This window comes from Malaya genurostris, chromosome 3 (assembly GCF_030247185.1).
Source record: "Malaya genurostris strain Urasoe2022 chromosome 3, Malgen_1.1, whole genome shotgun sequence".
Lineage (NCBI taxonomy): Eukaryota > Metazoa > Arthropoda > Insecta > Diptera > Culicidae > Malaya > Malaya genurostris.
Genome location: NC_080572.1, coordinates 192,090,523 through 192,162,611, shown reverse-complemented (window position 1 = coordinate 192,162,611; position 72,089 = coordinate 192,090,523). Strand labels below are relative to the sequence as shown.

General features: G+C 36.3%; 3 protein-coding genes across 8 annotated transcripts; 1 reads left to right on the top strand and 2 right to left on the bottom strand.

Moving 5' to 3' along the window:
- Positions 1-36,323: 36,323 nt before the first annotated feature.
- Positions 36,324-47,118, bottom strand: LOC131435094 (N-alpha-acetyltransferase 35, NatC auxiliary subunit). 3 transcript variants are annotated; one of them, XM_058602606.1, is made up of 9 exons: positions 47,009-47,118; positions 46,644-46,950; positions 46,131-46,589; positions 46,027-46,074; positions 45,847-45,964; positions 45,607-45,788; positions 37,467-37,661; positions 36,620-37,402; positions 36,324-36,565 (listed from the first exon to the last, which is right to left on the bottom strand). In XM_058602606.1, the coding sequence occupies exons 1-9, from the start codon at positions 47,041-47,043 to the stop codon at positions 36,422-36,424; spliced, it is 2,271 nt and encodes a 756-aa protein (XP_058458589.1). In that variant the 5' UTR covers positions 47,044-47,118; the 3' UTR covers positions 36,324-36,421. The 3 variants fall into 3 exon arrangements, with proteins under 3 accessions (XP_058458589.1, XP_058458590.1, XP_058458591.1); XM_058602607.1 differs by having other exon boundaries at positions 46,033-46,074; XM_058602608.1 differs by lacking the exon at positions 46,027-46,074.
- A 4,474-nt stretch (positions 47,119-51,592) lies between these two features.
- Positions 51,593-53,129, top strand: LOC131435097 (tRNA N(3)-methylcytidine methyltransferase Mettl2). 2 transcript variants are annotated; one of them, XM_058602614.1, is made up of 3 exons: positions 51,593-51,850; positions 52,071-52,634; positions 52,699-53,129. In XM_058602614.1, exons 1-3 carry the CDS (start codon positions 51,729-51,731, stop codon positions 53,009-53,011), a joined length of 999 nt encoding a protein of 332 aa, XP_058458597.1. In that variant the 5' UTR covers positions 51,593-51,728; the 3' UTR covers positions 53,012-53,129. The 2 variants fall into 2 exon arrangements, with proteins under 2 accessions (XP_058458597.1, XP_058458595.1); XM_058602612.1 differs by having other exon boundaries at positions 51,606-52,004.
- LOC131435096 (uncharacterized) lies at positions 53,049-70,529 on the bottom strand. 3 transcript variants are annotated; one of them, XM_058602610.1, is made up of 6 exons: positions 70,474-70,508; positions 62,220-62,309; positions 62,025-62,130; positions 61,670-61,965; positions 61,145-61,524; positions 53,053-53,439 (listed from the first exon to the last, which is right to left on the bottom strand). In XM_058602610.1, the coding sequence occupies exons 3-6, from the start codon at positions 62,119-62,121 to the stop codon at positions 53,265-53,267; spliced, it is 948 nt and encodes a 315-aa protein (XP_058458593.1). In that variant the 5' UTR covers positions 62,122-62,130; positions 62,220-62,309; positions 70,474-70,508; the 3' UTR covers positions 53,053-53,264. The 3 variants fall into 3 exon arrangements, with proteins under 3 accessions (XP_058458592.1, XP_058458593.1, XP_058458594.1); XM_058602609.1 differs by lacking the exon at positions 70,474-70,508 and having other exon boundaries at positions 53,049-53,439; positions 62,220-67,470; XM_058602611.1 differs by lacking the exon at positions 62,220-62,309 and having other exon boundaries at positions 70,474-70,529.
- Between the last annotated feature and the right edge of the window lie 1,560 nt (positions 70,530-72,089).

The following is a 72,089-nucleotide window of genomic DNA, read 5'->3' as shown; positions in this document are numbered from 1 at the left end:
AAAAACAGTTATGATATTACTCGTTTTCCGTACTAATGGCGTGGAAGGAGGAACAATAATAATTTCTCAATTACTCATATCATAATTCACAGCGGAACTCTCCATTTCAAAACCACCCAACCCGGCGTGTTGGAAGAGCATTCTCACCTGTCCGGTAGACAGTTCACTCCATGTAGTGGCCACCAATTACAGTAAATTGATGCTAATAGCGAACTAAATCGAAATCCAATATAGTTTTATTGGCAATTACAGGCTTGATTTAATAATGCCCCCGCCCAAAACGTTCGTTTGCTAAATTAGTATCGATTATCCGAAATCGTAGAATAGTTTTCAACCATAACCGAAGGACCGTACGCACCGCCTTATCTCTCACCATAGCCATGTCCATGTAACAAACCTAATTGCCAGCGATATCTATGGATCTGGTCCTAATAGCTTTTAATGACAGACCGAAATGCATTCGCAGAGGTAAATACGAATTAAATTGAAACAGTGCGGAACACCCACAGCGGAGACGTTGGCTCGGTGCACTCTCGAAATCAAGTCCATTCGGCAGTGTGAGTTCACAAGGATAGCGGAGGACATGCGGTTCTGACGTGTTCTGGTTGTGTGCCTATGCGTGTGCATTAATTGCAATTTCTCGCACGGTCATATCCAAAGTGTCGATGCTAGTTTACGTTCTTTTATCGAAGGAATGAAAAGCTGGCAGGTGACCATCGATACTTTCGGACGACGATGGGCCAATACTGGGTCCTTTATTTAGCAATCAACATCCGAAAGCAAGCACAAGCCGTGCAATTCAGCACTCTGTGCAGTGGGAGTAATATCATCTGTCGGTGGAAGTGCATTGGGCGGTTAGACATGCCCAAAACTCGGCGTGATCCATATCGCAGCGCGAGGTTCCCGAGCGTATCACGGACATCAACAAATGCAAATCCAGACGCCAGCATCGTTTGCAGTCGATTGTGATTTAATACCGCTAATTAATCTATCATCATGTATCCGCTGCAAGCGATGGATTCGTTGCATTCATTTCCGAATCCCGTGGTGGTGTAGCCGAAACCTGTCGGCTTTATCCCCATGGACCCCTCCAACACCCTCACCACCATCACCATCACCAATTATGCACTTTTGTTCGGACAACCCGACCAGGAAATCAGTCGACTGTCGGTGTGACACAACAGCCGCTGGCGCTTTGCTATAATTAAAGGAGTTGCGTTTGGAAATTAAAAGTTGGTTGATTGAGTTTGGTCGATAATTTAGATTTGCGCAATGCATACGATAAATCAAAGATTGTATTGAAATCATCGAATGCTTGAATTGCTGACTGCAATTGATGCTGTGCCAGGACGCAATAACAATTCCGGTTTCTACTAACAATGAAATAATTTCAACTATGCTTAGTTGATGTGAATTTTACACGTTTTAATCATGTGTGTGGTAATTCGACACTTGGACCCCAAAAACATATTAATAGGAATAAAATCAATTGAATCCATTTCAACTAGGTCTGCTTCACTATATTCTCAAAGGAAAGACTTCTCGATACTAAAGTAGTAAAAGCCCATAAGCTATTATTCAAAACAGATGACAATCATGTAGAAATGATGTTTATTTTGTTTTGTTTATTTTGGGGTTACATTTAACTTAGCTTGCATATTGCAAAAATGAATTTCATATTCGGGAAACTATGCAGCGGCACAGTAACACGTTAGTCAATAGGTCTGTCAGGACCTCCATATGTCATCTGTTAAAAATTCATGACATTGTGATGTGACGGAAGTGACAACCGTTTAATCTTCGTAATTGATCCACAATTCAATAGTAGCTTTCAAACGAGCCGATAAAATCGGCTAAGCCATCTCTGACAAAATTAGGCGATTAAAAAAACAACGGCTTTTGCCCCTTACGTCACTTCGTATCTCCGAAACCTGCAACGCCAACCCTTTCATCTTCGAGATTCATCCACAATTCATTAGTGACTTTCAAACGAGCCTGACCTTGTTAAAATCGACTAAGCCGTCTCTGAGAAATGTCACCGATGTGTTACTGTGAAAACCGATTTCGGAACGGAGTCCCAGCAAGCCAAATTTCATATACCATTCAAATCAGTTCAATGAAACCGCGAAATGTCGGTAGGTATGTGTGGATGTGTCCCAATTGACAATTTTTGTTACACTAGCTTATTTGTGACTAGTTTGCAACCAGAAAGTTGAGTGATTGTTACTAACATTTACCCACTTTCGTGCAGAGCCGCTAAACTAGCAACTTTGCACGACGAAGATAGGAAAGTTTATGTCACTGGACTGCTACCAACCAAGCTCTACACGGAACCGCAAAACAACCTAATTTTAAGTACATTCCACCCAATTTGGGGGTTCCGTTCAATAGCCAATTTTTTGGTAAAGTGGCTCTAGGTAGTTTCCGTAAGGTACGTGGAGAAAAATACTTATAGATTAGTTATATCTACTCAATGGTAAGTTATATTTACTCTACAGTTGAGTCGTATTGACTCAATTTCAAGTTGATACGGTTAACTTAATTTTGGCTTATTGAACGAAACTCTCATTGTTGGGTGGTTTTGCTCTTTGTATTTTGACAACAATGGAAGGAGCGAATGGAAGAAAAGATTCAAAAGAACTCAAAATTAAGTAAAAAGAAGTCAAATAATAGGTAGTCTTTATTTTCCGTGTACCAATCATCATATATTGAGTGTCTGAGAGCCGATCTGTCAGAACTTAAGTTCTTTTGATATTACACTCACCAGAACGCTCATTGATTCCCGATGCGATTGATATTATCTTCATTTCTCCTGTCACTGCTTGATTACGACGTGACTAAATATTGATCAAGCAGCATAAACAAATTCATTTACACCAATAAACTCCGAAGTCCGATGATTTTTTGCAAAGAACAATGAACTTTATCAATTCATGTTTATGTTAGTACTCTCATGGATTTTTTTTACTTCAACAGGGAATAGGAGAATGAGAGAGAAAACAAAAAAGTCGTCTGTCTTTGACTTAGTATACTTCTACTTGGTCATAGAACTATCGAGCACGCTTGAAAATAGTTACTCAAAAATGAGTAAGATCCCACTCATCTATAGAAAAAGTGGAACAACTGTAATTTAGAGTAACTCCTTAGTTACTCAAATTTGAGTTCTTCCACTGGAAACGATTTTTGGTAAAATCTACTCATTTACTGAGTACTGCTTTAGTGACGAGTCACAGAGGTGCCATCGCATACGCTGCGTAGGATCGAAAGAGACGACATATATCGTGAGGTGCTACACTGCAAGGATCACATTTGATCACCACCAAGAGCAACAGCACCTGGGGTCAGGTACAGGCAGCATACCAAGTTCAGTGATGACCACAACGACGGCAGAGCAACTGAGATAGCAGAAATCGATACCAAAAAACTGCCAATTGGAAATCGTTGGATGAGCTTCACGTCGTTCTTTACTATAGAGGAACAGAGACAACAGCAACAAGGTAGATTTAATTAAATTTAATTTGATTTCTCTTATAACTGAAATTTTACTATACATAAGTTTTCATTTTGATATTATGACTTCACAAAAAAAAAAGGTAATGTAATGGATGTTCTCATGGAAGATCATCCGAATCCGATTCCAGATACTAGTAGAATCTTAAATTCTCCAGGGGCTAAACATTATCCAGAGGGTACCACTGGGCCATGGATAGTCTATTTTCGAAAAAAAAAGAAAAGGAATTAAATTTGATGCGAATTACAAAGGAATTGACATCACATTTTTCAAAAGTTGTAAAAATCTCTAAAGTTAATAGAGATAAAATTCGTGTTGTTGTTGACGATTTGAAACAGGCAAACAATATTGTAACCTGTAAATTATTTGCTGTTGAATATAGAGTTTACATTCCATCGAAGGAGGTGGAAATTGACGGTGTTGTGACTGAAGGAAGTCTGACAGCCGATGATTTACTTCAAAATGGAGTTGGTCGTTTTAAAAACTCCATGCTTGAGGGAGTTAAGATACTCGAGAGCAAGCAATTGTACTCAGCATCTATTGTCGATGGAATTAAGTCTTATCGTCCCTCAGATGCGTTTCGAATAACATTTGCCGGATCTGCGTTGCCTAGCCATGTCTATATCGATAAAATTCGTCTTCTTGTTCGGCTTTTCGTACCGCATGTTATGAATTGCACGAACCGTAAAAGATTCGGACATACAGCTACTTATTGTAGTAATAATTCTAAATGTATAAAATCTCAACGGTCTCATAAGATCCCCGTGCTAAATCTAAAAAGTCAAATTTTAAACCAAAACTGTGCCTCCGGGTTTGTCAAATTTACAAACCAATCCAGGAACTAGCACAAGAAAAGACAATAATCCAGTGGGCTCCGTTTCACAGCCACCATCAGGATTACTGAAGTTTTCGGAAATTGTAGAATGGATTTTCGCAGCTTTCAATATTTCTGAACCTCTAAAGACCATCATAATGGCATTCCTTCCAATAGATAGAACTTTTTTGAAACAGTTATCAGCTTAATGGTCAGTTCTCTCAGGTTTTGTATCATTTGATGGATAATTTACAATTGCAGTGGAATTGTCGAAGCACCATGCCAAAACTTGAATCATTGAAAGTTTCATTGCATAGTAAAAAATGTGATGTATTTGCTTTGTCCGAAACATAGTTCACATCAAACATAGCCTTAAATTTTAATGACTTTAACATTTTACGTCTCGATAGAGACTCTCCGTATGATGGAGTGCTTTTAGGAATTAAGCAAAGCTATTCGTTTTATAGATTAAACATTCCTTCGACTTCTAGTATAGAAGTTGTTGCTTGTCAAATAAACATTAAAGGAAAGGACATTTGCATTGCTTCGGTATATATTCCTCCAAGAGCTCAAGTTGGACAACGACAGTTTAATGAAGGGTCGAAGCCCTCCCTGCTCCACGATTGATTCTGGGAGATTTCAATTCGCACAGAATAATGTGGGGTTCCGTTTACAATGATAGCAGATCATCTCTAATATATAATATTTGCGACAATTTCAGCATGACGGTATTGAATATGGGTAGCATGACCAAAGATGTCAACTTCAACGAGAGCTCTTCTCTTTCACATATATACACCACTGTTGTATAAAGTGTGCACGCATCATGAGTGCGTTTGTTTATTTCCTTTTACCTCCTCCACTGAATCGCACCAAAGTGCTAGAGCAGAGCTAATAAATTCTCTGATGTGGATGCAGATACTTTCACAGAGGTGTACATGCCGGTGAGCACTCTGCTGTATGGTTTGCGTAGAAGAAGCGTGGACACGCAAAATCAGCAAAATAAAACAATTTATCGTAAAATTTTCGGTTTTCCTTGCAAATTTTTCATAGCAAGGCCAGATCTACTCTCTATTAATTGAAGTTCACAGAAGTGTTCGCTCACCATCACGCGTCAGTGGTCACTTGGGTGTATTTAGACGAGAGCGCGTGAGAGCGATCCATACGAAGAGAATGTGTTTCACTCGCACCAGCTGCTTTAACCACAAGAACACACTCAAATGATGTCTATTCGACACTGAGAAGAAGTGCGCTTTCCTCTTTGTGCGATGCTTCGTTTTTTGCATCCTCGGTGTGGACAAGAATCTGACGCCAGCGTGTATCACTCTGGTGAAATGCATGACACGGATCCCAAGACCTCCTGCACGTCCAAGTGCATTAGATTTAGGAGAGGAGGAGGAACTCCTCAGAATTTTAAAAACCAAGTACAAGAGCATACTTCGGGCCAAGAAATGTAGATATTGGAGAAATTTTGTCGAAGGTTTGTCAAGAGAAACCTCAATGAGCACTCTTTGGAATACGGCCAGACGAATGAGGAATCGTAAAGTAGGAAATGAGAGTGAGGAATACTCGAATCGATGGATATTTGATTTTGCGAGGAAAGTTTGTCCAGATTCTGTTCCTACGCATAGCATTATTAGGGAGTCTTCTCCAAATGATGATTCCATTGATAGCCCCTTTTCAATGATGGAATTTTCCATAGCACTCATGTCTTGTAACAATAACGCTCCTGGGTTGGACAGAATTAAATTCAACTTCGTGAAGAATCTGCCCGACCTTGCAAAAAGACGTTTGTTGGAATTGTTCAACAAGTTTCTTTAGCAAAATATTGTCCCACCTGACTGGAGGCAAGTGAAAGTTATCGCCATTCAAAAGCCTGGAAAAACAAATTCCAATCACAACTCATATAGACCCATTGCAATGTTGCATCAGAAAATTGTTCGAAAAAATTATTCGAACGGTTTGTTGTCAGATACTCAGTTTTGCTTCCGTAAAAACAGAGGGACGAATGATTGCCTTGCATTACTTTCGTCTGACATCCAAATTGCCTTCGCTCAAAAACAACAAATGGCATCTGTATTTTTAGACATTAAAGGAGCATTTGATTCAGTTTCCATTGATGTTCTTTCAGACAAGCAAACATCAAATCAAACTGCCTATCCGAAATTATCAAGAGTACCAAAAACATGGGAACTCATGCAGGAATAGTATCAATCTGCAAAATAACGGAAATGGAATTAAAAATTTTATCCATCACAGAGGTAGTATAAACATCGGTAACTTCTATGATTTAATCTTCGCATGGAACAACTCGCAAGAAATTTTACCTGTGCGAAGCAATCAATGAGAAAGAAACTCACGAAGCTATTTTGTTCCGAAATGAATAAATTTGGAGAACATATGTTTATTCGAATCATAAAAACGCCCTTTTTAAATTTAATAAATCGTTTTTCAAATATTCTAAACTCTCGATTCACAAGTAATAACAAGTTTATAAGAGAAACAATGCAAGTACAAAATAGGTAGAGCTTTGATTGGTTGTTACGATCTGCTGATCGGGCTGCCTAAATTCTGTTCTAATCGAAATTTCGGTTCGTTCAAAAAAATAAGCTCGACATAGACCAGGAAACTATAACGCTACTATTCAACGCATGCATCATGCAGCGAACGTCCTCAGTCACATTCATATCTGTCAGTCCAGGCTGCTAATAGAATCGGTACGATGCACGATTTACCAGCTCAATTTTATGCAAATATTTACCTACCACCGATGTTCGCTTGCCGGACATGAAAGTGTTTTATTTTTTTTTTTTGCTGCTTTGCATTCTCTCGATACTAAAATGTTTTCCAATTGCTGTTATTATCATGTGTGTATATTCACTTCCCGCATGCTCATGCGCATATATGTGTATAGTGTACATTCTGGAGTGTCCACCGTGAACACTTTCCACATGCGATAGGGTGCGTCAGTTTTACGAAAACAGAGCGAATACCGAAATATACACTAAAAAAATGAACACCTTAGTCTTATGTAAAAAATCACGTAGCTTCCAAAAATGGCTTTGTCATCGAAGTTTACGTGATGTTCTTAACAACCATCGGATCATGATTGAATATGAAATGTACCGTATGTCAGAATTATTGCTGTTGTTACATATTTTTTATGTGTCACGTACTTGAATTTATTATGTCAACCATATGTTAATTTTGTGCTCGGATGCAAACGCAATATGGCTATTTATTTATTTATTTATTTGGGAGCAGAGAAAAGCCCGATGGAGATGAAATTTAGCAATCTCTCTCCAGCAGGCATAAAACCTCCTCATCAGTATCAACAGATTACAATAATCCAATATTAGTACTTAGCAGAAGTATAGTTTATAAGAAAATGATATTGAGTTTACTAAATGGCTCTACGAAACCAACACTCAAGGGTACATTTACATGACCAATCGCATAATCGTATTCGCGTGTTATGTGTACCAAAATATACGAAACTGAAAAACAATTAAATTTTTCTTTTATACTATTCAAAAGCAAATCCCCTAGATTGTGTTCCAGTACATCAATCTTCTAAGAGAACTGTACATCTTTACATGTAAATTATCAATTTGGCTACATTAGAGTGCCTATAACCAGAGTGCTGACAGCTGTTCGTTTGGAATGACAGATTCCAGTTCCAAACGAGAAAACGACCTGCCAAATAAGGGTAAGTAAAATAAAGCGCCCCCGCTGAGCAAAACGTCGCCCTTCCTTTTTTCAAGTATTCAAGGCTTTTCTAAAACAAGTTTTATCACTAACACTATCTTTTCGTAAGATCTTTCTGATATGCAAGTTTGGCAGTTGTCGTTTACTGGAAAACACGAACGAACAGAAAATATCATTAGGCAGCTTTTCGATGTAAGGTTTTACTTCGACTAAACAAGCATTTCCACCGTATAAAACGTCGGTTGCTACTTAGTAATTAACGTTTAGCAGTGCTAATGTCTCTATTTACAGTACAAAAATTCAGAGAAACAAATCCATTTTATTGATATACGAGTTTTCTCATAACTGCTGACTGCTGAGTGATTGCTCAACGGAAGTTATGCCCCATCTTCGATTCAAAAGTATGCTTTGATAAAAAAAATATTGTTTTAAATATTTTTAAGGGTTTTTAAAACAAAATATATCGTTGGGAGGATCAAAAATTTTGGTTTCCAATTGTAATGAATTGATTATGCAATTGACTTTTAATGCAAAGAAAGTCTCCTTTATTTGCCTTTTTCTCGACATTTCAAAGGGCATATTGCATTATTTCTGTGGGGTTTACCGCTGATTTGTTATGAGGCACATTATACGGTTGCTGGGGCAGCATGCCCACGGCAAGCGAAAAAACTGAGAATGTGGTCGTTTTAGAAAATGTGTTTGCACCAATTAATTCTCATCACTTCTACCGAAATCATTGAAAATTATGTTCCTCGGGCGTATTGCAAAGAAATACCTACATTCTCGACGAAAATATATCAGAACATTTAGAAATATCTCATTGTTTTCTTAAGTCCGAAACAAGAAGCATCAATCATGCCCAGCCAGTCCGGGACTTCGAGTCAAGTTGAAAAATTGATTAAAAAAATCTATGACTTGGCAGGCTGCTTCGATAAACAGCGAAACATACATCAAACACTTTTGCTTTTGACAAAATAAATCACGCTATTACTATCGCCAAACTGGACCGACTTGGTTTCGGTTCCTGTATTCTTCAGTGGACTGAATCGTACCTCTGCAATCGACGGTTGGCGGTTAAGATCGGTGATAATCTATCTAATGATTTTTTTGCTTTTTCTGGCATTCCACAAGGCAGTCATCTCGGACCACTGATTTTCCTCCTGTACTTCAATGACGTGAACTTTTTACTGAGTGTCCCACGATTATCATTTGCCGACGACCTTAAGTTATTCAAAATTATTAAGACAACTGAGGATGCCATTTCTCTCCAGAGTCAACTAGAAATTTTTTCGGAGTGGTGCGAGATTAATCGAATGACATTAAATATCAGTAAATGCTCGATCATCACGTTCACACGGAAAAGAACACCTATACGTTTCGACTATTGTCTCCGAGGATCTACGATAGATAGAGTCACATGTGCCAAGGATCTTGGGGTTTTTCTTGACGAACAACTGAACTACAAGCAACATATCTCGTACATTGTTGCAAAAGCTTCACGTTGCCTGGGATTTGTAATGAGAACTGCTAAGCACTTCACAGATATCTACTGTTTGAAGTCTCTCTATTGCTCGCTTGTACGTTCAACGCTCGAATACTGTTCGGCGGTATGGAACCCGCTTTACCATAATGGGAATATCAGAATCGAATCAATACAGCGCAGATTTGTTCGTTTCGCTCTTCGCCAGTTACCATGGAATAATCCTCATCAGTTGCCGAGTTATGAAAGCCGCGGACTGCTTATCGGACTCGATACACTGAAGGTGCGACGTGATCTGTCCCGTGCATTGCTAATCGCCGATGTTTTGTTGAACAATGTCGATTGTTCAGCACTTCTTTGTCAAATAAACATAAATGTTCGCGCACGAGCTCTTCGCAACAACAACCTCCTCAGAATGCCTTTACGCCGCACTAATTATGGAATCAATGGCGCCATCATTGGATTGCAACGTTCTTTCAATGCTGTTTCGACGGGTTTCGATTTCCATGTCCCGCGCAGTCGAATTAAAACTAGTTTTTTAAATATACTTAGAAATAATCATTAGGACCATATTTTGTCTGTTGATTATGTATATTAGTAAATAAATAAATAAATAAAACACCTGTTTTTATTCACCTAGTGGTGTAATGACGCCTTTCTCATTTCCATTTTCTCCTGTATATTGAAGCAGAAATTCCCCGAAATACTACAATTTAAAAAAGTTCAGAAAATAGTTTTGAAGATTTCTGTTGCATAATACTACTACATTGATATACTACATTTGAATTTAAGTTAGTAAAAATCTATTCAATCATATGCGAGAAAGTGAAGTGAGTTCCATTGTATCATATGTGATTATTATTGTCGATATTTCCGGAACCGAAAGCTGGATATCGGCCTAGTGACATTCGGTTCATTCAACCATACACTAAGATGGCCTACAAATTTATTTACGATTCTCTATGACGATGTGAATTTTGGGAAAAAAATGTACCGGTATTCGGACTTGGATAAAATTCAGCAAATCATGTATGGGACTATCAATGGTTTATTTGGTTACAGAGTCTCATGGTCTGCAAACTAGAGAAAATCACTAGCCAATATAAAGAGGTATCTTATGAACGAAGTATTCCTGAAATTGACGTTTTCATACTGAACACCCTATCTCCGGAACCAGGGGTTTGATCCGAATGAAAATTGGGATATGCTTATGGTATCAAGTGAGTGATATTATTTTCACATTTTTTATGCATGCCACTCTGTAATTCCGAAACCGGAAGTTGGATCCAAATGAAATTCCGGAACTTTGTATGGGACCATAAGACATTTTATATGAATCTAAGTTTGTGAAACTCGGCCTTCACATTTTTGGTGCATATCACCCTGTAATTCCGGAAGCGGAATTCAGATCCAAATGATTTCCAGGAACTTTGTATGGGACTATAAGACCCTTCATTGGAATCTAGATTTGTTAAAATCGGTTTAGCCATCTCCGAGAAAAGTGAGTGACAATATTTGTCACACATACACACACAGACATTTCCTCAGTTCGTCGAACTGAGTCGAATGGTATATGACATTCGGCCCTCCAGGCCTCGGTTCAAAAAAAGGTCGGTAGAATGATATACCACAAAAAATGTTACTTTCATTTCAAAAGACATAAACCCACCAAATATGACGGGTTTGGCGGAGGTACGTTTTGGAAAACGTGTCTCGGCAGCCGAAACCATTCAACAGTTTGATAAAGACAGGAAAAAGTGTCAAAACTTGTGCTGAATCTAACAACAATTGCTATCAACAAATGTTTGCCTGGCTGATGCAGCCATAAAGACTGTCCCAGAAAGTATGGACGCAACCAAAAACCGCTGCCATTTCGCAATGGTTCAGAATCTGTCAATTTTTATGGCTGCGTCCTGTTGTTTACACTCTTATCTAACCACTTGTGCAGTTGTTTATTCGTTATCATTAGTTTGTTTCGAAATGCGTGGACTTTCAGCAGAATAACGTCGAAAATTTGGGGACAAATGGTGCACAGAACGCGGACTGTCGCTGAGAAAGAGAGCAAAAATGGAAGGAGTAAGTGAAAAAGCCGTGCGAAATGCAATCAGGAAATTTGGTGAGGATAACACCTTTGAGGATAAACCGAAAACGGGTCGAAAAAAAGGTCCTGCTAACCCTCAGTTGGATAAACGCATACTGAAGGCGTTCGAACAAAAGAAGGAGGTTTCAGTTCGGGATGTGTGGGGCAAAAAGTGGGCACATCGAAGTCAAATGTTCTTCGTGTTAAAGAACGTTTGAATTATTGAACCTATAAGAAGCAAAAACAAGCAAAACGTAGTCCGAAACAAGAAGTATCGATCAGGCCGAGGGTTCGAAAGCTGTACAATACGATTCTTGCTGGAAATTTGAACTGCATAATCATGGACGACGAAACCTACGTGATACTCGATTACAAATCCTTGTCGGGACCACAATATTCTACGGTGCGAGAAGGGCAAGTGTTAAACCAGTCCGAGACATCGATTGAAGTCGAAAAATTTGGAGAGAAAGCTATGATCTGGCAAGCAATTTGTAGCTGCGGTAAGATTCGAAACCCTTCATCGCCACTGCTTCAATGAACAGCGAAATATACATCAAGAAATGTTTACAAAAACGACTTCTACCCATGAATCGAAGCCACAAGGATCCTGTTGTCTTCTGGCCAGATCTTGCTTCTTGCCACTATTCGAAATCAACGGTAGAGAATGGTACACTACCAAAAATGTCACTTTCGTCGCAAAAGACATGAATCCACCAAATTGCCCACAACTTCTACCAATTGAGGAATTTCGGGCATTAACGAAGGCACATCTTAGGAAACATGTCTCGGCAAAAAGTGTCAAAACTTGTCGCCAAGAAGTCTGTACGGAATTTAATGAGAAACGTTCGCAAAAAGGTGCGCCAGCTAGTGTACAATGGCTAAGTAGCCAAAGTTGAGAATAATAGTCTGTTGTTGTAGTCTAATATTATCGGTATATGGAATAAAATTTGAATATTTAACACTTGTGAATTATTTACAGCGAAATCAAAGTGCGTCCATACATTCTGGACAGTCTTTATTAGGTGTACAACTATGCTTCCGCCGTTTTTTCCAAAATTTAAAGCTTTATTGCGAAAAAGTGCTTACAGATGTATTATTCGAAGTATTGTCCGTCGCTAGAGACAGCTTTCTCCCATCTTTCCGGAAATTTTCGGATCCCGGCTCAAAAAAAGGAGTCCTTTTTTGACGCTATCCATGAAGCAATCTATTTTTCCAACTCTTCGAAGGATTGAAAATGTTGATCTGCCAGGCCGTGTGCCATCGAACGGAATAGGTGGAAGTCAGAAGGGGCGACATCTGGTGAATACGGCGGGTGGGGCAAGACTTCCCATTTCAGCGTTTCCAGATGCTTTTTGACCACTTTTGCGACGTGCATTGTCGTGTTGGAGGATGACTTTGTTATGTCGCTCTTGATACTGTGGCCGCTTTTCTTTTAGCGCGCGACTAAGGCGCATCAGTTGCGTTCGATAGCGATCTCCTGTGATGGTTTCACCCGGTTTTAAGAGCTCGTAGTAAATTGTTGTTCATCTTTGAAGGTTTTTTCTCTTCCACCATCATGTTTGTCTTCGACATCGAAATCACCATTTTTAAAACGTTTAAACCACTTCCGACACGTTCTTTTACTCAGAGCAGCATCACCGTAATTTTCTGAAAGCATTCGATGCGCTTCAGTTGCATTTTTTTTCGAGTTGTAATAGAAAAGTAAAACTTCCCGCAAATGGCGAGAATTGGGCACATAAACAGACATTTCCGAGCGTGAATATTACGAAAACAAGAACAACCGTCACTAAAACGGCGATGACAATTCGTTAGGCACTGTACACACTCACTTTAAAGGCATTATCATCTATGTATTTTGACCAGCCTAAGCCGGTACAGCCACCTATCGGAAAAAGGCGGAAGCAAAGTTGTACACCTGATAGAACCAAAATATTCGATATATCGATAACAGATAAAAACTAGTCCAATAATACAACAATCAACGAACGATAACTGAGTGTATTGGGCAGCTAGTTGCTCATTGTCTAGGTCTTATTTTTCGTGAAATTTAAAACATGAAGAAGTTGTAATTATAATTAAGTTTTTTAACTAATCGGATATTTAAAAGTCAGAAAAGGAAGCAAATGCCAATGGAAACAAGCAACGCACCCTAACGGCCGGCTTTCCCGGAGAGTGCTTTGGTATCGAATTCTACGGTGCGCGGAAATGAAACGAATGCAAAACTATAAACTCTCCGTACACAGTGACAGTTACGCAAATCAAATTACCATCATTATCGGATAAAGCGACCCACCAGCGACGCGTAATGCTACAGGGTTTATCCCGGCCACATCGGCGGACTATGACCTCCTTTTTCTTCTCGTATGACGCTCACACGATAATGGGACACGATGCGGTCATAATGCGTATATTTATGCCATTAATGTGCGGTCAGAATTACTGGTTATTCTGTTATTGTTAACATCAAATATTTGCGGTGGACGCCGGGCAGAACACTCTATAAACATTTCTCCGGGTGGTGTGCCCGCTACTGGAACCTAGCTCCCGAGATTCGCTTCAATTATTTGATTGGAATGTCGCATATTCTTGAACTCAATCAACACTACCCGTGAGGCGTGAGTAATTTATGTTTGATTATACGTTGATGCGACCGATTAAGTGCACTGAATGAACCATTAAAGTAAGACCACTAAAGACCGATGGATCTTGATCCAGTTTATAAACTTTTGAATCCATCTGAAATATGGTTTTGTTCTTCCTTTTTACCCTTTACGTCAGGGTCAAAACCGAGAATTGCAAACATAGGCAGTTTTTCTCACTTTTTGTGAATGATATCGACTAGTATGACGTACACAATTACTTAAATATGTTGTGACTATTCAATTTTTCTTCGTTGAAAGAGTGGTAAGTTTTTGATCATGGATTTCTCCGGAAATCGGATCCAGATAAAAGCAGATAGCAATAGATATGACTCAAGAATCACAGTCTGTGAAGATCCGTTCCGTCATCTTTGAGAAAATCAAGTGAGTTCCATTTTGGAGTTTTTGACCATTATTTCCTATGATTCCGGAACTGGACACAGTCTAAACTTAGTCAGTTTATTTGGCCATTTGAACCCAATTTAGAAGACGGTTTTATTCATTCCATAGCAGAAAAAAAAATTCGATCCTTGAATTCACAAATTAAATTTTTTGTTTGAAAAGTGTCGTTTATGCAAAAGTTTTTGGCTATATTGTATAAGGAAAATCCGTCGATGAAGTGGAGAAAATCAGGAAAATTGTTTTGTATACAATTGGAATTTTTCAACTCAATACATGTTAAATCTTCTATGATGGTTTGGTGTGTATCGAGTTGTGCAATGCTTGCCCGCTGGAAAGCAAAATATGAACACTAGATTATCAATAAATCGTTTGGCGCGCAACGAGCTGTGTTGTGTTGAAATTTTACAGAGTCTACTTGATCCATGTGCTTCACTATTTCAAACCACATGGTCAATTAAGTATGGGCGCCATATGAACAGCATACACGCAGCTCCGCTTTAGATAGCCCATGCGCAATGGCAATTTTTTCACACTCTCTCCAACATATCGGCCGGTATTGCACTAATAAATGCTTCAATATTGGCTACCAGTGCGTCAATCGCTACTCACAGTAACTTGCCGCCCATCGTCGCCTTTGAAGAAGTACGGACCGATGATACCACCGGCTCATAATCCACACCAAACAGTGACTTTTTGAGTAGCTCTTGCAATGCTTCTGGCTGGTCTTCACTCCAGATGCGGCAATTTGGATTGTTGACGTGTCCTTTCAACCAGAAAAGAGCTTCGTCGCTGAACACAATTTTTCGATTAACTTGCTCTTAACCGAGCGTTGTTCGTTCGTAAGTCAATTCATGATTAAATTATAGATCAAACTGAACAAGTTTGAAAATGACACAAGAAACGATTCACGCATGATCTGCGAAAAACAGTGTTGCCAAAAAGATACCAGCAGAATAATCACCCTTTAGATCCACTATTACAAAAGAAAAAGATTATCGTGGGCAGGTTGTATAAGATTAGTGGTTTGCCTAAAGATCCAGAAATGTGAATGAGACAAAAGGATTGAGATATGCAAGGGCCAAAGCCAAATTATCACACCAAAACTGTTTCTCTCTCCACTTTATGAACCAATTCCATTTCCACCATTCCATCCTTCGAATTCGAAGGAGGTTTTTTTGGGCTTAAATTTTCAATAAGCATCATCTATGCCGAAAATGTAATATTTGCATCATCATTCGTAGTCAAGGATGGCTTTTATCGTATCAAAGAACGCTCACTAGTAACTCTTCACACGATTCAATCAGTGCCATCAAAGAGAGACGGGTATGATCGCAGCAACAAAAACGGTTGATTTAACATAGAATAGACACCAGTGCGAGAGCGAATTTCTCTCGATGACATTTCTGAGAATCAAAGCGTGCTAACCGCTGCTGTGGGGATTCCTCTGAAGCAAAAACAAAGGGTCGCTTATTCTCGTTTCGCGATCCGATTCTATACGAGCAGTTGATAATTGCGATAGAATCATTTTACTATTGCCGCTTATTCTAACTATGTGCATATAACCTTTGTATAAGTTGTGTCACAAGGGTTTTGAAATATTGCAACCTAGTATGAGAATCATCAAGTCGAATCATCGATTCGATTTTCTGCGATAATTGTCAACTTACGATTCTCTCTTGGTAAATTCCACATAGCACCAATCATTATCAGACTGTAATTTTTTTAAGGGCCGTGAAATACTCAGAGTATGAAGTGGAGCGAAGAAATGTGGAAAAATTCTCTCACGGTTCATGCATTGAGAGACACGATATCTTTTAGCATCTTCTACCGGATTGAAAATCTTGTATACAATATAGATGAATATCGAGCAGCTTCTGTCAAATTTTCGGCAAAGACCAACACTGGTTGTAGTCATAAACTGCAAGTCAAAAATTTCTCTTCTTGAAATTCATTGGGTTAACTCAAATACAACTGTATTACACAAAGTACATTCAATTGATAAATAAATAAAATTGAAGTGAAATGCGAATATACTTTGGTACATAAGATCGTAGCCGCTAGAAAGCATATTTCTTTCAAATATCATTTCATGGAATCGACTACTTTCAGGCCAAATAGAAAATCCATTCACCTTCAGCGTTAATAATGGCATTATATCTACGAAGAATGCTTTGGACGAGATTTGTGCACGTATTTTTCTCAAAACGACCTACAAATTTTGTGAATTGCTTCAAATTGTAAGTTTGGTTGTTCAATTGAGCCCAAACGTCTTCGAAACGATCCAAATTATATCAACCTATTCGGGGTGTTTTCGGACATGTTTTTCTCTCAACATCGATTTTTGGTTTTGAGCGGCTATGAACGATATATTGGAACCATTCCTTTTGCCTCCTTTTAGAACATCACATCGACATGACCGAGATTTGGGCTCTCATCGACGTGTTTTACCTCTACGAAACGATTCACTTCCTTGCTCACCAACTGTTTCGAGTTTTGGATTTATCTCTCTTGGGTCATTCTGAAATCTTTAATATTCGTTTTTAAAAACATGCTGAGATCGAATCAAAAGCAATTGCCAAAAAATACAGGAAACATTTCCGAAAAAGCAGGAACAAGTACAGAAAGTACAAGAACAAGTACAGAAATTAAGAAAACAAGTACAGAAAGACTGTCACAAGTGCTGAACTACACCCTTCATTCAACATAACTCAAAATTGAGTGCCACATCACTCAAATTCACAAAAAGTTCACGTACTCTAAACTTGAGTTTCCACCTATCTACTCATTTTTTAAATAAATATGGAAAAAATATTTTTTTTCTAAAATTGAGTGAGTTTAACTCAAATCTTGAGTTCCTGGCACTCAAAATGAAGACATTCTTATTCGTAAATGTTTATATACAAAGTCATTCTTCATTCTTTTTAATGGAAAGCCCAGAAGAGTGATTCAAAACCTTTTGACCGGTTTGGAATCGAAATTGAACGATGTTGATATCCTTAAGTTGTACTTTTCACTAATCATAATTCAAACCACAAAATTTCTATTGAAAACATCTATGATTGATAATTTATGGTTTCAAAAACCAGATCTAGAAACGGTAATGATTAACGACGTATTCTTGCATCCTCAAATTCGATAAGATAATTCCGATAAAGAAAACGCATTGAACTGCTAGAAGTTGTTTTTTCACTCAAATGTTTGAAAACTCAACGCTTACTCTATTGTATGAATAAATGCGAGAGAACTCATGGCCTGAGCAAATTTTACTCGAATCCATACTCAAATTTTGACATATTGTTCCAGTTTATGAATTTGAGTGATCGGAACTCAAACCATGAGTTATGTAGGTACACAAAGTGCAGATAGTACTGGAACAGGTACATGAAAATTAGAAACAAGCACTGAAAATGTAAGAACAAGCGCACAAAGTACAGAAACAAGGGCAGAAAAAACAGGAACAGGCGCAAGTGCAAAACGTACAGAAAGTACAGAAGCAAGTGCATCCAGTAAACAAATTTGACTGCAAATTCAAAGGTAGAAAAGTTTTTACTCCACGCATTCCAATGATAGCCACTGGTATTTCATTTGAAATTGAACGTTAATTTGCCATCCTTTGGCTTTTCTGTTACCGTCAATAAAGCTCAAGGGTAATCGATAGGAGTTCCTTCCTCCTCCTCTTTCAGTCGTAGACCACGCGGGTCTCTGCTGTATACAGGAGGCGTCTCCATTCAACTCGACTCATGACTGTTCGCCGCCAGCCAGGAGTTGGTGACGTTAATTTGGAGTTTTTTTCAGATGGCAATTGTATATTGCCTGTACGCTTGTAGACAAAAACAAAAAAAGTTGTTTATCAACGGTGACACTTTTACTCGCCCGGAATGGCGGTTCAACGCATGGGACGCTGGTCTTACAAGCCAGTAGTTCGAGCCCCGAGCTGTACGCTTATGAATCGTCTGCGAAATCTGTTGAAACAGAAAGGCTAAATTCCACAAAAATAAGGTAATACCAACACTTTGCTTTTGACACTTTTACTCTCAGTTGATCAAAATAAATAACCTGTTGATGGTTCAAATCAATGTTAGACCATGTTTACAAGTAATAAATAGGAATTTTTAGCGTCAATATGTGGCAGTGGATGAAACATGGATCCATCGCTTTCTCCAAAATCAAAACGATCAAGTGAAGTGCAGCCGGTGAACCATGTCCAAAACGTTTAAAGGCACAACAATGAGCTAAGAAGGTAATATCTTCAGTACTTTAGGATACACATGGTATAATCTTCATCGACTATCTTGAGAAAGGAAAGAAAATCAATAGCGAATACTATTAGGGCAGGAGTTTGCAACCTGCGGCTCTGTAATTCTAATATTTTTGCCTTTCTCATATAGAAAGGCTATGCAATCACTGTGAAAATCGACTTTATAATCGCGGCCCGGAGGGCCGAATGTCATATACCATTCAACTCAGCTCGACGAACTGAGCAAATGTCTGGTGTGTGTGTGTGTATGTAACACAAATATGCACTCACTTTTCTTAGAGATGGCTAAACCGATTTTCACAAACAAAGATTCAAATGAAAGGTCTCATAGTCCCAAAGCCTGCTATTGAATTTCATTCCGATCCGACTTCCGGTTCCGGAGATATAGGATGATATGTACCAAAAAAATGAAAAAAATGTGCACTCACTTTTTTCAGAGATGGCCAAACCGATTTTCACAAATTGAGATTTAAATAAAAGGTATTATGGTCCCATAGCTTGCTATTGAATTTCATTTGAATGTTACTTCCGGTTCCGGAGTTATATGGTAATATGTGATAATTTGAGAAAAAGTTTACACTCAATTATCTCTGGAACAACTCAACCGATTTTTGCAAACTAAGAAAATTTTTGCAAACTAAGAAAGGTCTTTTAATATCTTAAAAATTTGTGGAACATTTTATCAGGATCCGACTTCCGGTTTCGGAACTAACGCGTGATAAGTGGAAAATTACCAATTTTTTTAGTATTTTTCCACGAGCGATGGTTAAAAACAGGTACAAATCCCATAAAACTGTCTGGTAAATTCATCTAGTTAGCAAAGTTTGTTAGTTTGTGGGTATGAAAATTTAATTCGGCACTACTGGTCCCCTCTTTTCCTGTTCCGAGACCACCGAAAGTGGAGAAGAAAAACTCCTAAAACTAAATTCACTTCGATTTCCCTGCGATGCTTGAACCGATTTTCACAAATCTTGATTTGAATTAAAGTTCATGCTGTCTTTAAACCTACTGTGACATTTCATCCGGATCCGACTTCCGGTTCCGCAGTTGCAGGGCGATGAGTGTCAAAGTTTTCAAATCGCCATATTGAGTGACAATATGTACAACACCAAAAGAAGAAGAAAACACAAAACGAACAAGGCGTGCTTTGTTCTATTTCGTACACGTTGTGTAGTGATGTCAATAATAATAATAATAATAATAATAATAATAATAATAATAATAATAATAATAATAATAATAATAATAATAATAATAATAATAATAATAATAATAATAATAATAATAATAATAATAATAATAATAATAATAATAATAATAGTAATAATAATAATAATAATAATAATAATAATAATAAAAATAATAATCCTATTACATGTTTTATGCTGTTTGGTTTAATCGAAATAGAGCATGAGATAGTAAGTATAAGTTTAACTACGTTCAAAACTGTTCCAATTTGTAGGTCATATTTGTTGGTAGCAAACGAACCAACTTCGGCTATTCCGTTTATCTGAATCCGGTTTCGGAAGAATTGGAAATCAAAACTGTGATCAAAAACTGCAAAAAGGATCTCACTTACTTTTCTTGAAGATGGCCAAATCGATTTTCACAAACTTATAGGTTCAAAAGAAAAGTCTTACAGTTTCATACGGTTACGAAAATTACGTTTTTGGCTCTTTCGACTCATAAGGTTTCCAACCCGTGTATTAGAGGTATAAATAAATTCGTGCAGTTTTTTTTTCGAAATTTGAAACTCATTGACAAAATTTAGATTTCTCACTCGAGCGTTTCTAAGTATGTTTTACCGGTTGTGCAACAACGTGGACAAGCATGTTTATGATGCAAAATTGCTTTGTCATGTGTTTCGGTGTATTGTAGCCGTTTTTTTGGCAATGCTCGGCTCAACCGTATTAATTGTCGTTGGTAGTAGATCCTTTCACTCGGTTGTAGTAGCTCGTAGTTCACCACACCCAGCTAATTCCACCATAAAAATATAAATAACCTTCAGGCCCTGAATATTCTGAACGACCGTCGATGATGATGCATAGTCAAAGTATCCTTACGTTGCCCGATGCTTTGGATTATCGTAATCATTCATCGCCAGTAACATTTCGATGAAAACAATAGTTTTCTTTTGTATCGTTCAATCAGTTGTACGTGCGCAAATAAAGGGAGTTCGACGTCCCTTGGCTTCAATGCATACGGCACCCAATAGCCTACCTTTCGGATCATTCCCATTGCTTTGAAACGTTGGAAAAAAGCTGACTGAGTAACTTTGCGAGAGTTTGCAACGGGTCTTGAATCACTGGGAAAAAAATCTAGTTTTTTATACACCTATTAAATAGAGTTGTTGGATCGATTGTATGCAAAAATCGACCTTATATGTCGACGTAAAAAAACACTGTTCCACCAAGACAATGCACCGATTTACAAGTCGATGGCAACGATGGTTAAATTGAACGAATTTCACTTTAAAATTGCTTCCTCATCCACCGTATAGCCCAGATCTGGCCCCTAGTTAACAGGTCGGCTGAAAAGTTCGTATCGTTTCTATGAGAGGGCGCCACTAGAATTAAATCTATACCATTTTCAGTTAGTACCAACCTTCAGAAGATACGTGTATAAATTTGACAGCTGTCTGATTATTAGTTTGTGAGATATTGCATTTTGAGTGAAGCTACTTTTGTTAATGTGAAAAAATGGAAAAAAAGGAATTTCGTGTGATGATGAAACACTACTTTTTGATGAAAAAAAGTGCCGGCGATACCAAAAAATGGCTTGATGAGTGTTATCCAGACTCTGCACCGGGCGAAGCAACAATTCGTAAGTGGTTTGCAAAATTTCATACTGGTCATATGCATACCCTCTCATAGAAACGATACGAACTTTTCAGCCGAACTGTTACAGTTTGCTACATGCTGATTTTAAATAAATGCTCGTCGGTAAGGAATTCAACTCAAATAAAGAAGCAATAACTGAATGTGAAGCCTAATTTAAGACATCGAGGGGTTAGATCATATTTCGCTTAAAGGAGATTACGTTGATGAACGAAATCGATAAATAATGACTGTAAAGACATAGCACTTCGGTGTGAAAAGTGTATATGTAAAAAGCATTAACTTTACGTCTGCTCAGCGGTTCATGTTGAACCGTTAGGTGGCGTTAGCAGTACAACATAAACTGCTGACGAACTGATGAGCTGAAAGCAAAACATAAAATATGAAAAAAAAAAAAAAAAGTGTTTTTCTTAGTTAATCATACGACTTATTGAGTGATGTGTTACTTCCCGACATAAGAAATGACGCAACCTGTAAGTGACATTTTTTTGACACATATACACATATCGCGTTAGTACCGCCTTCATTCGTGGCACTGCATACCAATTCTTTTTATATTTTACACCGAACCATATGAAACCGTGAAGCAATTACAAATCATCAGTCCTCTGCTAGAAAGTTATGTAGCTGTGGTCAGCATCCTTCTGCAAAGATCAAACTAATGAAGAAGAATGGCTAACAAAAAAATGGATATTACTAACTAGTTGTTTATTCAGTACTCTTTACCACACTTCCCCCCACAAATTATCGATCAGCAGAATATTATCACTTCGATAAGGAAATTAAGACTTTACTCGATTTGAAATGCTCGATTGTTTGTTTACCATACTCTGAGCGCTCTGATTGCCCACCAAATGCCCCAGATGTTGGCTACGATAGCACTTGCTGGAGCGCCTTATCCTTGCCACTGGGCTGCAAATTATAGATCAACATTGTTGAACATCGGGAAAATTTAATAGATCGGTCCTTTTTATGACTAACGAATCAATGTCAAAGAACTATTAAAGATCACACCCGAATAAAAATCAATAACAATCGTTGAGAGCATAAGACATTTCATTGGAATCTAACAACTCGAAGAGAGCTCTGTTATGGGGTTTTTGATCACTATTTCAATTTCACTATTCATGGGAGTAATCCTGATATAAGAATCAGGTTCGAAACTAGGTTCAAAGCTTCGAATGAATGGTTTAACAGACGTTTGGATAGAAACTAAGTTAGATTTGGCATAAAAAGAAAACGACATCTGATAAGCTTCGGAATTAGAAAGATTCAAAGGATTCTTCCATTCTGATTCTTATAAAACTGTTGTTGTAAGAAGAAACGACCTTAACTGTAGCTTCAAAATCGATTTATTGGTAATGCAATTTGCTTGCACCAAACACTTACAACAATCAGTAATCAGTTTCGCTATTGTCATTTAATGAACTATTCTTTCCGCAGCCGCCCTCTCAGCAGGCCGTTCAATTTTGTTGATTTTTGATCGCTTGTTGAACGATATATTGCACGAAATATTCGTTCAATTTGCTGGAACGGTTTGTTGTTGTTTTTTCTCTTGCAAAAATAGTGTGAAAATTAAGTTTTACCTTTACATAGAAAGAAAATTTGTTGTTATTCTACGTGAAGTAGAAGTATTGTGCAGGTATGTATTGTTAGTTTAAACAAATGAGTGGAGAAAACTTCAGAAATTCTGCAGTAAAACTAGTCCAACGGGGCTCCAACTCCTCATGTTAAAAATGGCTCAACAATGGACCTCTGTCTGCCGGGTTTGTTGAACGAAAAAAATGGCATTCGGTTCAACGGTCTGTTTCAAAATCGGCAAACGAAGGACCCGTGTTGGCCTCCCGTTGAACGATTGATTGGACTTTCATTGGACCAATGATACAACGTATTGGACCAATGAAGGACCACCGTTGAACGTTTTTTTCTAAGTGGGCGTCTAAGCATCCATAAAGTGCCCGCTCGAATAACGACCAAGTAAGGCGGAAACCCATTTCCGCTGCACACGTTCATGGTGGGCTCTAATCTGAGACGCCAATAAACGCCCATTATCGGTTATTCAAAGTGTCGCAAACTAACCTGGACGGTTTGTTATTGCATGTGCAGTCGTTGCGTACGAACATGCAAACGGTGCCAGTGAAGTGTGTTGTGAAAGGACAAATTGTTCCTGGTCGTGTTGCTGTCGGAGCTGTCGGTGGTACGAAAGTGAATGGTACGGTGTTATCGCTAGGTTATGCAACATGTACTTTGCAATCGGATGAAACGCAGGCAGGAAAAGTTCATCGGAACCGATATCGTGGTGAGTTCACACGAAACGTCCGTTCTGATCTGTGCCCCGCAGCTACTGCATTTAGTTGACCTAACAATGCGGTGTTTCATTGCAAAAAAGGTAATAAACTTTTTTTTTCGAATTTACTAATTTGTGTATTTGATTTCATATAGCGTTACCTAATTGAGTGACGCACTTTCCAAGCTTAAGGTCAGGTTAACTAGGCTTACACCTAGTGGTGTAATTATGCCTTTCTCATGTATATAATACTTTGGTTTTTTATTCAAAATGTTTCTCTTCGATTTTTGAAAGAAACCAAGGGATTTTTTGAGCAATAACTAGTCTAACATACAGAATGAAACGATGCTTTGCTCGCGTAGGTCATCCTTAAGAAAACGAAGTGAGTTCACTAATATATTTACTTCTAGCACCGGAACTAGAGAACCGGTATAATCGATGCCGTTTCGTACGGCTACCAGCTAACATAACTCTACTAGTTTTTATTCAAATTTTAATGTTTTTCTACGATTTTGCCATCGTACTCTAAACGACGCACAGTGGTACAAAACTGGAAAAAGACGGTCAAAAGTCTGTAATGACTTTCACTGATTTTTAAAGTGTGAAAGTTCACAAGTCGATCGTGTCATTCAGGCTAAAGGTCTAGGGTTGGTCGGCAGCGGACCCATTCGCGAGTGTTTTTATATTATTCGTTCAGTGGTCGTGTTTCATCTCACGTTGCTGACAGCAGAGCGAACAGGAGAAAGGGATACTGGTGAGATCATATTATTTACCAAAACATATCCGGATCTCTTTCCCTCCCTACTAACAAATCTCCTATCCCGTGACACTCGTGGAGATACAGTGGTACCCGCGTTCTCTAGAAACAACGAATATCGGACTAACATTCCTTCCTTTCCCTCAGTAGCACAGCCTTTGGTCCTAGCCAGCGTCGTTATTGATCATTTAATAAAAAGTTAGGAGTGAGTGGGTATGTACAGTGAAAATGATTTGCTTCTCCCAAGCTTCATTTTCTTGGTTCATTGTACATTTCCACTCATTTGGTCAATCATGAAGTGCAACTACTGGTGATCTATTTCAGCTCATTAACAATATTAGAAAAAATATAAGTGGAGCTCGATGCTATTTTTTAGGCCTTTTCAAAATTAGTTGTAAATATTGAAAATCCGAAAAATTATCAAAAGTTCAACACATATTAATAAACCTATTTTAATCCACCTAGTGGTGTAATGATGCCTTTCTCATATTACTTATTACATCGTAAATACAACCGTGAAATTCGCAAAAACAACTGTTTATTGAATAGAAATAGGATAATTTGTTCGGATCTAATCTCACAAACTCTATAAAACCTGTTTATCCTGTAGTTCCGGAACCGAAAGTAGTATCCACAACAAATTAAGGAATTCCGTATGAAACTGTAAGACTTTTCTTTTGAACCTATAAGTTTGTGAAAATCGATTTGGCCATCTCCAAGAAAAGTAAGTGAGATCCTTTTTGCAGTTTTTGATCACTATTTCCAATTCTTCCGAAACCGGATTCAGATAAACGGAATAGCCGAAGTTGGTTCGTTTGCTATCAACAAATATGACCTACAAATTGGAACAGTTTTGAACGCCTATACTTACTATCTCATACTCTATTTCGATTAAACCAATTAAACGAAATCTAAAAAACGAAACGAACCTGCGTTTTTGTTACATTTGCATATGTAGGTCAGGCTAAACAGTATGAATCTGCAGCATAAAACATGTAGTAGGATTATTATTATTATTATTATTATTATTATTATTATTATTATTATTATTATTATTATTATTATTATTATTATTATTATTATTATTATTATTATTATTATTATTATTATTATTATTATTATTATTATTATTATTATTATTATTATTATTATTATTATTATTATTATTATTATTATTATTATTATTATTATTATTATTATTATTATTATTATTATTATTATTATTATTATTATTATTATTATTATTATTATTATTATTATTATTATTATTATTATTATTATTATTATTATTATTATTATTATTATTATTATTATTATTATTATTATTATTATTATTATTATTATTATTATTATTATTATTATTATTATTATTATTATTATTATTATTATTATTATTATTATTATTATTATTATTATTATTATTATTATTATTATTATTATTATTATTATTATTATTATTATTATTATTATTATTATTATTATTATTATTATTATTATTATTATTATTATTATTATTATTATTATTATTATTATTATTATTATTATTATTATTATTATTATTATTATTATTATTATTATTATTATTATTATTATTATTATTATTATTATTATTATTATTATTATTATTATTATTATTATTATTATTATTATTATTATTATTATTATTATTATTATTATTATTATTATTATTATTATTATTATTATTATTATTATTATTATTATTATTATTATTATTATTATTATTATTATTATTATTATTATTATTATTATTATTATTATTATTATTATTATTATTATTATTATTATTATTATTATTATTATTATTATTATTATTATTATTATTATTATTATTATTATTATTATTATTATTATTATTATTATTATTATTATTATTATTATTATTATTATTATTATTATTATTATTATTATTATTATTATTATTATTATTATTATTATTATTATTATTATTATTATTATTATTATTATTATTATTATTATTATTATTATTATTATTATTATTATTATTATTATTATTATTATTATTGTTATTATTATTATTATTATTATTATTATTATTATTATTATTATTATTATTATTATTATTATTATTATTATTATTATTGACATCACTACACAACGTGTACGAAATAGAACAAAGCACGCCTTGTTCGTTTTGTGTTTTCTTCTTCTTTCGGTGTTGTACATATTGTCACTCAGTATGGCGATTTGAAAACTTTGACACTCATCTCCCTGCAACTGCGGAACCGGAAGTCGGATCCGGATGAAATTTCACAGTAGGTTTAAAGACAGTATGAACTTTTATTCAAATCAAGACTTGTGAAAATCGGTTCAAACATAGCAGAGAAATCGAAGTGAATTTAGTTTTAGGAGTTTTTCTTCTCCACTTTCGGTGCTCTCGGAACAGGAAAAGAGGGGACCAGTAGTGCCGAAATAAGTTTTCATGCCCACAAACTAGCAAGCTCTGCAAACTAGAAGAATTTATCAGACAGTTTTATGGGATTTGTACCTGTTTTTAACCATCGTTCGTGGTAATTTTCCACTTATCACGCTTTAGTTCCGAAACCGGAAGTCGGATCCTGCTAAGATGTTCCACAAATTTTTAGGATATTTTAAGACCTTTCATTCAAATCTTAGTTTTCAAAAATCGTTTGAGTTGTTACAGAGATAATTGAGTGTAAACTTTTTCTCAAATTCTCACATATTACCATATAACTCCGGAAGTCACATTCAAATAAAATTCAATAGCAAGTTATGGGACCATAATACCTTTTATTTGAATTTTAATTTGTGAAAATCGGTTCAGTGATCTCTGAAAAAAGTGAGTGCATATTTTTGACACACACACACACACACACACACACACACACACACACACACACACACACACACACACACACACACACACACACACACACACACACACACACACACACACACACACACACACACACACACACACACACACACACACACACACACACACACACACACACACACACACACACACACACACGGACACACGGACACGGACACGGACACGGACACAAACCTTTACGAAGAGATTTCATTTTTAAACGTGTAAATAAATTGAGTTATCGCGAAGCAGCACGTTTTTTTAAGACGATATGTTGATTGTGAGACGCTCACTTAGAGATGTGCGAAACCGCTCTTACCAGTGAGCAGCTCCGAACCGATCAGCTCACTAAAGGGAATAGATGCACATTTGGCAGACCGAACAAAAGTTCATGGACACATTTCTTCTCATTTATAACTCGCTCTTCAAGAGCCGAAGATCCGTTCAGCTCGTAGCTTGATTCCACCTTATCAGCAGGGATGCCAGGTCATTTTTAAAAAAATCTGTGATCAAGTTAAAAACCTGTCTGTGCAAAATCTGTGCACGTTTCCCCATTTCCATAAAAGCTGATCGGAATCATTTTGGTTAGCAGAAAAAAGGACTCACTATTTCTTACCGCTCTGTAATTTTTGGTGCTAAACTGTGATCGATTTCAAAAATCTGTGATCGATTTCAGAATCTGTGTAAATCTGTGACCATTTTCATAAATCTGTGAAAATCTGTGCCATTTTTTAAATCTGTGCAAAAGATTGAAAATCTTTGAAACGCAGATTAATCTGTAAACCTGGCATCTCTGCTTACCAGTGCGGTGAACTGGTGAGCTGCGGTTCTTTTGAAAGGGCTGTTAGCTATCTGCTCACTTTAAAGATTCGATTCACTGGAATAGCTCAGGAGCGAGTTGCCCATCTGCAAAAGTGAGTTACAGAAATAGCAGATGCGTGACGCCCTCCGTTTCTTAACCATTCATGGTTTCAGCATGGCCATAGTGAAAATGAGTCACACGAATAGTACTCAGGATATTCTCATTGTAAAACAAATTGGATTTGGAATATATTTTCCTACAAGTGTTGTAAAAGTTTCCTGCATTAAGTTCCATATTTCGCTTCGGTACAAGGTTTCCTAGTTAAAAATAGGTAAAATGATGTATAACTTTTCCAGCAAATAATAAACCTATGCATTACTATCTACAAATTTATGGGATTTTATATTTTCTACAATTATTCCAAACAAAGTATGTATAAAAAACTAACTCTAAACAAGTTATAATTAAAAAACTAGTTTTAAGGGGGTTGTCATAATTCAATAACTAAAACTAACTTTGAAAAGGCCTAAAAAAGTTCCATCGAGTTCCACTTAGATTGTATTGGGCATATCTGTTCCTATAAATATTGTAAAATTCAGCTGCATAAAATGATGTATAACTTTGCCAGGAAACAACAAACCTATGCACTACCTTCAACAAAAATATGGGATTTTTTATTTTCTTTAAATTATTCCAAACAAAGTATGCATAAAAAAATAACTCGAAACAAGTTATGAATAAAAAACTGATTTTAAGGGGGTTGCCATAAAAACGCTTTGTATATCCGGAACGGTGCGACCTAGACTTTTGGTATATTTGTCAAAGCAAAATAATTTTCAATAGTTCTAAAACTTTGTAGAAGAAAAAAATCTATCTCTTCAGAAAAAAAGTTATGATTATATTTTTTGTCAAAGTAGGCCATGAACAATTAGGAATAGAATCAAATTACGCGGGGTACATATTTGTAAATTATTTGCTTAAAAGTAACTATCTGCATTAAAAGAACGGTTTGGCAGCTACTGATTTATGTCCACGTTTTGCCTTTCTCTATAGAAAGGTATTAGAATTGCTGGAAAAACCGACTTTCGAACGGAGCCTCGGAGACCCATAGTGTTATATACCATTCGATTCAGTTCGACGAGATCGGAAAATGTATGTGTGTATGTGTGTGTGCACTTTTAGAAGATACTTGAACGCGCTCAATTTTCTCAGAGATGACTGAACCGATTTTAACAAACTTGGGCTCGTTTGAAAGCTACTGTCGGGCCATTGATCAAGTCCGAAGATCAAATGGTTGTGACTTTTGGTTCCAGATATATGATGGTATAAGTGACGTAACCGACAAAACACATTGATTTTTATCGCTCTTATATAAGGGTGCCAAAATTTTGGGATCACCTCTATTTTCGTGAAGCTCTAGTGCTCAAAAGTTTAAGCACCTCGAAAAATGCCGTCATGCAAAATTTGAGCTAAATCGGACATGCGTAAGGGGTGCTGCCCGGTGGTAAAGGTTTGACAATTTTCATTCTTGAAAAAGCACCATAGGGGGGAGTACATGAAATTTCCAAAATCGAAAATTTTGTTTGATGCCGAAACTCTTAAAACTGCATAAAACATCGAAATTTAGTGTCATCTCAAAACATTTTTTTTGAAAAAATCAACTTTCTGGGACTTAGAAAAATTTTCATAAATGTCCCAAAAAGTCGACTTTTTCAAAAAAAAAATGTTTTTGAGATCACACTAAATCTCGACGTTTCATGCAATTCTAAGCCTTTTGGCATCAAAAATTTTTTTTCGATTTCGAAAATTTCATGTACTCCCCCCAATGGTGATTTTTCAAGATCTATGAAAATTCCACTAAGTGGACTAAGAAGGCTTTTTCTAGATTAGCATCACTGTTCTTATACAAATAGGCAACGCAAATGTCAAGCACTAGTTTGGAAAAATGATGCTGACTGAGTGACATAAACACTGAAGCATGCTTTTGTGAACTACTCGAATCAATCTGAATCAATTGGTGTCAAAATTAGTATCCGAAATTATTTAATAAAAGTATGAAATATATTTTCATGAGACTGTTATGAAAGAAGAGAAAGGCATTATCACACCACTAGGTGGATTAAGAAGGGTTTTTATTGATTCGAACCACTGTGCGACGGTTCAAATTTTTGTTGTATCCGAAAATATGCAGTAGCTTTTGGTAGGAACATAAGACCTTTCATTTGACCCTATGATTGGAAATAACGGTGACTATTATCTCCCGTCGTTAATCGAGAACCGGAAACCAAGATAGCCGGAATCGGTTTGTTTAGTTGCCTACTGATAATGGCTATCGATTTGTGTAGTTTTGAGTCCAGTTTAGATAACTTTTTTGCGTTTTATTTTTCGCCAGTTTAAGTGACGGTGTACACACTTTACCCTATAATTCCGGAACCAGAATTCAGGAATTATGTATGGGACCGTGAGACCTTTCATTTGAATCTAAGTTTGTGGAAATCGGTCAAACCATCGCTGAGAAAAGTGAGTGAGTCTCGTTCTAAACTTTTTGACCACTATTTCACCACCACAAATTGAATCAGTCGGCCAAATCTAGAGGAATTTTACCCTTTTTTGGATCGTCGCTCTAAATGACGGTGTGAAATTCAATAGCAACCTGTGGGACTACGAGATTTTTTATTTTATGAGTGACAATATTTGACACATACTCACACACATACATTGCTCAGCTCGATGAACTGTGTCGAATGATACAGAACACTTACTTACTTCAAGTGATTGCATAAACTTTCTATATGTGAAAGGTAATAAGTGTACTAACACTAACATGCAGATACAAAATGATTATAAGAATTAGAAATGTACATTTTGTTCACCTGAAAAATATACACTTTAATGTGGCAACCCTCCACGCTATACGAAATTGAACAAAGCACGCTGCGAACGGAGCAAAGCCACACGTACCGTCGCGTACTAGTTTTGCATCGTTATTTCAAATGACGATTTGAATGTTTTGACTCTCATCGCCCTATAATATCGGAAACGGAAGTCGGATCAGGATCACATTACACAGTATATTTAAGAGCAATGAGAGCTTTAATCTGAGTCATGATTCGTGAAAATCGAAGTGAGTTCCGTTTTTGGAAATCCTCTTCACTATTACCGGTGCTTTCGGAAGCGGAAACCGAGGACTAATAGTCCCAAAGAACTTTTTTATATTCACTAACCAACAAGATCTGCTAACTATATGAATTTAGCAGTAATAAGTTCTATAAAAATGTGCACCTCGTTTCGCTATCGCTTGTGAAAAAATACTCATGAAATTGAAAATGTTCACTAATCGAACCGTTATACCGGAACCAGAAGTCGGATCTATTAATTAATTAATTAATTAATTTTTCGGGGACTTTTTGAAGAATTTCAAGAGCCATCTCTGAGAATATTGAGTGACATTAATGAATAGTTTTCAATTTCATGAATATTTTTTCACAAGTGATGGCGAAACGAGGTAAATTTTTTTATAAAACTTACTGGTAAATTCATCTAGTAAGCCGACCTTGTTAGTTAGTGGATATATAAATCTGCTTTGGGACTACTAGTCCCCGGTTTCCGCTTCCGAACGCACCGGTAATAGTTAAGAAAAGCTTCAAAAACGGAACTCACTTCGATTTCTCAGCAACGGTTAAACCGATTTTCACAAATCATGATTCCAGTTCTCAGTGTCTTAAAAGACACTGTGCAATTTCATTCAGATTCGACTTCCGGTTCCGGGTTTAAAACTTTTGAACTGTCACAAATTGATATAAAACCGGTACGTATCGGTACGTGTTGGTACGGGAGAAGAACCGTCTAACACACAGCGTGCTTTGTTCAATTTTGTATAACGTACAGGGTTGCCACATTTGAATCTATATTAACTTGACATAACTGTTTACAAATTGGAAAAATTGTGGTAGTTTATATCCAAAGAAAGTTTTTTTATTTTATTCCAGTTTTAAAAAAACAATTCTTGATAGAATTTTCTAGTGGTGTTTTCAGGGTTGTTACGAAAAATTTCAAAATCAAAACGCGCGAAATCCGCGCGAAGTCGAACACTAAAACACGCGAAATCCGCGCGAAGTTGAAAACTAAAATTCGAGTGAAGCGTTAGACAACTATTTTTATGCAGGTGATACTTTCCGCAGTACTTGAAAATTCACTTAAATATAGTTTAAAAATCTGCATAAGTTTGTCATATGAACACAATAAATAAGTCCGCATACAGCACGTTACTTCGAGAAACCCAATGAAAACGATTTCATTTTTATTCTTCATCTTTTTCGATGCCCTTAGTTAAGGAGCAAGACTTTTTGCAAGCGTATGAGTAATGTCAACAATATGTGCGTAAAAACAAATTCCGGCGCTTATTTTACTGATTTTAATCAATAAATCTTCCATATGGTTGAAAAATAAACCAATCAGTTCATTCTGCTTAAAATTGCAATTCAAGAAAAGTGTCTTAGTCTAGGACTCTTCGGTTTTCCTTAAAACTGCTCGAGAAAAATTGTCTCAGTTAACGCTTACTTCCACTGACACATTTGATTAGCAACAAACACATTCCTATATGGATTTCCTCTTGCAGAATTTTTTTCCGTAGCTTTTATAAGTAAACCCGTAAAATAGGAACCTTTAATTTAACACGCGAAAGGCAATGGAAATGGCATGTTGTCGTAAAACTATTTATTTTTACTACTTTTGTAACAGAAAATATTTAGTTTTGCTTATTTTGTGTAGCGCAATCTAATACAAATGATTTGAAGCAGTGTTGTCAACTTTTTTTATTAAGGGATTAAAATCTATATTCATAAAATGTAAGCAATTTTCCATCAAACGTTGGTGAAAAATTGTTTAAAACTGATATATCATACAAAATGTCAGACTTAACATGCATTCGAGAATAAATTATTGTTAAAAAAGATTGTTTGAAACTCAATCCTGCAAGTCACTTTAATAAACTCGTTGCACTGCATATATTAATCTATAACATACGTACTGAATAAATTGTACGTAATACACAAGCTAACTTGGTTTATTCTTGATCCTTAATTAATACTCTCTGATGTACGGAAAATGTTACAGTAAAAATAAAAATGCTTACACATTTCATCGAAGATATTTGTTTTTTGTTTCGACATCTTTTTGCTCGGCAAACATTTCCTTCTTGGTAAGAAGAATTTTTAGGTAGACCACATCAGGATGATCTGATTCACTCTTTTTAGTATCAGTTGCAATTATAATAGCGCCTTCTTTTGTTGTCAGATTTCACTCTGAATGTCTGAGGAGGAAATCATCTTTTCTTCTTTTATTTGAATCAGGGAAAAGCCCACTGGAATTAGTTTCTGTCAAATTTGTTCTCCAGCAGGCATAAAAACTCCTCATCTTTTGCATCAATAGATCAAAATCATCCAAATGATACATTTGCTTAAATCTAGTGCTTCTATAGTAACTACATCTAATGAGACAGTAACATAAGAAACGATTTCTTGATAACATTACGTGATAAATGAAAGTCGAAAGAATTGAAACATTTGTTAAATATGCGGAACATGCTAGCAATGAGCTCGTTATATCCATAATTAGTTCTAACATAGGGAATCCGAAGAAAAAAATAGGAAAACTACGACGTCGAATGTCAAATTGTAACAATTGAAAGTTCTATGTGCTCTTTAAAATTTAACTTGCATCCAGAACACCCAGGTCCTTAACAGACGATGCGCTTTCGAGAACAGTTTGTGGCATATTATAGTCGAACTTGAATACAGACTTTTTGCTACAAAAAGAGACGACGGAGCATTTAGTGGCATTTAAACAATTTTGAAATATGAAATACGAAAGTCATCAGCGAACGATAGTTTCATACACTTGATCGAAAAATTTAAATCGTTGAGATACAATAAAATTATGAACGGTCCAAGGTGACTTCCTTGAGAAACTCCAGATGTAACAGCACTTGGTGAGGTTGAACAGGCTCCTTTTTTCACTATCATTTCATTACCAGTTAGATATGATCGAAGCCAATTAAAAAATGATCCATTTAATCCCATTCTACCTAACTTGGAGATCGTTATGTGATGATTTATTTCGTCGAACGCAGCAGGGGAAGTTGAAAGCTTTGGCATGGATCCAAGCTGAGTCTCTGACATGTAGTCAGAGCAACTATGTGTTATAAAATCCAGAACTATAATTTCAAACAGCTTCGATACAGCGCACAAAGCAACAATTCCAAAGTAGTTGGATACTATACCCTTGTTCACATATGATTTCTTCCATATTTCAGGAAAAATTCCAGAACGGAAAGAACAATTGAAAATGTTGGATAGTGGAACCAACTAACTATTAGAACACTTTCTTATCACCACGAATAGAATCCCAGAACTTCTTCGTTTCTTTTATTGTCAGACTTCGCTTCGTAAGCATGTCGTGTAAATTTTGCTTTAAGAATTCGATTTTTATCATACACAAAATTTGTTACCATATTATTGAAGAATCGCATCGCAAATCGCAATCTTTGCATTATTGAATGTATTATCACTGAGACGATATCTTCCATCTGACATCAATATCCTTGGGTGCAAAATGTTGAAATAGCAACTTGTATCACTCGAGATCGAAAAGCATAAAATCGAAATTTTGTCCACTGAAGAAAACATTGGCTAGAACCTCCTTCTAGTAAATTTTAGTTTTATCAAGGGAAAATTCGGCCATCTCGACCAATTGCTGAAACGTTCGCCCATCTTTAATTTTTTAGGGTTTCATAAAACTCACAAGTTTCAAAAATTTGCAAAGAATTTTATGGAATGATGTTTTCTGAAATTCGCGCTAAATCCGCGCCATAGCATCAAAATCTTAGCAGAAACCGCGCCAAATCCGCGAAAATCGCGAAATCCGCGAAAACCGCGAAATCCGCGCGACCGTAACAACCCTGTGTTTTTGAAACTATAAGTAATATGAGAAAAGTATCATGACACAACTAGGAGGATTAAGAAATGTGCTTCAACTGGGTGTCACTCGTACACCTAAACCTCCATTTACGAACTAAACGGAGACTCGTAAATCGAGTTAATCATATGAATTTTTTCTGAATGGATTTGATGAGTAGGACCCGGAAAACGATGTTCGTGGTCGCTTCGAAATCCAAGATGGCGACTTCTGGTTAATTTATATTTCTAGAAAACCTTTACAATATGGATATTTTAGTAATGGATTTGATGTGTAAGATGATTTTTGAGGTCAAATCCAAAATGACCACTTCCGATTTTTTTATATCCCTTGAAAACCCTTACAATATGAATGTTTTCGGAACGGATTTGTGTAGGTACTAAAAAACAGTGATTGAGATCCATAACCCTTACAATATAGGTATTTTCGGAACGGGTTTGAAGGGCAGATCCAGAAAAGCAATGTTGGAGGTCGTTTCGAAATCTAAGATGGCGACTTCCAGTTTATTGTTATTCCTTGAAAACCCTTACAATATGAGTAAGGATTTTCAAGAAATATCGTTAAACCGGAAGACACCATATCGCATTTCGTGTCAAGCTCAAACATCATTTACCTTAAACTGGTGACACCGTCATCAAGTTTTTCGTTACTTGAGTCGTATAGTATAGTTGAAGAACATCTTCCTAAACACTCAGATTCATTCAATCACCGGACTCCATCTGATGATCCTGCTTTTACAGAAGGGCAGTGGGAGCACGTGCCCCTGCGTCCACAATCTTAGGAGGCCTTTGGCGGGACCCACCGAGCAAAACAAAAGGTCATTCAGTTAGTTACAATAATAGGCCCATTCTTACGTAAAAACGGCGCTGCTGTGCAGTATTTCGAATAATAAACATGGTTTAATTTTATCTAATATTGTTTTATTACACGTCTTATGATTTTAAAGTACGATTACACACAAAAGCAACCAAACCGGTACACCTCCAGACTAGACACCTACTTTCTGTTTCTTATGATTGGAAAATAACGATGGCAGGAAAAATCAAAGTCAGGTGATGTCTTGGATTGTCGATTCAGACCAGTCGCAAGTAAATTCATCATCACGAAGTTAGTTTTGGCCACCTTCACAATCTCGTGCCACTGTGGAATGCAAGCAAATATGTCAGGGACTCTAATAAGCAAACCCAAACTTACCTCTTCGTCCGGATTCGGGTAGGATTCCAGCAAAACTCGCGCTTCATGGAAATGCTTTGACGCCGATGCATACAATTCTTCCGCCGGTGATTTGAGCAAATATGACTTCATCAGTTTAAAATCGGAATACGCCATTGGTGGTGGAGTCGAAAGGGTTGCGAACGGAGCAAAACGATGCTCGAAGCGAACTTTTTCATTGTCAAACATTGGCAGTGGTTCCGGTATTCTTCCCTCGCCGATAAAGCCGCCAAGTGCTTTATAGTAGCCTCCGCACATGTTCTGCATTGCCTGATTGAATATAATTTCTTTTGCGTCCGTTTTTCCTTTTCGCTTTTTCACTTTTGGTTTTTTCTGACTTCCTTTGGCAGTTTTTGAATCAGTCGCGTAGTCCTGCTCCACCAGAAACGTGTCAGCACGCGTCAGAGCCGACACAATCCAGCCGAACAAAAACTGGTACAGGTACCAGAAAATATACAGATATTCGTGAACAGAATACAGTTCCAACTCAAGCCCGGACAGTAGGAAGAAGGACATAGCCCGCAAACAGTGGTACAGTACCCACGTTCCGAAACACGCCAAATGTTGACGGGGATTTTCGTTTTTCATCGAAAGCGAATGCAGATAGGCATCAACCCGTTCGGCTTCATCCTGCAGATTGGCAAAGTTCGACAGCATGATTCCTAGTTTGTCTCGTTGCCGTGCACGATTATAGCCACATATTTCGAACAGGACACTAAACGTGTGCTCGTTGTAGGCGAAGAAGGAATCCACGCAGTTGCAAGCCTGTAATCGATAGAGGAAATGCGAATACAATTGTTCCAAACAACCCGCTTGAGGTCATACTTACGGCAGGGTTCGAAGAAAGTGGATTATCTGAGAGCAGCACCGGTGGAGCGATGAATGCTTTTGCTGATTCCTTCAGCACTTCTGTCAGTTTTCGTGTTCCAAATACCATATCATGCGATGGTAAATATAGAGTTTGTAGGATGCTGCGTGATAGCAGGCAGGGTCCAAACTTTTTGCTGAAATCCATAAAAAAGTTCTGCAACGAAACGAAAAACATCGATTTTGTTATCGGTTTTGTTGAAATAGTCATTAAGAAAGCCACAATTCCTTCGCCAACTGTACGTTGCATCTCAAGTAATAAAAATAACATTGAAATCTCAACATGTTCTACAATTGTTTAAGAAATATGATTTATGACATATAGGCTAAGAAAGATTTTTAAACGTACTTAAATCGGTTGTGCAACTTATACCTGTTGCCTGACTACATATAAAACAATTCGGTACCAACATGTGATTAGGATATATCGCACTATAGACACTTTCGAATGTTACAAAATATAATACAAAATATATTGAACTAGTTGTTATAGAAGTTTTGCAAAAAAATGCCTATTGAAATAAATCACTAGGATGTCATAATTGTATTAGACACAATATATGCCAAAATGGCTTGAATTCTCCTCAAACAAATTCGAACCATGGAGAGTCGGTGCCCTATACCATTCAACTGAGTTCGTCGAGTTGGCAAAATGTATGTGTTTGTGTGTGTGTGTGTGTGTGTGTGTGTGTGTGTGTGTGTGTGTGTGTGTGTGTGTGTGTGTGTGTAACAAAAATGTGCACTCGATTTTCTCAAAGGTGGCTGGACCGACTTTAACAAACATAGATTCAAAGTAGCCTGCCATTGAATTTTACCCGGATCGAATTTCCGGTTCCGGAGGAGTAACAAACAAAAAGTCTTACAATCTCATAAAACCCTATCATCCCTGATTCCAGAACTACAGTACAATATACTTTAATTGAACAGGTTTAGTTAGTTTATGAGCAAATAATTGTTTTTTGGTATACCGGATCTTTGTATATTGAATTATGTCTGGATCCGACTTCAGGTTATGGAAATACAGGAATGAGTGTATATTAAATTACAACCCATCATTTAGAGCGATTGCGCACAAAAAGGAAAAATTATTCTAAATTTGCCATAAAATTGTTCCATTTTGTAGGTTGTATTAGTTGTTGTTCAAACGAACAGATTTCAACTGTGTCGGTTCCCGGTTCCAAAAACTCAAGAATTCTTCATTTTCTAAGAGACGGCGGAGTAGATTTTCACACATTTAGACTCAAATGACATGTTTTACAGTCTCATATACTGCTATTGACTTTTGTTCGGATGCGACTTTCGGTTCCGCAGCAACCGGATGAAGCGTGTTTAAAATAGAAAGAAAATGCAAAAAAGAAAGAATTACTAAAAACTTTGCTTAAAACTTTTTACAAATTGGAAAGTTTGTGCTAAAGTATGCTCAAACAAGCTTGTTAGTTTTTATTCAAGATTTAAATGAAAGTTTTTTGAAGAGTCCCTTAGTAATATTTATGGAAACAAGAGTTAGATTAGAAAGGCACCATTACACCACTAGGTTAATAAAAACAGGTAAAAAATAGATATAACATTCGCTTAAACTTTGGAACACGAACAGATAAAACGTCTGTGTGTGTCTGTATGTGTGTGCAAGATAAAGAGGCGTGAATCTCAGAGATAGAAACTCTTATGTCAAAATTTGCAGTTTGTTAACATTATCTATCACAATTGACCCTGAAAACAAAATATGATTGCAAGCTAAATCTAGATACCTTATCGTTTCTAGGACGTTCAAACCAGATCCGACTTTCGGTTTCGGAACTAAAGCGCAATACACGGAGAACCCTCCGATCATAAAATTGCGATATCGCAGTTTTTGATTTTTACGATAGTGGATTCAACTATTTTCTTTTTGATTCAATCAATATGGTTTTTGATTTGCATATATTCAAGTAGTTGAAAAATATGTTGTGTTGAATGCTGTCAAATGCCGGAGACAGTTGAAAGCAAAACAATAATCGCAATGCAAAATCAACAACTATTTTAGTTGAAATCTGTTCGCGTCGCTTCAAAATGTCAATGAAAACAACATCGATGTTTAAAGCGTTTGGTGAAATTGTGTTCATTAGATTTGAGAAATTTATGATTCCATAACAAGCGTTTATCCAACAGCGGTGTTGTGATAAAGTTAAACTTGTTTAAGATGAAAAGGATTTGGTGACAAATTAGAAAATGTTAATAAATGATCATCTCGTAATCCTTCAGGCATGCGCAAACATTTTGTGCTTCAAATTCGATCATTGATTTACTTCCAGCAGACTGTTTTACTTCCAGCTGTTTGATACCGATGATGATGTTCATGCATTAGCATCAAAACGCTTTTTGACATGAGTTTAATTTATAAAAGTAACAGGAGCGAAGGGTTTCAAACACACAGAACGCGCTGCGATTGATGCACCCAAGCTCATATAAAGATCAGATCAGTTCTTTTTTAGTAATGATAATTTATTCCTTGGTTAAGATCACTTAAAATCAGCAGTGATCGGTGGTTTTCCCAGCCCTGTTAATAACTAATGATATTACCTATCAATATAAAATACTGTTTATATTTTAACAACAAATATTTTTCCGAAAAACAAAAATGACAGTTGTACCAAATTTAACCAATCGAATTCAGAAAATCAACTAATATTCTGGTTGAAATGGGATCGCGGGTGGTTCCGTGAAAGTGACAAATTTTCAATTTCAGAAGTATTTTTGCACAAACGATAGTCAAAAACAGGTACAAATCCCATGAAACTGACTGTTAAATTTTCTCTAGTTTGCAGAACTCCCACAGTAGAGCTCACTCCGAATTCCCAGTCATACTTGAACCGATTATCATCAATGTTGAGCTCACATTAACTCCAAAGCTCACATTATCTCCAAAGCTATCGTAAAATTTCATCCAGATTCGTCTTCGGTTCCGCAATTACTTGGCGATGAGTGTCAAAACTTTCAAACCGTAAGGTGCTGGTTCGGAAGAAGAAAACACAACACGTCTTTACGAACGATGCGCACAGTGCACTTTGTTCAATTTCATACATGTTATAAAGAAAACGAAAACCAACACCGAAGCTTGGGTTTGAAATCACAACCGATCAACACCATCAGCACCGTAAACATATGACCAGGAATTTTCATTCCGACTTCCGGTTCCGGACTAAAAGGGTGACTAGCTTAGCTTAGCTTAGTTGACCGCCCGTGAGTTGCAGTCAAATGCATGATACTTGGGGAGTCGAGGATCATGCTCAACGTGCAACCTAAACTGACTTATAACATGGACTGATCATTAACGTAGGTGGCCACGGCCATGCTGGTCAATATGGGAAGGGAAGGAATGTTAGTTCAACAATTATCGCTACTAGTGACCGAAGAATTCTCTGCATCACCACAAGTGTCACAGGAAAAGAGTGGTGTTAGTGAGGCGAGGAAATGATCAAGATTTAACTTGGTAGATAATGTGATCAACTTATTACTTATAATATTATCATGTGTTTATTGCTCTGTGTAGCCGGCTACCGAGAATACGTTGCAATTTTATCGCGTTTTGTATTAATATGTGTTTCCCACTAAAATACTAATTATTTTCCGAAACTCGTAAAACTCCGATTGTCGGGAGGTTCGTAATCTATTCATATATTTAATTCATTGTGCTCAGTTTTTTGCAAATAGATAGCCTTAATACTGGTAAGACATCCACTGGTGTACCTAGGGGGGAGGGCGAAGGGTGCATTCGCCCCGGGCGCAACATTTGAAGGGAGCGGCAAAGTCATCTTTGGGACCTTTTTTTTGCTCGTCGAAGATCTTTGCGGATTTCCGAATTTTGGTACACCTTTTTTTTAAAATAACTATTTATTGGAATATGAGTTAAAGTTAAATTATTAAGATTTAAATTGGGTGTTCAATCACAAGTGGTGACTTTTCAGCCCTATTATATATATGATTTGGTTATTACCATGAGAACATCATTTGCTTCTGCTATTTTTGTGTAGGTAAAATTCTAAACCTACTTGTATTGTGTAATGGGGAAAAGGAACTTATATACTAACTTACTAACTAATACAGAGAGCGAATAGATTCAATTGAAGATTGCATCGATTCTTGTCGGAATTTGCCTATGATATTATGTGACATTACATCTAATGGTTCTATGTTTGTGAGTCTGTGTAACTCATTTCTACTAAACCAGGGAGGACGCTTCAAAATCATTTTAAGAAATTTATTCTGAATCCTTTGAAGCGTTTTCTTCCTGGTAGAACAACAACTTGATCAAATTGGTACTGCATAAAGCATGGCTGGTCTGAAAATTTGTTTATAAATTAATAATATGTTTTTTAGACAGAGCTTAGAATTTCTGTTTATAAGAGGATATAAACATTTAATATATGTATTACACTTTGCCTGGATTCCTTCAATGTGATCCTTGAAAGTGAGTTTTTTGTCATACGTTAAACCTAAGTATTTAGCTTGATCAGACCATGTCATTCCAAGCCATTCAATTTAAGAATGTGATTATTGTTTGGTTTAAGAAAAGAAGCTCTTGGCTTGTGAGGAAAGATAATTAATTGCGTTTTTGCTGCATTTGGTTTAATTTTCCATTTTGTCAGATAATCACTGAAAATATTTAAACTTCTTTGTAGGCGACTGCAGATCACTCTCAGATTTCTACCTGTGGCTAACAGACTTGTATCGTCACAGAATAGCGATTTCTGACAACCAACGGGTAGATTTGGAAGATCAGAAGTGAAAATATTATACAAGATTGGAGCTACGCTCGAACCCTGCGGAACACCGGCTCGTACGAGTAGCAATTCAGATTTACAATTCTGATAGCTAACCTGAAGAGTACGATCAGTTAAATAATTTTGAATCATTTTGATCAAATAAATAGGAAACTGGAAATCAGACATTTTTGCTATTAAACCTTTGTGCCAAACACTGTCGAATGCTTTTTCTATGTCTAGAAGAGCAACTCCAGTGGATAACCCAGAAGATTTATTTGATTTTATCATGTTCGTTACTCTGACAAGTTGATGAGTAGTTGAATGTTCATGACGATATCCAAACTGCTCTGGTAAAAAAATTGAATTCTCATTTATATGAGACATCATTCTCAACAAGATATTTTTTTCCAAACAGTTTACTGATAGAAGAGTTTCTGCTGGGTTTTTATCAGGTTTGAGGATAGGAATTACTTTCCATCTTTTTGGGAAGTAAGCTAATGAAAAATACTTGTTGAAAACTTTAACCAGGAACAACAACATCGGGAAGATTTTTAATAAGAATATTAAAAATTCCATCATTACCAGAAGCCTTCATGTTTTTAAGTTTCCTAATAATTGATTTAATTTCATCAAAATTCGTCTCAATAATGTCATCTTGTGATAACACTTGGGCTGAAATATGATCATATTTCAGTGGGACTTCATTTTCAATATGACTCACAACGTTCAAATTAAAATTGTGGACACTCTCGAACTGCTGAGCAAGTTTTTGAGCTTTTTCGCCATTTGTAAGAAGTATTTGATTTCCTTCCTTGAGAGCAGGAATTGGTTTCTGAGGTTTCTTAAGAACCTTAGAAAGTTTCCAGAAAGGTTTAGAATATGGTTTAATTTGTTCAACTTCTTTAGCGAAATTTTCATTTCGCAAAAGAGTAAATATATGTTTAATTTCTTTTTGTAAATCCTTAACTATGTTTTTCATAGCAGGATCACGAGAACGTTGATATTGTCGTCGACGAACATTCTTCAACCGAATGAGCAGTTGAAGATTGTCATCGATGATAGGAGAATTCAATTTAGTTTGAGCTTTTGGAACTGAAAGATTTCTAGCTTCGATAATGTAATGATTCAAATTATCAATTGCTGTGTCGATGTCCGCAGAACTTTCTAAAATAGTTGCATGATCCACATGATTTTCAATGTGAGATCTGTAATCCAACCAATTTGCTCTATGATAGTTGAAAATAGAACTAATTGGATTAATTATAGCTTCGTTGGAAAGTCTGAATGTTACAGGAAGATGATCTGAGTCAAAGTCAGCATGTGTTTACTACAAATGTGACTTTGATCCGTTAGAACCAGATCAATTGTAGACGGGTTTTTCACGGAAGAGAAACAAGTAGGATTACTGGGATGAAGAACTGTGAAGTAACCAGCTGAGAGTTGATTATGAAGTATTTTACCATTACTGTTATTTTGCCTACAATTCCACTGGACATGCTTAGCATTTAAGTCCCCTATTACGAAAAATTTCGATCGATATCTTGTAAGTTTTTGCAAATCGCCTTTAAAGAAATTTAATTGTTCGACGGTGCATTGGAATGGCAAATATGCTCCAGCGATGAAATAAATTCCATGAATGGTTTCAACTTCGGTTCCCAAGCTTTCAATAACTTTAGTATTGAAAGAAGGTAAAATTCGATGTTTACTTTGCCGTTAGACAAAAATGGCAACTGTCAAATCGATGAACCACATAATGTGGACTACTTTTCAATTTGACATTTGGTTTAAGAAAAGTTTCTGCCACAATGGCAATATGGATTTTGTGAACTTCGAGAAAATTATAAAATTCATCTTCACTCGATTTCAAAGATCGAGCATTCCAATTTAAAATATTAAAATAATTATTTAACATCCCTGTTAAATTTTAAACTCATTATAATATTATTTGCAAATTGCTATCCGATTTGAAATGCTTCAAAAAGTGATGAAGTCGAATTCATTCGGATGATCATTTGAAAAAGTTGATCTTGTAGGTATATCATTTTATTTTCAGTTATATCGCCTAAATCAACTTCATTTAAAGAAGCGAATGGCATTGCAGGAATATTTGTAGGTAGACTGCCATTAGAAGAATATGATTTGGCCGGTCTACCTATTAATAAGTCCCGGGTTGGCGGTTCAGTGCATAGGACGCTGGTCTTACAAGCCAGTTGTCGTATGTTCGAGCCCCGACCTGGAAGGGTTCTTAGTGTCAGTAGGATCCATAGTACTAGCCATGCAATGATTCTGTACACTAAGAATCGGCTGCGAAGTCTGTTGAAACAGAAAGGCCAAATTCCACAAAAGGAATGTAATGCCAAGACTTTGCTTTTACCTATTAATAAATTGTTTTCGTTAGAAGATGTTCTGCAAGGCGGTCCTGTGTTTTGATTATTTGCATTAGAAGAATTGAGTGGTAGATTTCTACCTGTTATACTAGCATAACTGACATTAGAAGATGATGATGACGAGGTCGATCTACCTGTCAATGAATTGTTTTCGTTAGAAGACGAATTGGCAGGCGTACCTGTTTTTTGTTTTAAATTCGAAGAAATAAGTGCCTTAGAAGAATTAGGCGTGGCATTTGTAACGGTTTTTTTTATTTTCAGGTATGTTCTGTAAATTTAAGGCCATTGATTTGACTTGTTGTCGAAGCGAACGAGCGTTTAAATTTTTTTCCCTGACAAGACATTTCAAATAATTAGATTTATGATTTCCATCGCAATTTGAACATGAAAATTTATCAGTGGTTTTATTCATTGGACAAACGTCTTTCGAATGCGATTTACCACAATTCAAACACCGTATATCCATATGACAATTTTTGGTTCCATGGCCGAAGCCTTGGCAACGACGACATTGCGTTAAGTTTGCAATACGATTATGCCGTTTATAATGTTCCCAATGAATTTTAATGTGGGAAATGAAACGTTTTTTCTAAAGTTTTCAAATTGTTTACATCACTTCGATTGAAGTGTATTAGGTAAAGTTCATTAGAAATTCCAGAGCGTGGTTTAGAAGTACCATTCGCTCTTTTTTCCATAAGTATTACTTGGGAAGGGGCAAAACCAAGAAATTCGTTCCTAGATTTTGTCAGATTTGACCAGTCAATTTTCCTAGATTTTGTTAGATTTGACTAGATCTTTACGGTTTTGGCCTCTATACGATAGATGGGGAGACCTTTTTTTGCTCACTGAAAATGAAGTCCAGCAAAAATTTCGTTGTATATAGTAGACCCAGACAAATCCAGTATTTTTTAGTATTGAGATTTTTTAAAAAATACCTGGCAGCTCTGCTCGTAAGAATTAAAAAGAAACTCACCAACGCACTGTGATAATTGGTGCAGTGTACAATCTTGCACGCGTGCTTTAGTCTCTGGATCAGTTCAGCCAAATATTGAATGCAAGTCGAGCGGTCCTTTATCTTCGTGTATCGTGGAAAAGTAGGCGGTAGCAATCTCTGATTGACCATCATTGAAAACCCCATTGGGTTAGGCGTGTCGGCTGTAGAAAGAAAAATACAATCACTTTATTTCAATAACACACTCAACGCGGACCCTACACTCCGGCTCCGGCTGCGTTCCAAACTCGATGGTCCTTTCCATGATCAGCGTTAGCTCAAGAGCTCCGTTCAATGTTTTAACAATATCAATCATCTCAGTTTTATTCGGAGAAACATTCTGAAAAGTAAGAATGTATTATAAAATATTCTTCGCAACCAAAAGTATGTTCCAACAATTACAGTTACCAAATTTGCACTTGTATTCGTAGTATTCCATGTAGAATTTTGCTATAATTCAACTAATTATCACAACGAAAACTTTAAAACAACTCTTTCAAAAATACCTTTGTAGGATAGAGCGCCACCAAGCATTGCAGAAGCAAGCGGGTGAATTTCAATCGACAGACAAGGGCATTAATTTCCTCCTTTTCTTTGTCGCTATTGACTTCCTTCACCTTGCGAATCCAGTCTTCCTCGGCACTTTTCAGCATATTGCACACCTTCGTTTCCGTCATTTCCATGCACAGATCGTACCCATAAGTACTAGGTTGAAAATCTTCCTCTTCGTACACTCTGGCTCTCAGTATAAAATTACGAATCAAATTGACCAGCTTGTGAACGGCGCATGCAAATGCCTTCATTGATTTATCCTCTATTTGATCGGGATGGTGCAAATACAGACAAGTCAATACAGTTTGCGCCATCGAGTGTCCTTCTAGCCAGGATACCGAGCACGCATATACGGAATCAATTATTCCGATGCACTCACGACTGTCCAAATTCAACAGCTTCATTTTACCAGCCTGCAAATAGCTTTGTTAAAACAACCGTACTAACCGGAACAACAATCACCTCACCTCAACCGCCGTCTGGAAGTTTAACGGAGTAGTTTCCTTATTGCAGCACATCCCAGCATCCATTTTTGGATCCATCATTTCGATCGCTGACATTGCGTCGAACAAACCGAACATGTTATCATGTATCAGTTCACCCAATTTAAGTTCCTTCACACAACCGAAAAAATCGGATGTAATTTGTTTCCATTGCCGACTAGCCATATCGGAAGATACCGCCGAATTGGCAAACTTCTGCTCATCGCCAGCTATCGTCACTGAACCCAAATCGGCAGGCCATTCGTTAACAGCAACTATAGCTGTTGATTTACTGAAGATGCATCTGTTGTAGAATTAAAATTGCTTTGCTGCGAGATAATAAGAATTACCTGAGATCTTGCGGTTCTAATATGTTAGAATCCATAATTTAACTCAACCTAAATCTAAGCACAAACAGACTCAATATCTTTCGTAATACGAATCAAAACATTTTGAGTCGCGATCAGAGATGCCAGATATTTTCATAGAAAATCTGTATTGATTCGTATAAAATATCTGTATTTATCTGTATTCGCTAATAGAATGAAATTTCTACAATACAATTATGTTAAAAGGTGTTATTCCAATAGATTATGGTTATAGAGTGGTAGATTAAATTTCATATCTTATATTATATTCATCGACGAAATTTTATAGTTTTTTTCTATCAACAACAATTGAATTATGGTGCCATAGGATACTTGTCTAATTTGAAAATGTTCACTTCATAAGTTGAGATGGATTTTCAAAACCCAATATGCAACGTCAAGTCAGGTAATACAACTGTCAGTCTGGCAATAATGTTTCATGATGCCAAGACTTGTCTAACTTTTAAGTTCAATTTAGTTACAAATTTTAATGTGAATGGATTTCAGTGTTCTTCATTAAATATCTGCACAAAAAATATTGCAATTAAATACTAATAGGTAGCTCAAATACTAATAGATAGTTTAATTTTTTCCTTAATACTTTTGGTGAAATCTGTATAAATCTGTATTAAATTTAAGAAATCTGTAAGAAATCTGTACTCTGTATTAAATCTGTATGCGCATGTAAAAATCTGTATAATACAGATAAATCTGTATAAATGGCATCTCTGGTCGCGATCGGATTTTTTGACAGTTTGGCGTTACAAACCAGAAAGAAGCGTTACTTTGGTGTACACTGAAAATAAATACTTTCTCAATATTTAAAATATAATTTGATAACTTTTTTATTAATTTTACGTTTCGCCGACCACTCATCATTGCAATAGAAAATTGTGTTAGACATAAAGTAAATGCTTTTTGCTAATCACTTAATTGCACATAAGACGAAAACAAATGTACAACCTTATAGCCATAAACATATAATAGTCATTCAGGGGTTTTGGTACCTCGTGAGTACCGGATTGTGCTCAAGAGCACATGACTAATTTAATTAGTTTTACGTTTCCCCTTCGGCTCATGAGTTACCATAACCCCTAAATGTTTACTACATCTTTTCGGCCAGAAAGAAGATACCATTGTAACTGCCACTATGTTAGGTGCTGCACTCATATTCCGTCCAATTTCCGCTTTGGTACAGGTTCTCAGCTTTATTATCATACCGACGAGAAAGCTTTTCGGCCCTTATTACCGTTATCACTTCCAGTTTCACATTCACTTCTCTTACATGTCACTTCACTTGATTTTACCTATTACCAGTATCACGCATAGTAAAGTGATCACTGTGGTGGAAAAACTATTTTTTCAACTAAATGTTGGTGGTGTGATGTTCATAATGATATCGAGTTCATCGAAGTCATTACTTTTGTCTCAGAAGCGACTTCCGTCATAAGGACCTACATTCACTACCATTGATTTCCACCGTGAAGTGCTACCCATAGTAAGGGTCACAGTTACTTCACTTGGTTTTTACCGTGTAGTGACACCGGTCATAAGGGCCTTCATCTAGATGAACTTTGTTTTCTTTTCTCTTTCTTTTCGTACAGACCAAGTTGCTCCATTAGGCAAAGTATTGTCTAGAGTTAGTGTTGTATTTATCTCCTTTGTGTAGTAATTATTTTCGATTGTGATATTTATTATTTTATAATTCGAGTGCAATACCAGCCAATATTAATACAACCGTGGATCGTCTAGCGATGTTAAAACACTGATTCACTCTAAAACGATGGAAAGTTTTCTCTTTCCTCACAAATACACAAATTATCCCCGCACAAGTCATGATACAAAGTGCTTACACGTTGAGAGACACACCTAAAACATATAACTTGTTTTCCCTTCGTAATTGCTCAATCCGCTAGATCTCATTTTTACCTCATTTTTTACCTTTCTCATGTAGGAAGGCTATGCAATCATTGTGAAAACCTACTTCTTATCCGAGGCCCGGAGGGCCGAATCATGTACCAATCAATTCAACTCGACGAACTGAACAAAAATCTGTGTGTGTCTGTGTGTGTATGTGTGTGTGTGTATGTGGATCTGTATGTAATGAAAATCTGCACTCACTTTTCTTGGAGATGACAGGACCAATTTTCACAAACATTGTATGGTTCCATAGCCTGCTATTGAATTTCATTTGGATCCGACTTCAGGAGTAATAAGTGAAAATTAAGGAATTAATATGCACTTAATTTTCTCGGAAATGGCTTTATCGATTATCCCAAACTAGGGATTAAACGAAGATATTAAAGTTGTTTAAAATTTTCTAGAACATTACATCTAGATCCGACTTCCCGTTTCGGAGGTGGAGCGCAGCAAGTGGAAAAACTTCAATTTTATAAGTATTTTTTCACAAACGATGGCAAAAACAGGTACAAATCCCTTCAAACTGACTGATACATTCTTCAAATTTGAAGAACTTGTTTGTTTGTGAGCAATATTATTATTTTAAACTAAACCTCATGTTGTTCGCCAAAGCTAATGTGAAATTTCGTCCGGATTCGACTTCCGGTTTCGCAATTACAGAGCGATAAGTGTCAAAGCTTTCAAACCGCCATATAAAATTACGATATAAAGCCGGTACGCACCGATACGTGCTAGCAAGGAAGAAGAAAACACAAACGATGCACACAAGCAAAATGCCATTTATTTTTTCACGGCTTTTGCGATATGATGCCGAACGTTGTCATGCAGGAAAATAACTTTATCATCAGTTTTTGCAATGACTGAGCGGAAATATATATTGGAGAAACCAAGTGAAAGAAAAACTAACAGAAAAGATGAATTTTTTTAAAAAGATACGCTCAGAGACAGGACTCGAATCTGCGTTCTTATGCATTCCGTGCATACGCGCTACCATTTCGCCACTCTGATCTTGTTTCAGTCACTCTAAAACGCGAAACAGACATAGTAGCAACGTACATCAAACATGGTCTAAAACAAGATTCAGAGTGGCGAAATGATAGCGCGTATGCACGGAATGCATAAGAACGCAGGTTCGAGTCCTGTCTCTGAGCGTATCTTTTTCCAAAAATTCATCTTTTCTGTTAGTTTGTCTTTCACTTGGCTTCTCCAATATATATTTCCGCTCAGTCATTGCAAAAACTGAACTTTAGTCATGGCGGCTTTACGTCAAACTAAAAATTAATAAATCGTTAACTTTATCATGTCTTTGCTTGAATTCCGGCCGTTCCTCTCGTAATGCACGGTTCAAACGCATCAATTGCAGTCTATACCAATCACCCGTTATAGTATCGCCTAGTTGTAGCAGCTCACAGAACACAACACCTTCTTGGTCCCACCAATTGCGCAACATGACCTTCGACCAATGAATATTCGACTGAATAGTAGTTTTTTGGGTTATCATAGAATATCCATTTGTCATTCCCAGTAATAATTCTTTGTAAAAAAAACCTTTCTTTGTTGCCTTTGAACCACTGTTGCCTTTGAACCACTTTACTCGCAAGTGAAAAAACCGCTTTCAATGTCTCTTGGTTTCAGTTAGGCTGAGCACCCAACTTCCTTGCTTTTAGTCATTCCCATAGATTTTAATCGTACAGAAACTGCTTGTTGAGTCACTTCCATTGATTCCACAAACTCCTTTTTGCGTTTGACTCGGATCTTCATCGAGTAATGCCTCCAACTGTTTGTCTTCGATTTTTTTGGTTATTCAGAGCGAGGCCTATCTTCAACACTGAAATCTCCATTCTAGAAACGTCGAGACCATTCCCTACATGAATTATCGGTTGTTACTGTTCAATGTTAATAACAACAAGAGTCATCTTTTGAAAACGGATCGAACTAATAGTATGTTCACATTAGCGCTGATAACAAGTGATATACCGATATACTTAATATCCGATGATATCATGTGCGATATCACTTGATATCCCATACAATTTTATGTAAACACGTATCACAATTTTGGCATGATATCCGGGATATCACGTCGAGTTGTCAAAAATCGCAACTAGCAACAGAACAACATTTATGAACGTCACTTTTAAAGTGACAATAAACAATCATTATAATTTCGAATTTTTCAACGAATATTGGCGTTCGGAGACCCTTAAATGCAAGACTTCAATTATTGATTGCATTGTAGGAAAGCAAAGCAATATTATTGATCTTACCCCTAATGGAAACGTTCAATATGACAACTTGATTGTCAAACGATATCATTTCGATCAAATGTGAACACTTCCACGTGATATGCATTTCATCTCGGTATATCAAGTGATATAAGCGCTAATGTGAACATGGTATAATTTATATTCCCAATTATTTTGAAACTATAATGTTCCGCAAAGAACAAACCCGCAACAATGTTAACGCTTTATTTCAATTCGTGTGAAAAATGCAATTTCTGGCAACTCTTGTATACAGTAACGCATACTAGAATTCTTATATATGTTTTGATTCGTCTACCGTTCCTCAATCATTTCCATTCGCTCTTAAAGTATTTTTAATTCTGCGGATATTCAAAAGTTTAACCTGGGAACACTAATCATACTACTGTTATGTTCAATGCTTTCATGATGTGTCAAATATGTAATTGCTATTGAAATGTTGTATACATATTTCTGTAATCTCGTTGGAATTACTTTGCAAAAAGATCTAAAAAAAGTTTGTGAAAAGATCTAAACGAATGGACGGAGAACAGTTAAAAAAATTGACCCTTTCGGAAGAAGACGGAGTAATCAATAAACGGCCACAATTTGGTAACCGTTTCCTTTCAACGGACGACGATGTTTTCCGGCACAATGCTTGGTAGGAAAGTATTCCAAAAAGTCTTAGCTCACTTTACAACATTGCCTTCCGCAAAACATTACTGTGATTACGAGTTCACGCGCTACCGGAAGAAACCTCGCATCGGTGAGCGATTTTTGAAGGATCCAGCAAACATTTATGATTTCAACACGTGGTTCGTTCAGGTTCAACCAGGAGAATCTAATCGGTTATATTTCGATTTTTTCACTTATTTTTCCAGGGATAATGTGGAATGGGACGAAGAACAGGAAAAGATTGCGCTTGAAAGTGTGCAGAAAAATTCATCCGTCAAATTGAACCCGGATGAAGCTTTAAAATTGGAAACTGAGGCAGATGCAAACTGGGATAAGTTCTATGGTACTCATCAGAACCGCTTTTTTAAAGATCGCCACTGGTTGTTCACAGAGTTCCCTGAATTGGCCCCACGAAACACCAGAGACGCACCGGAAAGAGTATTTCCTGACGATGCGTTGAATACGGGCAAAGATAAGAGCAATTCGAGCATAGATGTAAATACGACAAGGACAATTTTTGAAATTGGATGCGGTGTAGGGAATACAGTTCTCCCTATTCTGAAGTACAGTGTGGAAGATAACTTGAAAATTTACGCTAGTGATTTCTCAAAACAAGCCATTGAGATTTTGAAGGAAAATAAAGAGTTCGATCAACGTTGTGAAGCATTCGTGCTGGATGCAACGGCAGATAAATGGGATGTTTCGTTCGCAGAGAACAGTATTGATATTGTGGTGCTAATTTTTGTGCTCAGCGCAATTGATCCTCACAGGTGAATATTTTGTGAAGTTGTTATCTCAAAACTAGAAAGTATATTTTGTTTGTTTCTTTTTTAGGATGCAGCATGTTGCAAATCAAATCGCCCGATATCTGAAACCAGGTGGGCTTTTGCTGTTACGAGACTATGGCAGATACGACTTAGCACAGCTTCGGTTTAAACCTGGGAAATGCATTAAAGAAAATTTCTATGTCAGAGGCGACGGGACTCTTGTTTACTTCTTTACACAAGAGGAGCTTAGGAAAATGTTTGAACAGGCAGGCTTAGTCGAGGAGCAAAATATTGTTGACCGCAGGCTTCAAGTTAACCGTGGGAGAATGATAAAAATGTATCGTGTTTGGGTGCAAGCCAAATATAGGAAACCTAGCTAGTACAAGTCTAAGGTCATGTCGATTTTATTCCAGTTATTACATCTACAAGCAATGTTTCCGTTCGGCTCTAGTTTTAACATATACTAAAGAAATACAATAGAACTTGATGATCAACATAGCTGCTATAACAAAAACAATTATTTAAATAAAAGGTCTTAGTGTCGTATATCACATCCTATTAAATTAATGTCTGCTGGAACTAAAGCTCATCGCATACATCCTTTAAATCTAAGTTGTCCGTCCTAGCTCCAGTCTAGTTAGATACATCTTTGTAGAGTTGGACGAAATCAGCGAAACTGTCTGCATAGAAGTGTGGCAGCTCGTGCGGTTTCTCGTGTGTCATCAGCATTTCTTTGGTGGTTCCTCCGCTTAGCATTAGTACTTTCTGGAAACCACAACGCGTTCCGAATCCCATGTCCTGTGGGAGCCTGAAATGACAGAGTGACCGATCGTTATACAAAAATAGACTAAAAGTTAAACATTCAAAATGAAACAAAAACATAAATTAGGTGATCTGTCGTGGGCACGATGAGTAAAACGATCGCTTTACTTGCTGTCCGAACCCATCATTTAGTTAGTTATCCTACCATAGTATAAACGTGGCTTTCACTTGGCCGGTTAAATGTAGAGATGAGCGAAATAGTTCATTTCAAAGCACCGTTTTGAACTTGATGATTCTTTCGAAAGAACTAAAGGGTGTTTTTAGAAGGTTGCTGATTTGAAATTTAAATAAAACACATGCCTAATTATGAAATGACCACATTTTTTTTGGTCGATAATTTCTTGGCATTCAAAATTTAAAGTTATTTAAACTTCAACATCTCAGGAATCGAGAAAAATTGTTTTTGGAAATTTTGATAATGACTGATTCAAGTAACCACGAAGGATGCAAAAGCAATAATACCTATTGAGGGATCGAATCGTTATTTATTTATTAGCTAAATAAATAATATCTTGTAAGGATAATTAGAAAGGGCGCCTTAGGAATGATTACTGGGCACAAAATCACGATAGGAGAAATGAAAACGGGTGCCCATTAATTTATTCCAGGGCGGCGCAAAGTGAAAGTATTTAATACATCAAATCTCGATGAACATTGGAAAAGGTCCCAAGTGCAAGTGGCAGTTTCTCTTGGTTTACTTTCTCTTTCAATGATTACGGCAAATTCCAGTAATTTCCAACAAATTCTACAGTGCATTTCGAAAGCTGATGATTTTTTCTATAATCCTATGTGAAGTGTGAAGATGGAAAGATTGCTGATTGGACCGTAATACTCGAAAGAGAAAGTAAACAAAGAGAAACTGTAATTTGCACTTAGGACCTTTTCTCGTGTTTGTCTTCAAATGATCCAACTAAGGGGCGTATATCATTATTTTTTCTGATTAAATAAATAAGATCTTGATATAAGGATAATTTTAAAGGGCGCCTTAGTATGGATTCCAGTGCGCAGGGTTGAAGTTTTTTTAAATACATCAAATGATTCTACTGAAGGCGCAAATCGTTATCTATTTTCTAACAAACAAAAAAAATCTTGAAAGCCTAATTTGGAAGAGCACCTTAGGAATGATTCAAGGGCGCCGAATCACGGTAGGCGAATTGATAAGGGCGCTCTTAAAATTAGTTCCAGGGCGCACGGTGGAAGTATTTTTAAATACTTTATATAATTCTACTGAGGGCACAAATCATTATTTATTTTCAAGCTAAATAAAAAACATAAGTAAGGAGTGCCTCAGGATTGATATCAGGGTGCAAAACGATTTTTTTAACCTAATACTGCAAAGCTTTCGAAAGCACATGTGGAGCGCAAACTCTATTTTTGAGTTATATAAATAGAATCTCGGAAGGAAGCAATGAATAAGTCAGCTTTGAGCAGTGCTGCCTTAACAACAATTTTTATAACATTATATTCGAACATTAAATATACTAGCATTTATAACTGTCTGTAATCCTAATCAACAGCTTTTAACAGTTTCAAGTTGACTCTATTGAAAAATTGGACAATAATGAAGTTTTGAGCAAGAAATGATGAAGTTCAATAATTTTGAACAAGGTGAATTTTTATGAATACTGGCATCTTTTCTTCAAACTCGGCCTTGTTTAGTGAAGGTCGGTATAGTAGAATTAATTACCACGTGAATTCAACTGATGACGATTTCACTAGTATTTTCCAATTTCTTATATGCATCTGAGATGAGACTTTATGAGATTTTATCATTTTGATTAAATACCGACTCAATACATAGTGAGGTAGGTCACCTTTCGATAGCATGCACAAAAGCATTTAATTCACTTGTGAAGAAGCAAATAATAGCAGACTTCTTAGACATTCTCACCACAAGGAAGACGGAAAACCTATCCTTTTTTTATATATAGAAAGCTAACCAATACAGAAAGTATTATACGTTATACTTCTAATCATTCTCCTGAGCTTAAAATTGCAACTTTTCACCATATGATTCATTAAATGCTTATACTTGCTCATGGGGAAAATGCGGTAAGAAACGATAAATAATCCATTCTTGATATTAAAAAACTCAATGGATATTCGGAGCAATCAATTCAAACATTTTTTGATAAAATGAAAAACTGTTGAAAAAACAATCACTTACTACTTTAACCCTAGCATTAGAAAATTCAAAGAGTTTCAGTAAGTAAAATTAGATAAGGTTTCCATTCCAAGTCAAAAATAGCTGAATATGCTTAGAAAATTAAGAACTTAAATTGAAACTAAACGTAGCTGAAAGTTTAATAATGTATGTAAATATATAAACATTCCAAGTTATTATTTATTTATATGTAACTTAGCAAAATGAGTTATTTGTAAGATGTAAAATGATTCACCTGTACTAGTACGCCAGAGATAGGACTGCACTTTCCTCCCACTACTTGTATCTATGTCTGTTACTATTTCGTGACATTAGTGAGAAATAGTTAGAAAAATTTTAGTATTGTGGAAATAAAATGAATTTATTTTCTTCAATACCTTATGATCAAAAAAGAACCGGAATTTTCATTTTAAAATTCCCGCGCTTGTCCAATCGGTAAACTTTTATTCTCTCAACGTTGGCAACACTTTTATACACATTCTGTCAAATTTTGACGCATATCGTAAAGCAGCCCTTACACGTGACAATATTATTGTCAATCCAAAGTATTGTCAATACCGTCACTTCCGGTGAAACTCTCAACGGGTGAGCACGTTGCATCGTGTTAGTCCGGGGAAAATTCGAGTATTTCGCAAGAAAGAAAGGATTTTCAGCCGTACTTTGACGATTCGACGCAGCCACACAGCGAGATTTTCGCTTGTAGTCAAGTGAAAAGAAAGTCCACTGGACTATAAACGAAAATTAACTGGCAATATAGCCTTAGTTGCTGTGCCATCAATTCGGCGTCATCTCAAGTGAGGTGACGCCAACCAGAAAGGAAGAAGAAGAATACCGTCAATCCAATTGACTTGGTAACTTGAGTCCACATTTTTCGAGAAAATCAAGTGTTTGAAGCTTCAAATATTGCAAATGAACATTGAAATATTGAGAGATGAGTTCATTGCACATATTTGGCAGTTTCCTCTCTGAAGAGAAAGTATTGTTGGATTGATGAGCAGTTTTGATTTTTTGACAATATTTTCGTCAATCCAATGAAGTTTCCATTACACGATCAAAATTATTGTCAATACTCCTTGTATTGACAATAATATTGTCTCGTGTAAGGGCAGCTTAAGATTAGTTTTTGTTTGGAGTCTATAGCTGCCCTTACACGAGACAATATTATTGTCAATACAAGGAGTATTGTCAATACTTTTGATCGTGTAATGGAAACTTCATTGGATTGACGAAAATATTGTCAAAAAAATCAAAACTGCTCATCAATCCAACAATACTTTCTCTCCAGAGAGAAACTGTTAAATATGTGCAATAATCTCTTATCTCTATATTTTAATATTCATTTGCAAAATTTTAAGCTCCAAACGCTTGATTTTCTCGAAAAATGCGGACTCCAGTTACCAAGTCAATTGGATTGACGGTATTGACAATACTTTGGATTGACAATAATATTGTCACGTGTAAGGGCTGCTTATACAAAGAAGTGTAGTGTTCCGAAACGTTGAAAAATGTTAGAAAAGGTCGTGTCTAGGAAAAACACAAGCATACGAGTGGGATAAACGCTTCAAAGGTGGTCGTACAAGCTTGGATCATGATGAGATCCCTGGCCGCCCAACAACATCTGTTACTGAACATTGAATCGGCGAAGCAAATCGTGTTCCAAAATCGTTCTGTACCGATTAGAGAGATTGCTGTGTTGTTGGGCATTTCTTATGGATCAGCCAAACACATTTTAACTGATGTTTTGGGTTTAAAAAGGGTCGCTTCTCGGGTGGTGCCAAAAAAAGCTGACAGAATTCTACAACCGATACAATTCATAACTACTCAATTTTTCAAATGACGCAATATTCCACTCGCACAAAATTTTACAAGCTCCAAACGTAATTTGCACTCGGCTACCAAGTGCCACTGTTTGGATTTATATGTATCAATTATTCAACGAACAGATATGAGCTCCGTGGTTCAGTCGAATAACCAATGTGCTTGTGATCTAATGTTTCTCGGTTCAAGTCGCGATACTGCTATCTAACGACCTTTAAAAGTTTTTTATTTCGTTCAAATTCAAGCCATGTAATTTTCAAATCACATAATTTTACATGTTCTTGAATAAAAAATTTGTGTGAAATATGACGCTCCGATTATGTGCATCTTATAAGATGTAAAATTACAGGGTTTTTTTCGAACTGTGAAGGAGGTTTCAGTTCGGGATGTGGCCAAAAAAGTGGGGACTTCGAAGTCAAATGTTCTTCGTGCTAAAGAACGTTTGAATCTTCGAACCTATAAGAAGCAGAAACAACCAAAATGTAGTCCGAAATAAGAAGCATTGATCAGGCCGAGGATTCGAAAGCTGTACTATACGATTCTTGCTGGGAATTTGAACTGCATAATCGTGGACGACTAAACCTACGTGAAACTCGATTACAAATCCTTGCCGTGACCACAATATTATACGGTGCGAGAAGGGCAAGTGTTAAACCAGTCCGAGACATCGATTGAAGTTGAAAAATTTGGTAAGAAAGCTATGGTCTGGCAAGCAATTTGTAGCTGCGGTAAGATTTCGAAACCCTTCATCACCACTGCTTCAAAAAACAGCGAAATATACATCAAGGAATGTTTCAAAGACGACTTCTACCCATGATTCGAAGCCACAAGGATCCTGTTGCCTTCTGGCCAGATCTTGCTTCTTACCACTACTCGAAATCAACGATATAATGGTATACTACCAAAAATGTCACTTTCGTCCCAAAAGACATGAATCCACCAAATTGCCCACAACTTCGACCAATTGAGGAATTTTGGGCATTAACGAAGGCACATCTTGGGAAACATACCTCGGCATCCGAAACCATTCAACAGTTCGAAAAAGATTAGAAAAAAGTGTCAAAACTTGTCGCCAAGAAGTCTGTTCGGAATTTAATGAGGAATGTTCGCAAGAAGGTGCGCCAGCTAGTCTACAATGTCTAAGTAGCAAATGTTGAGAATAATATTCTGTTGTTGTAGTCTAATATTATCAGTATATCGAATAAAATTTGAATATCTGACACTTGTGAATTATTTACAGCGAAATCAAAGTGCATCCATACTTTCTCGGGCAGTCTTTAGAAGATGACGATACCAAAAAATCTTCGAAGTTGGACTCAAAAGTATTGCAATTTATTCGTCATATTGATTCACGGACATACGAACTATTTTTGGTTAAGCTGGTCTCTGAATACCGTTTCTGGAAGTACCATAAATAATGACAAAAAAAACTTTAAAGTGGAACTCACTTCTACATCTCATGGTATGCCTAAACCATCGTCACACGTTTAGATTCGAAGGAATAATTTTAAGGTTTCATACAATTTCTATCTTCGATTCGTCTTGCAGTTCTAATATTACAAGGTATTGAGTTATTGAAATCGCAAATTTTCATTTAAAATAACGGTCATTGAAATAATTCCATAAAAATTAAAAACATCGAAGAATATTCACGCAAAAAACACATGCGGATTGATAAAAAATGTATCATCTAACTGCTAGGTGGATTAAGCACGTTTTTGCATTATCGCTCTACATGACAGGTTGCAATTTCATACACACTACCCTGTATTTCCGAAACCGGAAGCCATATCTGGATAAAAATCTACAACAAATTATGGTATATCAAAAATCAACGTACTTGGTTTATTTTAATTAACTAACCTTACTTACCGTATGTGCCTGGTTGAATTATACAGCTATTTGAATGTGTTTGACTAGATTTTTCCGTGTCATGTATAAAAACACGGTTCTGATAATGAAATTTTTATACTTATCAGTATGTATTTCTGGAACTTGAAGTCGTATCCGGATGAAATTTGGTAGGGTTATGGAATTGTAAGACCTTTCATTAGAACTTAAGCTTGTAAAAACTCGATTAGTGGTCTCTGAGAAAAGTGAGTGCTCTTTTTAGTTGATTTTGCACATTTTACTTCGGAACCGGAAGTCGGTTCTAGATAAAATTCAATAGCAACCTATGGCACTATAAGGCCTTTAATTTGAATCTAAGTTAACGAAAATCGGTTGAGTGGTCATTTTTTGCACATCAACCCCGTTATTCCCGAGCCAGAAGTTCGATCCGGGAGAAGTTCTTTAGCAAGAGGGACCAAAAGACCTTTGAATCTAAGTTTGTGAAAATTGGTTCAGCCATCTCCGAGAAAATCGAGTGCACACTTTTGTTACATATACACATACATACACACACACATACATTTTGCGTACTTGACGAACTGAATCGAATGGTATTGGCTGCAATTGATGCGTTTGAGCCATGCTTTACGAGAAGAGCGACCGGAATACAAGCAAAGACATGATACAGTTATTCTCCTGCATGCAAGGCTCCATCATGTCGCAAAAATCGAAAAAATATTTGGAAACGCTCAAGTGGGACATTTTACCGTCTTCTTCTGACATTGCTCCTTCTGTTTACCGGTTGTTCCGAAGGATGCAGCACGATTTGGAAGGTCATCGGTTTACTTCTTTCGTAGAAATCGAAAATTGGCTTCAAACTTGGATCACCTCAAAATACGAGAAATTTTTTTGAGACGGAATTTGAATTTTGCATGAGAGGTGGTACAAAGTAGTAACTAGTGATAGACGATACTTTGATCAATCTTTAAATTATTATTTTTAAATAGATGCATTTTTGACCTGAAAAAAACTGACCGAATTAATTTGTACTCTCAACCAGAAGAGTATTGAGAATTAGAAACCGTCGTTTCGAGTGACAATGCAAAACAAACTGCATTAAAATAATTCTGTTTTAAGAAAATTGTTAATTTATGGTCAAACAAACCAAATTACATCAGTTCATTGTTTCCGGCTCTGGAACTGTGGAGCAAAACTCCATAACCGAAACTCACTTAAAATTCCTCAAAATGGTTCGACAGATTGATGAGTAATAAAAATTTCCAACCTGTATATGTAAATTTTTGAAACTACTCCAGTACATGAACATTGTTAGTAGATGTCTATAGAAACTTTGTTTCGGAGTATATTTTTTTTGGAATTACCAATCGATTGCTTAAGGATTCATTCAGTACAAGATATTTTTGATATCATCATTTCCCGCTTTGCAACGAGTGCATTCAAAAAAAAACATCCGCCCATAAAAACATTTTTTACTTGAACTGGTATCTTCATCCGTGCAAAATAAATGGTTTGCCATACTGACGACGAATGCAATTTTGTTTCCAAATCGAAGTACGTGTCGAAGTCATTGAATGTTAACTATATCAGCATATCATATCAGTGTACTCGAATTTAATGTCACGCTTCAGTTAGTCGCCACTATTGTTGAATAAAATAAATATTTTTCTAAACTCACGATCGCAAACCATTGACCAAAAGCTGACCTAATCACCTCGCACAAAACAAACTCTCAAATCAAGATCAAACCTTTTTATCCCATTGTTATCCGTACTCGTTATCAACGCTATCCGACTCGCGTAATCTTGCTTGCCCGCTTTGTACCAGAGATAATGCAAATTTGCAAAAGAAAAGCACTTACATGTCACCGATGAATAGTGTCCTCTCCGGCTGAGTTACGTGGAACTGTTCCAAAATAAACTCGGCCAGCGCTTGACCAGGCTTACCGAGCACCATTGCTTTGCGATTGCTTGCCCGTTCAAGAATTTCGATGAAGTATCCTGGCCCTATCACGTCCATGCTGGAATCCAGCGGTATAATATAATCGGTGGCACCGGCGATGAGCAAACAGTCTCGGTTTTGCTGCAGGTAACACTTGGCCTTCATCATGTGGGATAGCGAAATGTTGACGTCGATGTCCACCACCACGGCTCCGACCTTGGGACCGGTGGTTTTCGAAAAGTACTCGGAAAATACACGAACACCGTTGGGTATTCTTTCGTCTGCTATATGATCGGTGGGCTAGAACGAAAAGAAATTACTAATATCAATCTGTCCATTATGAGCTTCAACAAAGTTTGACAAAACAAAAGCAAAACGGCGATTTGTTCTCTTAAAAAAAAACACAATTATTGTTCGTTGCGATCGCTGAAACAAAGAATCTCACCCCATCGAGCACCTCGAATCCGGCATTTCGTAGGTAATCTTTGAACACCTCGGTGCCGATGCAGTAAACTGCATTCCTCATGTTGATCGATTTGAGATACTTGACCGTTGTTAGTGCTGGGTGCACAATGTCATGCTCCGGGGGGTCCACTCCCAGTTGCTGGAACTTATGTTTGTATTCAGCCATTGTGCGCATTCCATTATTGGAGATGAAAGCTAACTTTTTGCCTTTTTCTTTCAATAACTGCAGGGCTCGGTCTACCCCGGGTATGGGACCAGTGAAGTTCCAAACGACACCTGTCGAAATAGGGAATCAATATTACCTCAACCAAAATGGTACAATCCTTTATACTAACCATCACAATCCGACATGATCATGTCGAATGAATCGAGGAACGTGCGCTTTTCCTCCGGGGAAAGCTCCAACAGGTGTCGCAAATGGGCCTTCTCCATTGTTCGAAACTAAACGGGTAGCAATAGCAAATAGAATCTTTACACGCACGTGTCTTCTATGATAAACTACTTGTGCTACAATTGTCTGGCACGTGTACCTTTTGCTTTAGAAAACGAATCAGAGTACTATAACCAACCAACTGTGAGATGCCGTCGTCTAAGCTAGAGCGAACCAATTTTTCAACTGACTGAAAAGCAAAGAAACCATCCATAATCCGACTAGTTGAATAGGCACAATACACAAGAGAACTACAGGAATATCCTACTCATTTGCGCTCAACTAAAATGAGCGTGTGAAATTCTCTTCTCAGTAGATCTACAGTGGACCTTCGAAAACTACCGAAGGAAGATTCTAGACAGATGCGTAGCAAGGGTTGAAAAAGAGCATTGGTGGATGAAACTTATTATTAGGTTTCTTATCTACAACCTCAGTCATATAAATCTACTTCAACAGGAATCCAAGTGTCAATTGAAATTACCTTGTAAATTATATTTATTTGTACATTTCTTTGTCAAATTGTCAGATTAACAGATGTTGTGATTCAAATAGTTTCGTTATAATTTGTTTTAAAATCTTCTAATGCACTAATGAGCTGAATGCGAATGCGTGCGAAATATTTTGTTTTGGTTTGGTATTACAATGAAAGAATTTTATATTTTGTAACCATTTTCTCAAGCAGACTTCGTTATGGTTTTTTATATTTTAACTTTTTTTTTAAACTAAATAATGTTAATTTTTACTATTGAGATGTTTGTGTTTAATAATTAAATTTGTTATTGGTTTGCAAATCACTTCTACCCAGGAAGCTAATTTTGGACTCAAATTTAATAAGATCCCACACTGAAGGTATTAGTAAAACAAACTCAAGTATGTCGAGAACGAATAAGCTTTTTTCGGGATTGTGTGGATAGAGAAGTATGATTACACAGCAAAAAATTATGAAATGTACATGTCACTTAAATTCACATATGACACAATTCACTAGAACGTAATTTATAAATGACTAAATTTTAGAATAATGATTTGAATATGTATCCAATATACCCCATCTCTCAGGGAGGTGTGCAAATTTACATGCTTAAGCTCTCAAAATAGGTCAAAGTGCATTAAACATGTTTTAGATTAATTGTTAAATGGAGTCATTTTTTACGCTCGTACATGTCGGTCTCATAAGATGAAAATTTACACGATTTTTTCTAGGTGTATAAGATAATCGATTGCGTTCTTCATTCAGTTATGTTCTCGCCACCGGTAGTGTCTACCTTAATCTATTCACACTTAATCTGTGATCACTTTCTTTCTCAAAACGAGCTTAAAATTTTCTAAATCGACTGAACCGATATTAAGTAATGTGCTTTTTCGGTTACAATATTTCTTCAAAACAAACCATTTGAACGTGATCTATGACCCCATCTTACCCTTCAAACGAGCCCGAGTTTATGAAATCGGTTTAGTAATATCTCTGAAATAGTTCGCTTTATCAGTTACGTCACAGCTATGATTTTGTCTCTGAAACCGGAAGTGTCTGTCAATTGTTCAAATTGTTTCCATCCAACACTAGACATTCGGTTCAAGGACTACACCAAAAGAATCGGCAATAGGTTCAAAAGCTTAAAAATATATTTATACGTCCGTCAATAAGACCCCGGTCTGATAAATAGATGGCGCAGTAAATAAATCCGCCAGTGTTCAAGAATGACATTCTCCAGATGTCATCTGTCAAAATTTCATGCAATTCAGTTCATTAGTGTGTTAGTTATTGTGCTTTCAGTGATGCTACTTTTGGAAAATTAAAATCAATGGAGTAAAAAAGCATTTCGTGTGTAGAAAAGGCTGGATAAGCATTAACCATGATAAGCGAATCAACCATTATGGACTAATTTAAACGCTATCGCGCAAACACCGATGATTTACCACGCTCTGGTCGTCCAAATGTGGCTGTTGTTCCGGAAATCGTATCATAAGTTCATTCCATTGTTATGAAAAATTGAAAAGTGAAGTTGTAGGAGATAGCTGATATCATAAAGATATCAAGAGGAAGTTAATTCACAGTTTTGATTATGCCATACGAATATTGAAAAAAAAAATCAATATCTACAACTAATCAAATGCAAGTAATATGTCACAAGTCACAAAGTATAATCGCATGAATTGGAATTCGAATTTCTATCGTATCCACCATATTCACCAAATTTAACCCCTCGCTACTATTATCTGTCGATTAAATCGAGACCAAGGCAAAAAGCTCTCCTTATCCGTATACAATCATATCTACAATCCAATACGCCAACGTCATCTGGAAGACTCATGACATATTCCATCCACCGACCGGTGCCGATCGCCAGCTGAAGGCTGGATCTGCCAAAGTCGACCACTGCGACCCCAATACAACATTATCCAATTATACTATCCTAGTTTTAAGTTAGTCGTTAATAGAATTAGAAAAAGCCCTTGGCACCTTAGAGCTTAAGCAGTGTGCCTTAAAAATTATATTATTGAATAAAAAATCACAAACATAACAAAACACGTACTATTCGATGCTTTTTAATTCACAAAAAATATCATTTCCATACTTCCTAGAGCTATCTAAAGATTGGACTTCTTTTCTCGAGCCGGAAGGTATGTAACTCCTTAAATGAGAACTCGAAATACATATCGATATTGCAGGGTTTGTTATAAAGATTTCTTTGCTGGTATCTGTTTGGCAATCTGTTTTTGACAGATCACGAGTGAATTGTGTCTTGTGTCATTGTTAAACTTGTTCAGTTTATTCTATAATTTGAACATGAATCGTCGTTTGGTCTATATTTTAATCATTTAATTAAATGGGTGCTGGCAAAGTTGGAGAAAGATCCACATTTTTATCGAAAAATGTATGAGAGTGTGTCCTTGGGCATATGCCATCAAAAGCGGAGCCGCGGCCAATATTTGCATGAAATTATCTTCAAATACTAAATTATATTGATCATTTTATCGATTCCAGGAAAGATTTTTTTAATTTTTTCAAATTTTTCATAAAAAAAACACCCTTTATTTACTGGAAGTGTAGTGATACGAGTAGCAATATCTAGTTCTGAATAACAACTGTGCAACTCGTCTTATATTATGACAAATCTCGTATGTTCGACAGTCAGCAATATGTTTGCACGTGTTTGCGTGTTTGACGCAGTCAAAAATTGCTTACGGTCAAGACGATAGAAACAAAGACAATATAGTGAGGTGAACAATAGAATGTACGAAATGGCAAATACGATTTAACAATGCCTGAAACTTGGCCTGCAGGACCAAATTCAATTTGTATTGATTTCAAGCGCTGCAAGGTTAAACCAGCAGCAACCAAAATTGAAATCTTGCTTAAGGAACGAATGCATCTAGACGGTAATGATGTAAGTGATATTCAATTCAACAAGGCGTCTAGCTCTGTGTACATTATGTTCAAACGTGAAAGAGATGCAATTGCATTCGCTTCGGTTAACAACGAGGTGCACAGATATAGCAAGCGAATAAACAATTCATGAAAATATAAAAAATGGTGTTATAATTAAATATCCAAGTTTCTCAAGAACAGCTACTTTTAGAAGAAAGGATATCATAAACAAATTGCCTTTAACCTGTTTAACTTTTTTTGCCTTTAACCTGTAGAATAATATTCTTCTGTTTAAATGATTATCTTTCAACGAGAACTTGAAATTTCGAATAAATCTGTCAATTGTTTTAGCTGTAACTTCATCATTTTTTAAAAGGCACGGATGGGATAGCCTGTAGGTTTTAATGACAGCTTTAAAATAAAAATTATCAAAAAAATTAAAACCATGCTTTTTTTTAATTTAACTTTTTCGGATTATTTTGTAATTATTGAGAAAAAAATCAAAAATTTGTTTTAATGTACGAATGAGGTCTGTTCAAAAAGTTCCCGGAATTTTTTAATTGCGCGCGTCTGGAGAGTCCGGTGGTCAAATTTTTTTTTTATTGTGTTGGTACATATGTCCCTAATGTATGGTGAAATTTTCAGCTGTATTCATTGTTTACATTCTGTCTTGTAGCGGCTGGTGAAGACGTGTTTTTTTTTAGCTCGGCGGTTTTTGTTATTTTAAACAATGGAAGAATTGAAGAGTAAAAGAATTTGTATTAAATTTTGCGTGAAAAATGAAATAAAGTGTAACCAAGTGTGCGAAATGTTACAGAGAGCCTACGGTGAATCTGCTATGAAAAAAACAAGTGTTTACGAGTGGTATAAGCGTTTCCAAGATGGCCGCGAAGACGTTGAAGACAACGAACGCTCCGGTCGACCCAGCACGTCAATAACCGATGAAAATGTGGGAAAAGTGGAAAAAATGATTATGGATGATCGCCGAATCACTATTAGAGAAGTTGCTGATGAAGTTGGCATATCAGTTGGTTCATGCCATCATATTTTTTCAAATGTTTTGGGCATGAAACGAGTGGCAGCAAAATTCGTTCCAAAACTGCTGAATTTTGATCAAATTTTTTGGCTAAAAACCAGACTTTAATCATGCCCCAACCTCCTTATTCACCAGATATCGCTCCGTGTGATTTTTTCCTGTTCCCAAAGTTGAAGAGACCCATGAAAGGACTGCGTTTTTCATCGATTGAAGAGATAAAGGCAGAATCGCTGAGAGTGCTACAGAGCATTACAAAAAGTGACTATCAGGGGTGTTTCGAAGATTGGAAAAAACGCTGGCATAAGTGTATTATATCTAGGGGGGATTACTTTGAAGGGGATCATATAGATGTAGACGAATAAATAAATATTTTTTTAGAAAAATGAGAATTCCGGGTACTTTTTGAACAGACCTCGTATATATATTTTTAGAGTGCCCAATCGATTCCCTACAACTTTTTCCTGACCGCCATTTTTGTACAATTAACGGTTTCCGAGTTACAACGATTTGAAAAAGGCAATTTTTGTGAAATGCATGTGAAAAAATACATACGCATTTTTTAAAAATCAGTCGTGAGTCGGATTGACCTCTCCATCGGTTCAAAACTTATGGTTTGCCATACTGAAGCCAGGTGCAAAGTTTCATAAAATCGGAGAAGGTCGAGTATGATGATTTCTGGAATTGCTCAATTCCATCTCACATCATTTGTGGTCAAGGTGGGATACATCCATGTAAAATGCTGATTATCTATTAAAATCAGCTGATTATATGTCAGTATTGTGAACAACCTGCACACCACATCAAACCTTGCACTGAAATTGCGAAACCAAAGACAAGGTTAAAGCAACCAGTAACTGCAAGCAATGTCCAACAAGGCGCATCTACAGCAACTAACTAAACAACTAATCGGCTACGTAAAGCTTGTACGCTAATAGGCCTGAATAAAAATATCTTTGAAAAAAAATCTGATGAATTTGATTTTAAAAAATTACAGTCTATTTTTTTAATGAGAATCATCGGAATGTTATTTAAAATATGTTCAAGATATTTTTGAAACATTCTTACAAATTTTCGGATTATTTTAATCAAAGTGATATTTTAATAAACCTTGTTTTTAAATATTCTTCTATATGGTATTGAATAAAATAGGGACACGTTATGATTTAGGACGTTATGATTTATATTATTTAAATAACAGGTATATTCCAGAAAAACGACATTAGTAATAAGAAATGCTTAACGTTAAATTGTTGACGTATAACGACGTGTTTCATTACTATGCTCACCTGTGTGCATTTTCAAAATTCCACAACTTTTTCTCTGTTTGAGTATTTGCTCTAATTCTTTCACGAAACGAATGGAAAAAGGTGTAAGATTGTTGTTAATACAACGTTTATTATATAAACATTGTTTAAATAGTGAAAAACTAGGTACATCATCAAAATCAACCTTATCTATAAATAGACCCTGTGGTACGTTTGCTAGTTTCAGTCTATGGTATTCCACGAACGGACCACATCGAGTACCCAGGCTTCCATCCACGTCAAGACAATGAATCTATATCTGGCATTATTCAACTGGTGCTTCAGGCAATGGAGAATTTGTAGTTCTGTTACTTAGGCCTCAACACAAAAAATAAACAACAACTAGTTCGTCTGTGAGCATATCTGCTGTTGGACGTTCGCAGTGTGAGTTTAGCTTCAAACAAGAGGTATTGCGTCATTCAGCTGCTTGGCATTTGCATTAGAGAAAAAGAAAACGAAAAGTGGACAATGATGGGGAGAATTATTCAAAATCAGCCGTTCTGATGGCTCAAATTTTTCTAAAGTTATCTAAAGAACTATTGAGATTACTTCATTGCAAATCGAAGTTGAAAATCATCAATTTAGGGCAGATGTAGAATTTAGCTTTGTGTAATTTTCGCTGAGCGTAATTTTTTTAATGACCCTCCACACTCCCCCGCATCAAACGAGCGCAAATAAAGTTAGTATTTGACTACATCGTGTTTGAGAAAATGTTCCGAACAGTGTTCAATATCGTGGGAAATTCCACAATTCTCTTCACCTTCCTTCTGAATGCCAAAAATGAATCCCGTACAGTATTTTTAAAGTTTCTTTCAATGAAACATATAAATCCGAAATGAAATAATCGACATCGAATTTCTTTATGTTGCTGTTTTTATAGTCGTTAGAATCGCCCATTTGTGAAATCAGCCATTCTAATGGCTTAAAATGTTATCTGAGGAACTATTATTGTGTCCGATGCAATTATGACAGCCACTTGACAGCCACAGTTACTTCTTCTTAACATGACGATATGAAAATTTTAGGAAAACTCCTATAACTGTTAGTGTAAAATGGACAAATTGATTTTTCCGGTGGTATTTAATATGTTTAAAACAATAAAAACGGTCTACTATAAATATATTTTTGAACATATTTAATATAAATAATAATTCTTAAACAATTGTACATCTTCTTGAAATTTAGGATAACTTACATTTGCTATTTGAGGACAGTGAAATAATAAAATTCAAGGGAACTAAAAAGTAATTGCGGATAAATTGACACATAGATTCAAAGTTAGGAGCCGACTATTTTTCGTCGCACACTGATAGTTGCAGTAGTTTTACAAGTTTAATTCTGAATTCGACGTAAATTCTTTTCCAGAATATTTTTAAGAATTATTTGATAAGTTTTATTAACTCCCCCGCTGAATTTCTAGCAACGCCACAGATGCAAAATAGCAAAGAAACATGTGAGAAATGCTAATCTCCTAGCAACCGCCAATTTCGTAGGTAAGTTGTGAAATCGTCACGGGCAATTTGCAAATGTTTCATGCCATCAGATGATGATACGGTAGAAGAAAACATTGTTGTGGTACTTACATTGCGATGTTGAATTCGACCGTCTCCTACAACAGACTTTTCTCCAATTCTAGACATGCAACCCAGTAAAACAATTCTGATATCTTTCTTTACAACATGGACTGAAACTCATAACGTCTGTTCAGCTTTCGACGTCCTCCGTCCAAGTTGTTATATTTTCAGGTAGGGATATCAAAACACCTTTAATCTTATTCATGTTTACCGTCTAAAGTTATTTGTAGAAAAAGCAGCGAGCGCAGAATATATGCTGATGGTTGAACCAGGTAATTGTTTGTTTTTGTATATTTAACAAATGTAATAAAACAGGTCGCTCACACTATACAGACTAAATTAAAGACTGTACTCGACAAAAATGCAACACTAATCTGTCAGAAATTTTACGTAAGGACACGATACCATTTTCGGCAAAAATTTAAATGTTCAAAATCAGTTTGAAAACTCATAATCAAGGGTATGAATTTCCTTTTCTTTTTTTCCAGATTTCCCATATATATTCGTAGATACAGACTGTTTATAGCGTACGGCATGAAAATTTTATCGAGTTCAGCCATGTTTATCAGAAATTGTAACAGTATTCAAACTATTGGGATATCAATAGACAAAAAATTATCGAAAGACTCAGCTTTCGAAACTGTTCTACTGCATTTGTTCCAAAAAATGTAACGCACGAATAGAGATGTTTAATAATTCTAGGTTTCAGATAAAGTTACCCTGAATTGATTCTCAACTTTATGTTGTACAATATTAATTTATATTTGATTATCAATACATCCTTATTCTAAGGCACTGGTTACTAAAGAATACTTAAATTAAATTACACTTGATTTGTTTTCTTTTACAATCACATGAAGTTACATAACTGGTATCACCATCCTGACATCGTTTATCATTACGCTTTGAATTTGGATTGCGGTCAAATATGTCAAATTAAATTAACTTTAACTATAAATGATTCAATTTATTAATTTTACTTTTCTTAGAGTAAATTGTTTAAAAAAAAGAATTCCATCGGTCAATGACCGGCACAACCGATTGGTGGAAACAGAACACTTTCTACAAACCTGTTGAACCGAAAGATGTAACGGATTCGTGTGGTGTTCGCGACAAACTGAAACGGTTCAGACCAAGACAGAAAGGATGACCTTCATCAAACTTTGTTGAGGATGGTAATTCCAATCGCCGGTCGCTGCGCATGTCCCACGTGGCGTCCCTTTCCTCGCATCATTACCACTCCAGAAATAGATTAGGGCCTCGAGTAGTTATCAGCTGATCGAAGCATCTTTCATTTGTTGTGAACTTGACCGTCTTTTTTTTCTTCGGATGATGCATCAATACTCCACCAGTAGGAAATTCTACAGCTATCCGAGTCAACAACATTGTCCAATCTGAATTGATTCAGATACTAGAGTGTTTACATGCATCCTCTTCTACTTAAGCCCGGAAACATATGGTTTCTAATAGTAAATACAAACGAATGTGTGTATGATGAGAGTATGATGATTAATGGCGTGTTGTGGTAATTCAATACGCCCATTAAGCTGTCAATTGGAAAGAAATGCTCATTTGGTCCTTGTTCATGTCATTGTTCAGATATTTCTAAGAAAAACTTGTTAGTATGCAATGCAAATGAAATCCTTTACTACCATAGGCACGACGACAACGTGTAAAAATTTGTCAATTAAAGTCAATATATAAATGAAATTTTTGTTGCGTATAAAAATTCGCATTGTTTTTAGTAACTAATAATCCGACTAGAAACTATTTTTCTCTTTAATATTCGTTACGTTGAGTATTGTTCAGAACGATCTAAATAAAATTTAGATAAATAACTTCATAAAATTTCACGATAAAGCCGTTATCAAATATTCATGAATATTTGAAAAACCAACATTCCGTCAACAATTGATAACACATGGATCAATAAGTCCCGTGACTAACAATGGAAACAACATTTTTTTTGCAAATTTTTTTTTATTCATCAACATAATCACCTTTTAGGGTGATACAATGGTTACAACGTTTTTACCAATTTTTCAATACCATGTTTATAAAAAAATTTATCTTTCGCTTCAAAATAAGCTTCAGTTTCAGCGATGACCTCCTCATTTGAGCCCAATTTTTTTCCCTGGAGCATTTTTTTAAAATCAGCAAAGAGCCAGTAGTCACTGGGGGCTAAATCTGGCGAGTATGGGGGGTGGGGAAGCAGATCAAAGCTCAATTCGTTCAATTTCGTTATTGTTCCCATCGACTTGTTTTTGTTCCATCGAAAGCAATCGCGGCACCCACTTAAAAAAAACTTTTTTCCTTCCATATGATATCTGTGTCATCTCAGCAATCTCACGGAGCTTCACTTTACGATCTTTCATTATAATTTTTGTCACTTCACTCACATATTCCAGTGTAACGGCTTCCACAGGTCTACCCGAGCGTTCCGCGTCATTTGTGTCGGTACGACCACGTTTAAACTCGGCGAACCACCGACAAATCGTTGCTTTTGATGGACAAGAGTCCGGATAACATTTTTCAATCCATTGTTTCGCTTGCACGGTGTTTTTACCCATTAAAAAACAATATCTTATCAAAACACGAAACTCGATTTTTTCAATTTTTTGAACAAACTACAAAACGACTTCACTCCAACCTCGATAACTCAGCTGTTTCTGGTCGGATCGACTTA

What these genes read in the sequence shown, in the direction of transcription:
- LOC131435094 (XM_058602606.1), bottom strand. Translation starts at nt 47,043, where the DNA reads ATGGATTCTAACATATTAGAACCGCAAGATCTCAG. An exon ending in TGGCGCTCTATCCTACAAAG is followed by an intron (nt 46,075 to 46,130) that starts GTATTTTTGAAA and finishes GTTGAATTATAG; the next exon opens with CAAAATTCTACATGGAATAC. An exon ending in AACGCAGCCGGAGCCGGAGT is followed by an intron (nt 45,789 to 45,846) that starts GTAGGGTCCGCG and finishes TTCTTTCTACAG; the next exon opens with CCGACACGCCTAACCCAATG.
- LOC131435096 (XM_058602609.1), bottom strand. Translation starts at nt 62,333, where the DNA reads ATGGATGGTTTCTTTGCTTTTCAGTCAGTTGAAAAATTGGTTCGCTCT. An exon ending in TTCGTTTTCTAAAGCAAAAG is followed by an intron (nt 62,131 to 62,219) that starts GTACACGTGCCA and finishes CTACCCGTTTAG; the next exon opens with TTTCGAACAATGGAGAAGGC. An exon ending in GATTCGAGGTGCTCGATGGG is followed by an intron (nt 61,525 to 61,669) that starts GTGAGATTCTTT and finishes TTTTCGTTCTAG; the next exon opens with CCCACCGATCATATAGCAGA.
- LOC131435097 (XM_058602612.1), top strand. Translation starts at nt 51,829, where the DNA reads ATGTTTTCCGGCACAATGCTTGGTAGGAAAGTATTCCAAAAAGTCTTA. An exon ending in ATTTATGATTTCAACACGTG is followed by an intron (nt 52,005 to 52,070) that starts GTTCGTTCAGGT and finishes TTATTTTTCCAG; the next exon opens with GGATAATGTGGAATGGGACG. An exon ending in AGCGCAATTGATCCTCACAG is followed by an intron (nt 52,635 to 52,698) that starts GTGAATATTTTG and finishes TTTCTTTTTTAG; the next exon opens with GATGCAGCATGTTGCAAATC.